Here is a 72,089-nt window from a genome sequence, read left to right as displayed (position 1 = left end):
TCCAGAGTACACCGGCATAAGGTCGCACTTACTATACCATCTCGGAACCTGACAGTCAAGAGCACCCTGGCATAACTCAACCTTGAGTCTCTGATATTATGAAATTTTCCTATCTGGACCAAAATCATTGGTCAAGGAAAATTCTCTGTAGAGGCACAACTCAAATCCCGAGTCTGCAAGCATCTGATAATTAAATCCTGTTGAATATCAATTCAACTAATCTCCTGGATTAAATCCCAAAATCACAAATCAAGATTAAAACTTTTCTACTCAGAACAATTGCTTGTCAAGGAAAAATCCATTCCAAGACTGTTCTGTCAACGGAACATCTTTATCTCAAACAGACGTTAACTAAACCTTGATACCATACCTGGTATCTGTCCTATCCAAAGTCATACCCTGTTGTGATTGTTGCCAAATTTCCAGACTGAGTAGCCTTCCCTATATTGTCCCTGGAGCACCAAGGCCTCCAAACAATCTCTGAAGTATGGAAACTTCCAGAGGAATACCGACTAAGGGTGGCGCCTCCTCACGTCTAGTACTGGTCACAATCCACAACTCTTGGTATTACTTAGTCTGTCATCCTGATGAAAATCCATCACCACTAGGTAACAACCTAAAAAGATCAAAACAGCCAATTGTTCTAAAGAAATCCGTCTAGAACAAACATTCATGCATCCTGATGAATCACATCATCTCTGAAAAACACTTGATTTACTAGAATATTCTAGGTAAAATATTTAGAACTATTCATTGAAAACATGAAAAATCCCAAGTACTCATTTAAACAATGATCAATCTTTTATTCAATATAACCAAGTTAATCTTCAATGATTGCAATACTTGAACCACAAATCCAGGTTCTAATACAATCTTTATTACAATCTCATGTAATACATAACTTAATCAAAAGATTACACTGAAAGATATACATTACAACAATAACTGAGTACATCAAATACTGAAATCTTTAATACTTCTGATTACAACTGAAATTCAGTATTTAAATTCCTGCGAAAGTCTTTCATTCCGTCTACTGATCTTGAACATGAAGTTTTCCACAGGTCAGCAGACCTTCTTCATCGCAAGATCTCAAAAATAAATAAAAATACATCCTACTAGAGATGTCCAAAGCTTCTTGAGACATCCTCTTGGTAGGATCTATTGGGGTGGCTTCCTTGGTCGATGCAGAATGGATGACTACATGTCACACATTCCGTTCAACCCTACAAAGCTCCTGACGATGAAAATTGGATCTTCCCTTCCAGCTCCATCCTGCTGGGATCCACATAATACGATCCTCTGCTGTCAACCTTGGCAATGACGATCTTGGAAAAGCCTAGACATCCTGCTATTCCAATTCCTGATACTGCTATCGATATTGAATCCAACTTTCAATCCTACAAAGGATAACCCAAAATCAATACTATGTCCCAAAGAATCTTATTGCACTCTGATACCATAAATGTAGTGACCCGCCCCGTGATCACCTACTAATCATCACCTACTAATCAGAACTTAAGCATGCAATTAGTCAATAAAATAATCTTAATCAGAGTAACTGCGGAATTAAAGTAAGTCAAATATCAGGTAAGCAAAACCTAATGGTCAACTCTGCTATCCAGCCTTGGTCACCACCTTACCTCCCTGTCTCCGAGAGAACTACCTGCAACTGCCCCATGGAATAGGACATCCAGCCAACAGAAAATAACCTGAAGTGAGGCTAACATGCTCAGTACGAGAGTATGAGTATACGGTGTTATGTGTGCATGTATGCAAGTGAACTGGATACCAAGACTCTCAGGTCCAGAAACATGCTCAAAGACCGGGCCCAGGGTATATAGCACGCTGCGCCGTCGCATCAAGAGGTGGCTCATATACCCAGTGGATAATGGTGACCTGATACTAGTACATGTGTCCAACCATCACGGTGACCTGACACAAGACTTACGTATCCAACCATCCACAAACTCGTAGGGTGAGCGCCCTAATACAGGATACCTCTAAGGTAAAAGCTCAATATGCTCATGTATGCATCATACAGTCATGACATGCTGTATATAAAGGCATATAAAACATGCAATCACATAATCCATGCAAACACATAATACATGCATACTCAATCTGGATATCTCGAATAATACTTCCGTACCTTTCTAAGGCAGATCCTAGATGCTTCCATCTAGGTCCAAGCCTACCATGCAACATTACAACATAAATACCCATGCATTACCTAGCATGCCAAACATCACCTACTAGGCTCTAAAAGCCTTAATTAAACTATAGCCTACTCCCTATTTACTATAGGAAACCAAAGCCATACCTTCGTCCGTCGTCAGCCCGCTGATGTTGCATGCCCCAGAGCCTGGGCATAGCCTAGCTACGACCCCTAGACGCCTCGCCAGAGCTCCGCCGCCTGGCTGCTACTGCGGACACTGTTCGCTAAAAAATATACTATTTCCTACTCCAACTCTTAAAAAAAGAGTCCCGAAGCCCTTAAATAGAGCAATTACCGGGAGAGGAGAGGAAAATTGTGCCTTCAAAATGAGGATTTCGGACCCCTATTTATAGGCGAAGTTCGGACGGTCCGAACTGGGTTCAGACGGTCCGAACTTCCACTTGTCCGAGCCTTTAAGACATCTGTCTCTGCTGAGTTCGGACGGTCCGAACTCGGGTTCGGAGGGCCCGAACTGTTCGGAGGACCCGAAGTGGTCAGTGTGCTCCGAACTGTTTTGGTCCTTCCGAAGTCATTTTTGGACCCCGGGACCTACTCCACCATTTTCGGACGTTTCGGATCTGATTTTTCACTTATTTTCACCAAATAAGGACTCCTTAAACATGTTTTTTAACTTTTAAAATTATATGTCATTTTCTAACATGTTTAAAATCACTTAATTTTGTTAAATGGAACCGGGCTACTACAGAAGCGCTGTTAATTAAATAAACTCACGACTGAGCTAGTGAAGAGCACAAGAAAGGAAACGAGTTGGATGCGCGTTTGCGTTTGGAAGCCGAACATGATGCGCCATTATTTAGCGCTATCGCACAGGATGTTGATGAGGGCGCTGCTGTGATGCGCAAAGGAATTTGAGGCAGAAAAATTATCGCTCGATCCGTGGCTTTCTACCGATCGAGCGGGACAATTGAAGATTTCGAGACAGAGAATTTCTCGCTCGATCTGCATACTTCAACCGATCGAGCGAGAGAGACGTGATTTTCGGGAATTTTATTTTAATTAGGAAACTTTTTTTGGAAGGACTCTACAATTTAAATAACTCTTGGAACCCGTTTATTAATAACTTTTGGACGGCTGGAACGGAGGAGAACATCTTTGGCGGCTAGGTTTCTTCTCAGTTTTCCTGATTTTCTTAGATTTAATTTTTCTTTCATGAATTTTTCTATAGAATTCATGAATATTGTTGGCTAAGTTTTAGTACTTGATTGAGGAAAACGAACCCTTGAATTATTTATTTGTGATATTTTGATTTTCATTGTTTGATTTTTATTTGAGCATCAAGAGTTGTTGGAATTGATTGCCATGCTTGTATGTTTGATTGTTGGCTTGATCACCTGACAATTTTCTCATACAATCTACAGCTAAATTAGATATTAAATCCGTAATTGTTTGATCCCTCTAATTTGTGAAGCAACTATGATTAATATTTTCCGCTTTTGAATTTGTTAATTCGTAGGAACAACAATTGACTAGATTAAATACAACCACTTGTGCTTGTGTTGTCTAGATTCATCAGTCTCACTAGTTTGAATGCTACCATAGGTTTAAATCTTGATCGCTTGTATCTTGGTTAATTTATTGGTAAGGGTTAATTTAGAACGCTTGTGTCTAATGAACTAAAATTAAGGTGATATTGGAATTAAATTTTCAATGCTGAATATTCAATGAGAATTAATTATTTTTAGAGAATCGATGATCGATGGAATAACTTCAAGGGTGTAGTCGACCGATACCAAGACTTGTTTTAATTGATTAATTCGTTATAATTTTAATTCTTGCATTCTAGTTGGTAAAATTTATTTAATTTGCTTTTAATTATTAGTAGTTAATTTTAAAATCCAAAACCCCTTTTTAATTATTTTCAGTATTTTTAAGAACACAATAAATTTCACCTTCCTCGTGTCGCGCCAAAATTACCCGACTCAACTCAGATAAATAAAATATATAGTAGTTAGAGTAGGGATCATTCCCACGAGTAATTTGGGCACGCACGAGGAAGGTTCAATTTATTGTGTTCTTAAAAATACTGAAAATAATTAAAAAAGGGTTTTGGATTTTAAAATTAACTACTAAAAACTAAAATCAAATTAAATAAAAATTTTACCAACTAGCATGAAAAAATTAAAATTATAACGAATTAATCAATTAAAACAAGTCTTGGTATCGGTCGACTACACCCTTGAAGTTATTCACTCGATCATCGATTCCCTAAAAATAATTAATTCTCTTTGAATATTCACCATTGGAAATTTAATTTATATCTCACCTTAATTTTAGTTAATTAGACACAAGCGTTCTATATTAACCCTTACCAATAAATCAACCAAGATACAAGCGATCAAGATTTAAACCTATGGTAGCATTCAAACCAGTGAGACTGATGAATCTAGACAACACAAGCACAAGCGGTTGTATTTAATCTATTCAATTGTTGTTCCTACGAATTAACAAATTCACAAGCGGAAAATATTAATCATATTTGCTTCTAAAATTAGAGGGATCAAACAATTACGGATTTAATATCTAATTTAGATGTAGATTGTATGAGAAAATTATCAGGTGATCAAGACAACAATCAAACATACAAGTATGACAATCAATTCCAACAACTCTTGATACTCAAATAAAAATCAAACAATGAAAATCAAAATTTCACAAATAAATAAATTCAAGGATTCGTCTTCCTCAACCAAGTACTAAAACTTAGCCAACAATATTCATGAATTCTATAGAAAAATACATGAAAGAAAAATTAAATCTAAGAAAATTAGGAAAACTGAGAAGAAACCTAGCCGCCAAAGATGTTCTCCTCCGTTCCATCCGTCCAAAAGTTATTAATAATCGGGTTCCAAGAGTTATTTAAAGTGTAGAGTCCTTCCCAAGAAAGTTTCCTAATTAAAATAAAATTCCCAAAAATCACGTCTCGCTCGCTCGATCGGTTGAAGTATGCAGATCGAGCGAGAAATTCTCTGTCTCGAAATCTTCAATTGTCACGCTCGATCGGTAGAAAGCCACGGATCGAGCGATAATTTTTCTGCCTCAAATTCCTTTGCGCATCACAGCAGCACCCTTCATCAACATCCTGCGCGATAGCGCTAAACAATGGCGCATCATGTGCGGATCCCAAGCGCAAACACGCATCCAACTCGTTTCCTTTATTGCGCTCTTCAATAGCGCATTCGCACATTTTTTTAATTAACAGCTCTTAATTCAAACTTCAACAACAAGGCGCAGATGTGCTCATTTTCACGCAGATGCGCTAATTCGATTTTCTTCAATTTCTGCTCTCTTCCATCTTTTTATCTTTTTATCAACTTTTCTCCTCTGTTCCTATATCAAATCACAAACTACCATTAGGAACTATAAAACCAATTTAATCTCTCCAAATTCTATTAATCACTACAATTAACTCAAATAAATATGGGAAAATATCACCACATCAGGGAGCCACCTCCTGATGCGATGGCCCAGCGTGCTACATACCATGACGCCTTAACTGAGCAGTCTTCTGTATAGGTTTTTAGTACTTGTAATATTGCATGTGCATGCATGGTATATGTATATTTGTACTTCTGTACTGAGCGTTTTATTCTCACGTCCGTAGTATTTTGTGTTGGACACCCTATTCTATGGGGCATGCCTTAGGTTGGAAGGACCCGGAGGTAGCGGTCGTTGAGCTAAAGTGGTTCCGTGGTTTTTCCTGCTTCCGTATCAGGTTGTTAGTTATGGATTTTAGTGCTTTTCATTCGATGGGGTTGTATAACATTATTTGATTTTAGCCCGGGTTCTGTCGGTGTTTTTGTATTTCTGGTTTAAGTTTCCGCTGAAATTAATTTTTGCGTTTTAAGATTTAATTGCATGCTTAAGACTCTGTTAGTAGTTGATTCCGATTTGAGTCACTACATTTATTGGTATCAGAGCATGCATTGAATTTGAGATCTAGAAATAAAGTTTTGGGGGATAATCATTGTTACCTTTTATCAGATGGCGGACTATGATGAGAGTCATGGTAGCGGGGGTGGACGATGGGGTGACGAGGACAATCGTGAGCATCGTCGAGGCCATCGTCATCATCGTGATGATTGTTGCCATTTTAGTACGCAGAGGTTCATACAGATGAGTCCAAAACTTTTGCTTGGAGGAGAGTCTCCGGAGGATGTGGAGAATTGGTTAGAGCGCATGGAGAACTGCTTCAGGGAGTTTCAGTTCACATAGGAGCAGAAGATAGAGACTGTTAAATTTCTATTGGAGGGGCGTGCTCGGAAGTGGTGGAAGTCCATGTCTACACCATTCGTGGCCGAGCGAGGCGTAGTGTAGTAGCCCGGATCCATTTTACTAAATTAATTAAGTAAAAATGATTAAGCAATGGATTAGGGGCTTAATTTGGAATTAATCAGACAAAATATGAAGTTTTGGACTAAGGACAGTTCGGAGCTTCCGAACTCAGGATCAGATGCCTCCGATCAGTTCGGAAGCAGTGTTGGTAGTTCGGAAGCTACGTCTGGATCGGAGCATCCAAAGTGAGATCGGAGCTTTCGATCTTCTCTCAGCCATGCATGCAATGAGGTGTCAAGGTTGATGGGACACGTACGAGATTGGAGCTTCTGATGGCAGGATCGGAGATTCCGATCGTATCCAATCCACACGTGTCCTGCATGCGAGATCGAAGCTTCCGATCAGGAAATCGGAGCTTCCGATCGTTGCCTATAAATAGGCCATCCGAGGCTCACATTTTGGCACACCATTCACAACTTCTATCTCGGTCTTTAGTGTATTCTAGGGGTTTTGGGATGTTTCCAACCTTCCTAGGCTTGGTATGGGAGTTAGCGAGGTGCTCTGGGGTTGCTGCGGAGAGGTGCCCAAGTTCTGGGACAGTCGTCATCAGCGGGCTGACGATGGACGCAGGTATAGCTCTGGTTCCTTATAGTAAATAGGGAGTATGATATAGCGTAGTTAAGGCTTTTAGAATAAGATTATAATGCATGAGTACTTTGCATTGTAGTACGGACGATAGGCTTGGACTTAGAGCTGGTCTAGATTTTCCTAGTATATGAGGTATGAAAGTATTATTCGAGATATCCAGATTGAGTATGTATGTATTATCTATTTTCATGGATAATGTGATTGCATGTTTTATATGCCTTTATATACAGCATGTCACGATTGTATGTTGCATACATGAGCATATTGATTTCCATATCATTGAGATATCATGTAGTAGGGCGCTCACCCTACGAGTTTGTGGATGGTTGGATACGTAAGTCTTGTGTCAAGTCACCATGATGGTTGGACACTTGTACTAGTATCAGGTCACCATTATCCACTGGGTATATGAGCCATCTCCTGAGACGATGGCGCAGCGTGCTATATACCCTGGGCCCGATCTATGAGCTTGTTTCTTGACCTGAGTGTCTTGGTACCTAGTTCACTTGCATACATGCACATATAATATCGTATACTCATACTCTCATACTGAGCTTTTTATGCTTACGTCCTGTACTTTGTTGTATCTGGACACCCTATTCCATGGGGCAGGTCTGCGGTTGGATAAGGCGGGTGGTTCCAGGAGAGCTTAGGCGATGGATGACCAGCAGGGTTTTGTCTAGGCTTTTGTTTCTGTTGTAATTGGGTTAATACACTGGATTATTTGTTATGGTTGTATATAAATACTTTAATTGTTCTTTAAGATTTTCGTTGTTATTTCTCTGTCTTATTTGATTAATTTAAATGCATGCTTAAGCTTTTGATTAGTAGGTAATCATGGAGCGTGTCACTACACGCAGCTACTTGGGAAGATTTTTTCGCAGCCTTCCAGAAGCTGTATTTTCCTCCCGCACTTCGACAGTCAAAAGATAGTGAGCTGCTGAGTCTGAAGCAGGGCACGATGTCTATTGACGAGTATCAGCAGCATTTCTTTGAGCTATTGTCGTATTGTCCGCATATTGCTGCCAGCTCCATGACGAAGTATGATATTTTCCTTCAGGGTCTTAGTCTAGGGATCCATGAGCGTGTTGTTGTTGGTGATGACATGGCTTACAAGGGTTTTGTTAGTTGAAGTCGTCAGGCGGAGGACATTATTCGACGTAACAGGTCTTTTTTCTCATCTATACCAGCTAATTCTTTGGATTCGAGGACTCAATCTTTCAAGAAGTAGGGTGTTTCTTCTTCTTCTTATGGTTCCGGTTCAGGTGGTGCTCACCATTTTGGGAAAAAGAAAAACCAGGGTCTGTGTGCGACTTGTGGAGGCCGTCATGCGACTTAGAAGTGTCGTAGGATAGGAGCTTGTTTCCGTTGTGGCGAGGTTGGTCACATGAAGAGAGATTGCCCGCAGGCTGCTGGAGGATCCTCGTCTGGTTATGGTTATCAGCCTTCCGTTACGCAAAAGTCTCAAGGACAGTATATAGGGAGAACCAATCAGAGGCCTCGTGTTTTTGGATAGGTGTTTGCGCTGAGTCAGGATCAGATTCAACAGGAGAACGAGAATGTTATTGCAGGTACACTTCTTCTATGAGGTATTACTGCATTCGTTTTCATTGCAGGTACACTTCTTCTATGAGGTTATTGTCTCTAGACGTAGTGGTTTCTGTTTCTACCCCGATTGGTCATTCTAATTTTGCTAAGAGATTAGTCTTGAGTTGCTCTTTAGTATTCGAGGGTTCTGAGATAGCGGCGAATCTTATGATTCTAGCGATGGAGGATTTTGATTGTATCTTGGGTATAGATCTTTTGACTGCGTATAGAGCTATTGTGGACTGCTATCAGAATATAGTGCAGTTTCATCCGATTGAGGGCGATAGATAATTTTTTTATGGTGAGGGAGCGCGACCCCCTATGCCTTTGGTATCATCTTTGAGAGCTTGCTGATCTTTGGAGGCTGGTGGAGAAGGTTACCTTATCTATAATATTGATTCGTCCACGGGGATTAGGGCCCTTGAGGATTTTCTAGTTGTCTAGAGTACCCAGATGTTTTTCCTGATGAGATTCCAGGGTCTTTCCCCCCAGTCTGCGAGGTTGAGTTCGGGATTGAGCTTGTACCAGGGACGACATCGATTTATCATGCACCTTATCATTTGGCTCCATCAAAGATGAGGGAGTTGCAGCAGCTGCTATAGGATTTTTTGGACAAAGGATATATTCGTCTGAGCGTTTCTCCTTGGGGAGCGCCAGTGTTATTCGTCAAAGAGAAAGATGGTTCTATGCGTCTCTGTATCGATTATAGACAGTTGAACCAAGTGACGATCAAGAACAAGTATCCTTTACCGCGCATTGATGATTTGTTCGATCTGCTTCAGGGTACTTCAGTGTATTCAAAGATTGAATTGAGATCAAGATATCATCAGTTGCTAGTTCGAGATGAGGATTTTTCGAAGACTGCGTTTCGTACAAGGTATGGTCACTATGAATTTTCAGTGAGGCCTTTTGGTTTGACGAATGCATCAGCAGTGTTCATGGATTTAATGAACAGGGTCTTCTGAGATTTCTTGGATAGGTTCGTCGTGGTGTTTATCGATGACATTTTGATTTATTCCCACAGCATCGAGGAGCATGCTCAACACTTGAGAGTTGTACTTCAGATCTTCGAGAGAGGAAAATGTATGCCAAGTTCAGCAAGTGCGAGTTCTGGATTGATTGAGTAGTGTTTCTCGGTCATGTCATTTCTCGGGATGGTGTTTCAGTGGATCTGAGCAAGACGGAAGCTATTATGAATTGGTCGTGTAGTTTATTGGGCTTGGCAGGATACTACCAACGATTCATCGAGAATTTCTCACGGATTGCTAGACCATTGACGCAATTGACAAGGAAGGATGTTCCTTTTGTCTGTTCCGCGGAATGTGAGCAGAGCTTCAATGAGTTGAGGGGACGTCTGACTAGCGCGCCTGTACTTGCCTTGCCATCGGGTTTGGGTGGTTATGTGGTTTATACAGATGCATCTCTCCAGGTGTTAGGATGTGTGTTGACACGGAATGGGCATGTGATTGCCTATGCTTTTAGGCAGTTGAAGGCTCACGAAGAAAATTATCCTGTGCATGACTAAGAGCTTGTTGTGATAGTGTTTGCACTCATGATTTGGTGACATTACCTGTACAGTGAATGTTTTGAGATTTATTCTGATCATAAGAGTTTCAAGTATTTATTCACTTAGGCTGAGTTCAACATGAGGCAGCTTCATTGTATGGATCTTCACAAGGATTATGATTGTGAGATCAAATATCATCTGGGTTCTGCGAATCCAGCTGCAGATGCACTCAGCCGTAAGGTCTATGTTAGTACCCTTTATACTAGTTTCGTGTCTAGTGCTTTACATGAGTGGTGTTCTTTGGGTTTCACTTTTTTCCACAAGAGAGATCAGCAAGGGATTTGAGTATTTTTAGTGTTAGCTGAAACAACGTTGTTTGCTCGTATCCGAGAAATTAAGCTTTCTGATCCGAAGATGCAAAAGTCATCCAAGCTTGATCAAGGAGACAACACATCTGGCTTCCATTTTCAGTCTGATGGTTTGTTGGGTTTATCAGGTAGAGCGGTTGTGCATGATGATTTGTCTTTGCGTTAAGAGATTCTGCATCAAGCTCATCGTAGTAGATTCAGCGTGCACCCAGACAGTGCTAAGATGTATAAGGATCTGCGTACGAGATTCTGGTGGAAAGGGATAAAGCACAGTATTTACCAGTATGTTTCTCGATGCCCTGTTTGTCAACATGTTAAGGCAGACAATCGTAGACTGGGTGTTCTGATGCATAGTTTAGAAGTTCCAGAGTAGAAGTGGGAGCATGTGACGATGAATTTTGTCACCCACTTGCCGATGTCTTCCAGGAACTGTGATGCCATTTGGGTTGTGGTGGATAGATTGTCCAAGTCTGCTCATTTCCTCCCCACAATCATGAGTTCAGTTTTGATCGCATGACGAGATTGTACATCCAAGAGATTGTGCGATTGCATGTAGTTCCACTGAGTATTGTCAGTGACAAAGATCCGAGGTTCACCTCATGGTTTTTGGGAAGTTTTCAGCGAGCCTTGGGTACCACTTTGACTCTCAGCACAGCGTATCATCCAGAAAATGACGGTCAGTCCGAAAGGGCTATTCGGACATTAGAAGATATGCTGAGGGCTTCAATGATGGATTTTGGGTTATCCTAGCAAGATCATATGCCGATGATAGAGTTCTCTTATAACAATAGCTATCATCGCAGTATTGGCATGACACCGTTTGAGGCTCTTTATGGTCGCTGTTGTCGAACGCCCTTATTCTGATGTGAAGTAGGGGAAATACAGGTTGAGGGACCAGAGTTGATTCAGCAGATTGTGGATAAAGTTGAACTGATCAAGAAAAGGATCAAGACTGCACAGGATAGGCAGGCCAGCTATGCCAACACCAAGCATAGACCTTTACACTTTGAGACAGGAGAGCATGTTTTCTTTCGAGTTTCACCTTTCCGAAAGGTGATGAAATTTGGTCTCAAGTGAAAGTTAGCGCCTAGATTCATTAGTCCGTTTGAGATCTTGGATAAAGTCGGAGATGTGAATTACCATTTGGCGTTACCGCCGTATCTTTCCAGCATTCACAATGTATTCCACGTGTCATTACTTTGTTAGTACATTGCAGATGATTCGCACATTCTGCATCCGACAGAAGTACAGTTAGATCCGGATTTGTCATATGTGGAGAGACCGTTGAGGATTCTCAACATAAATGAAAAAGTGCTTCGGAATAAGCGCATCCTCTAGTCATGGTTCAATGGGAGTTAGAGAGTCGTATGTGTTTTGAACATCCGATGTTGTTTTGATTGGATTGTATTTTGCAGTTCAGTTGTAAACTGCATTATTATAATGACAAGTGTTTCATTATTATTTTGCTCTGTTATCATAGTCCGGATTTCGAGGGCGAAATCTCTTAAGTGGGAAAGAATGTAGTAGCCCGTACCCAAAATGGTCCGAAGGTTTTCATGCTATCGGAAGGATTGGATGATCAGAACCCCAAGATCGGACCATCCTAAGTGCATAGAGTTCGGAAGCATGGTTTGAGTTCGGAGGCTCCATGGAGATCGGATGATCCGAAGAGGGATCGGATGATCCGATCGTGTCTAGATAAGTGGATATGAATTTGATTTGACAACCCATGGAGATCGAACGATCCGAAGGTTGAGATCAGACGATCCAAATATATTACGTAAGCAGTGACGTCACAGCGAGGACACGTGTTCGGAGGGGGGTGAAGGGGGAGATTGGATGATCCGATCTATGCCTATAAATAGAGGTGTTGAGGCTCATTTTCATTTGCACCTTCCAAACCTATCTCTCTCCTTTCTAGCTCGGTTTTAGGGCTTTCTAGGCGTCCTATTGGAATATTGGGAGTGGCGGAACGCTATGGGGATAGTAGCGGAGAAATTCCTAAGTTTTGAGGCAGTCGCCATTAGCGGGCTGACGACGGATGCAGGTATATCATTAGATTCCTAAAGAGATTAGGGAGTATGTAATAACTTAGTTAAGACTTTTAGAGTATTATAAGTTATATCGTGACTATTGTTTATAGGCTTGGAATTTGAGTACCTGGACTGCTAGGTTGTTAGGGTTCTTGAGTTGTCTAGATAGAGGTACGGACGTATTATCTGAGATACCAGGTTGAATATACATGTATTATGTTTGCATGTTTTTTGTGGCATTTGTGTATGCATTGATATTATGTTGCATGCATGAACATGTTGAGCTTTATGCCTTGATTTGCATAGCCGTAGTATGGGTCGCTCAGCCCCGTATTTTTAATGGATGGATTCCATGGATTTGGGTCCGGATATATCCACAATTTTATGGTATGGGAGCCACCTCCTGATGCGACGGCCCAGTGTGCTACATACCATGGCGCCTTAACTGAGTAGTCTTCTGGATAGGTTTTTATTACCCATAATATTGCATGTGCATGCATGGTATATGTATATTTTTACTTCTATACTGAGCATTTTATTCTTACGTCCGTAGTATTTTGTGTTGGACACCCTATTCTATGGGGCATGTCTTAGGTTGGAAGGACCCGAAAATAGCAGTCTTTGAGCTGCAGTGGTTTTGTGGTTTTGCCTATTTTCGTATGAGGTTGTTAGTTATGGATTTTAGTGCTTTCCATTCGATGGGGTTGTATAACATTATTTGATTTTAGCCCGGTTGTTCTACCAATGATTTTTTATTTTTGGTTTAAGTTTTCGCTGAAATTAATTTTTGCATTTTAAAATTTAATTGCATGCTTAAGAACTTGTTAGTAGTTGATTCCGGTCTGGGTCATTACAATACACTTCAATGGTAGCTGAGAAAGAACTATAACAATCTGAGACTGAGATCATCTTGAGGTGGAGCTGCAAACACTTGACTTGAACTCAATAAATGTATTGGATATGGATCCAACAATAAGAAAACATCATGAGTATCTAAGCTTATACCATCTTGCTAGAGACAGAGCAAGGAGGGACATAACACTTCCAAAAAGATATGGTGAGGCAGATTTGGCATAGTATGCATTTTCCACAGCTGAAGAAGTAGATTAGTCAAAACCCAAAACCTATGAAGAAGCAATGAACATTAAAAGCAAGATGAAATGGTGTGAATAAATGAATGATGAGATGGATTCATTGCTTAAGATTATACATGGACATTGGTGAAAAGGACAAAAGGACAAAGGTTTTAAAATCAAATTAAAAAAGATCACACCAAGGACATAAAATAAAATTCCAAGCCAGGTTGGTTACGAAAGGATTTGCACAAGTAGAAGGAACAAACTTCAATGAAATTTATTCCTAGTGGTAAAGCATTGTTCTATCAGAATAATACTTTCCTTGGTTACACAACTTTACCTTGAACTTGAGCAAATTGATGTGAAAACAACATTTTTACATGGTGAACTTGAAGAAACAATCTATATGGAACAATATTAGGGATTTGTAAAACCAAAAAACAAGGATAAGGTGTGTTTATTAAGAAGATCATTGTATGGTTTGAAGTAGAGTGCATTGGAATAAGAGATTTGATGAATTCATGCTAAGTATAGGTGTTGGGGATCGAATGTGTGTGTAGAGGGGGGGGGGGGGTGAATACACACTTATGATAATATTTTATTCTAATGCAATGTGATTGAGCAAATGTTAGTTTACTCAACCAATTTTCCATTAGCTTGCTAGAAGTATAAGAGCTACTTATGATAGTGCGGAAACAACTCTTAATATGTTAGATGATAGTAATGGAATATTATAATGCAGTAACGTAAATAAACACAGATATGTTTCTGGTTGTTCGGAGCTCAATCTCCTACGTCAACCCTTCTTCCACCTTGGAAGGATTCACTAGAAGACTTTGGTTATTACAACGTCTGCAATACACCCGATCCAATTTAGGACTTATCCAATGTCCAAGATGGAACTCCTAAATTCACAGTGATAAGATTTAAAGCTCTTATCAAACTTTTCTTCAGTTGGTGATGATAGATGCCTGAGTTTCTTGAGGACTTAGACTCTCAAATCCTTGTAGCGGATAGTGTTCTTCAAACAACAACTGGATTTGAGAAACCCTTGAAAAGATCTCCTTGTAGATCGGATATGCTTTTTAGCTAAGGGTTGAATGAGCGGTCGAGTATTCAATATAGATTCAAGAGCTCAAGTATGATAATTCTTTGTAATCGTGGCACATTCTTTGTAGAGAGGCTCTGATATTTATATCAATTTTCTCCAACGTATTTCTCTTCTGTCAATGGTAGGAAAGCGTCTATGATGTCAGTTGTCAATCTCTGATAAGTAGTTAGTGATAATATCTTTTGAATATCTTGTACTGGGAGCGCCTTTAATTGTCTATTCAATGTGTCGCTCACATTAAATGCTATTTATGGCTTTCTCACTTTATCAGACGGCTCCTTAAATGATTCGTCATTTGAATTTAAGTTGTCTTGTCAACTTTTCGAGAACTGGGAATCTTTGATTTCTAAATGTAGCGTGTAGCTTACCACCTTCGAAGTTCAGTAGATATCTTAGCCGGTAGATATGTCTTGCTCGGTTGACAAGTAACGGTTGACATGCTTTGATAAGTTGATACTGCTTAATCCAGTTGATATTACGTGGTCAGCTGATGTCTTGATGTCGGTAGATTACCTGTGTATACAAGTAAATGGCGGCCGTTCTAGAACAACGATGTATTGTTTTGTTATCACCAAAAGTCAGGATTCAGCAATAGGTTATGAAAGAAATTAATATGATAGATGTTTTTACCTCAAGAAAGGTGAGGGATCCTAGTGTATTTCCTAATACACTTGGATGACGTAGAACAAAACCGGAACTCAAAACCTTAAAACATCATCCCAGATATCAATTTTAAATGAAAGATTTTGGGGAGGCAAGAATGATACTTGGCATGGATATAAATAGAATTAGGGAAGATCATGTGATCCATCTAAGCCAAGAGAACTACTTAAATAAAGTTATACTCAAGTTCAGGACGAATCCAAGTCAGTAACAACTCCATTAGGACAACACGTGAAGCTCTAATCAAACTAGTCACCAGAAAGTCTTGATGATATGAGAAAAATGGAAAACATCCCATATGCTAGTGGAGTTTGAAGCCTAATGTATGGGATGATATTTACTAGACCTGATCTAACATATGCTATTAGTGTAGTGTCCAAATTCATGGCAAATCCTGACATGTATCATTGGGATGCCATAAAATGGATCATGAGGTATCTAAAGAACACCACCGAACAAGGTTTATTGTTTGAAAAATAGAAAAATGATGTGAATCCATTAGCTGGTTTTGTAGAATTTGATTATGTAAGAGACCTAGACACAAGAAAACTTGACAGGACATGTATTCACTATATTTGGAACTACTATCACCTGGAAGTCTAATCTGTAGTCTTTCATGGCTCTCTCAACTACCGAGACTCAGTTTATAGCAGCTACTAAGGCAATAAAAGAGGCTATGTGGCTCAAGGGAAATAAGATCAAGTAGTGGTGTACTATGATAATAAAATTGTCATCCACTTGTGTAGTACCGATCGCTTGCTACTTTGCCAAAAGCTATAGAGGTAGGTAACGGTGCAACTCAAATTTTTTAAATAGTAAAGTAGTCCAAGAGCCACATTTTGATTGCTCTATCAAGCAGGGATAATTATTGAACCCCATCAATCTTCCTCCCAATAATTACACTTCTTACAATCAGTGAGAATCAAAATCGTGACCTTGATTCGGATACCAATTATAGGACCGAGCGCTTGTCGACCAAAAGTTATACCTGGTGATAAAAGTGAAACATAAATATTTTAAACCGTACAATAAATCAAGAGCTACATTCTGATTTCTTTACCAAGTAGGGATAATTATTGCACCCCCAACAACACATAGATGTAAAATTGTGCTTTGTGAGAGATGAAATCTCAAAAGGAGATGTGGTTTTGGAGAAAATATCAACTGAGCAAAATTATGTGGATTTCATGACAAAGTCAGTAACTTTTTTCAAGTACAAACATTGTTTGGAATAGTAAAAGCAATGAAATCGAACTAGCCAACCTGAAGAGACAAGGTGGATATTTTTTAATTACAAACTAATGTGTCTCTTCACTTTGGCTTTAGATAAAAGAATTAGCAGTCGGTCCTTATAAGTATTGCTATAAAGTTGGGCCAACTACCAAGGACTCGAGATGTGAATAACAGTTGTAAAGTTGTTGTGAAAAAAACGGTGCAAGACCGAGTGACTGGCATAAACAATGGGTTGAGAAATTAAGTTTTGGTATTTAAAGATATAGTACTAAACCTGATTAAGACAAAAATGATATGAGGAACTTATATGAGGCTAAACTGAAGCGCTAAGCCCAAACCGAAACTACAACATAAAGAAAAGAAGCGCTAAACTGAAAAACACGTCTCTCGTATGAGCTCAACTGATATTATTCAAGTCAACCAAACTGAAGACACTATATTGACCTATTATCAGTTTACACTCGCGCCATTTTTGATAAATTTTTCCATACTCTGACACATTCTGCAGAAGTTATTGCCGCGATCCAAAGGGAAATGTCGGCTTCAGAGATTGTTCGTGAAAATGACAAATGCAACGAGAATATTTCGAATTCTATCTGAAGATCCATTTTGAAATTATTACCGTTAGCATCCGAAGAGTATAAATAAGGATCTGGATTGATTAAAGAATAACTTTTGCCAACAACACTTACTGGGAGAACATCTAAAGTTTCAAATCTTGGAAAGAACTCGAAGCACAAACACTCAAACTAATATTCTGATCATTGAAGGATCATTTGTGTGCCAAATCAATTGAGTTGTAAACATCTTTATTTTATCAGTCTAGGACTGAAACTGAGTTGTAACTAGGATTTTTTTGTTTAGGCAGTGTATAAGTCCTAAATTGGATTGGGGTTTTGCAAATTTCTTGTAAAATTCAAAGTATTCTAGTGATATCCTTCCAAGGAGGAAGAAGGTATGACGTAGGAGTAATTGAAATCTCCAAATATTCATAAACATCTCATCGTGTCTTTTATCAGTTTACCTACTTACTATCTATCTTGCATACACTGCCTTCTTATAAGTGTTCAAATCTATAACTTGACATATTTTCGCACATACTCTGTTTATCAAATTACATTAGACATCAAGATAAACATATAATTCAATTATTAAATCGATCGAATTCAATCCCTTCTCGTCGAAACATCTTTAAATGTATTCACCCCCCCTGTACACTCTAAACCGATCCTAACAAGTTGCATCAGATAGAGGTTTTTATCTTGCCTCTGAACACTTCATCAAGATGTCTTCATTCAAAAAGATTCCTATGTTCTCTAAAGAGGACTTTGATGATTGGAAGATTCGTATGCAAGCTCACTTACAAGCTCTGGATGATGACATGTGGTTTGTCATTACTGATGGATCTCTTACCATCACCAAAGTAAACACTGCTATAGCCATTTCAAGTGGTGGACCACAATACATTGAGAAACCAATGGTGGAATGAACTGCTGAAGATAAGAAGAAATCAAATCTTGACAATGTTGCCAAAGATATTTTGTATAAGACTCTTGACAAGAATACCTTCAGCAAGATCAAAATGTGCAAAACTGGAAAAGAAATCTGGGAAAAAATGATTCAGCTTTGTGAAAGAAATGAACAGACAAAAGAAAACAAACTGTCTGTGGCTACTCAAAAATTCGATAATATCAAAATGAAGCCAGGAGAATCTATGACAGATTTTTATGAACGAGTCAGTAGCATTGTGATTGAACTCAATTCTCTGGGAAAAACATATCCTAACATAGAAGTTATCCTGAAAGTTTCGAGGTCTTCCCAAAGAATGAGATGTAAAAACAATGGAAATGAGGGAATCAAAGGACCTGAATAAACTAGAACTTCATGATCTATTTGCTGATCTAAAGGCCTATGAGTTTGAATTGAAAACTCGAGAAGAGGACCAGTCTACCTCTCAACTGGCCAAAGCCTTAGCAGCAGTCAAAATAGAGTCACCAGCTCAGACTAAAAGAACTGCTGAACAGCTAAGTAGTGATGCTATGTCACTATTTGTAAAAAAGTTTGGAAAGTTTATCAGGAGAAATCAATAAGGATCCTATAGAAGAAATTCTCAGAAGAAAGATCAAAATGAAGAACCGAGAGCATTTTTCTTCAACTGTGGGAAGACAGGACACTTCATAGCAGATTGTACTAAACCGAAGAAAGATGAAAAAAGATCAACAGAGAAAGGAAAGAAGAAGTTTGAAATAAAGAGGAGTTCAAAAGATGCCAAATATACTTCTAGAAAGAAGCATGAATCACTTTTCGCCGAAGAAAGTAAAGCCAAATGGGCAGAGACTGCCAATGAATGAGATGAGTCAAACTACTCCTCTAGCTCCAGTGATGATGAGGAAGAAGTTACCTGCCTAATGGCTAATGACCATGAACAGACATCTACAAGTGAACAGGTATTTGATTTTAGCTCTAATGAATTCATTAGAGAAGATCTCATCACAGCACTTCACGAAATGGCAAATGAGTATAACATACTGTCCATAGCATTTGATGAAGTCAAAGAAAAGCAAGAGGATCTGCAAGACACCTCAACTGAACCCAACTAAGAACAATCAGTTGAGAAAATTAATCTTGAAATAGAGATTGCTAAGCTTGAGAATGATAATGAGCAACTTAAGATCGATCTCATGAATCTTACAATGGAAAATCAAAGATTGAATGATTTGGTAAGCTCATGGAATATATCTTCAAGCATGCTGACAGAGATGCACAGTTTACAAAAACCCACAAATGACAAAAGTGGTATAGGGTTTGGTAAAACTGATGACATCGGTGAATCCAGTACTCTACTCGAACTAAATATGTGCAAAGGGAAGTTTATACACTTTGTACGGGCAGTTAGGAAAAATGAACATGATAAACCTGTCTTAAAGAGTTGGAAGTCAATTGAGCAAATGAACAGGAATAGATTTGGTATCAATTTCACTCCCGAGAAAGTCAAGGTTGAAGCTGTTAAAAGTCCTGATCGGACCAATACAAATCAACCAAATCCTATGAGAGGAAATCGAAATCAATATCACAATCAACGCCCTGTTTAGAAGCGATATCGGCAACTCAACAACTTGGGAAAGGGAAAACAACATATTGTATCACAAGCACATCACTCTCCACGACGAAGAGTACAAAATTTAGCGCAAACCCATAGGAACACTGAAACTGGTAAACTTGTTAAAGTAATCCAGATTTGGGTTCCTAAAGGATTAATCCCTTGTGGACCCAAATAGATGTGGATACCAAAATTATTCAACTCTGTGACTGCAGGTAATAGGTATTGAAGAAAACTTGGATGAATCATGGTACCTAGATAGCGGATGTTCAAGACATATGACTGGGAATGCCAAACTGTTGTCTGAACTCATTAAAAATAATGGTCCAACTATCACATTTGGTGATAACTCACAGGGTAAGACCGTGGGTAAGGGTAAGATTATCCAAGTAACATAATCATTAAGGATGTCTTAATAGTTGAAAACTTGAAATATAATTTGATTAGTACCAGTCAACTATGTGATTATAAGCATATAGTTGAGTTTCAAAAACATTCATGCCTTGTTAAAGATGTTTCTGGTGATATTATATTAACAAGAAATAAGTGTGGAAATACATATAAAGTATGTTGTAATGATCAGTCTAGCAAACCAGTTTGCCTCGTAGCTTCCAATTCTAAGCGCAACTGGCTTTGGCAGAAAAGATTGAACCACCTTAACTCTGAGTAAGCTTGAGCTAGTAACAGGACTGCCTAAAAATGATTTTTTAAAAGACAAATTTTGTTCAGCTTGTCAGCTTGGGAAGCTAGTTATATCATCTTTTAAGAACAAGGGATATAACTCATCTACCCGATGCTTGGAACTGTTACATATGGACCTGTTTGGGCCTATACCAGTAACTAGCGTAGGGGGAATGAGATATACTATTGTCATCATTGATGACTACTCTCATTTCACCTGGGTCATTTTCTTAAAATCTAAAGACCAAACTACTCCTCAACTGATCAAGATTTTCAAATGAATTTTCAGTGAAAAATCAAATAAGATTGACAGAATCAGGAGTGACAGGGGGACTGAATTTGTCAATCAAACTTTTTATTTTGTTTAGAGCATTATGGAATCAAACATGAATTCTCAGCAGCTAGAACACCACAACAAAATGGTGTTACATAAAGGAGAAATCGTACTCTAAAAGAAGCTGCTAGAACCATGTTAGCTAATTCTAAAGTGTCTCAAAGATTTTGGGCAGAAGCTGTGAACACTGCTTGCTATACTCAGAATAGATCAATGATATGTAATAATTTTTTGAAAACACCATATGAGATCTAGAATGGTAAACATCCTAATGTGTCCTACTTCAAAATATTTGGCTATAAATGCTACATTCACAACAATTGAAAAAATCATCTGACTGCATTTGATGCAAAGTCAGATGAGGGTATATTTCTTGGATACTCTTCAATTAGTAAAGCTTATATAGTCTTTAACAAAAGAACATTGAATTTTGAAGAATCTATACATGTCATGTTTTATGAAGATGTGTCCATAGAAACTTCAACTAATGTCAATAAGATCTCAGATCTATTTCAGGAAATACAGCTGGAAGATGATAGTGAAGATGACTCATCTAGGATCATTAGAAATTTTCAAACTCCAGAAACTAAACTGATAGATCCAGCAGTTGAAAGGGCTCAAACTGAACAAATAGTTGAAGATCAACAGACTTATCCAACCGAGGAAAATGAAGGACATCAGCAAGAAACTGAAGAAGATCACTCTTTCAATGAAAATACAGAAAATTCTCAGGGAAACATGAATGATCAAACTCAAGGAGAAATATTGAACCCTGAAAGTCAACTTGGACCCAATCTCAAATGGTCAAAGAAACATCCACCAAATCTGGTGATAGGAAATCCAATAGCACCTTTGAGAACAAGAGGGGAAATGATCAAAGAATATCTTCATGTAGCCTTCATATCTCAAACAGAGCCAAAGAAAATTGATGATGCACTAGCTGAAAGTTGTTGGATAGAGGCTATGCAAGAAGAACTAAATCAGTTCACCAGAAATTCAGTCTGGGATCTTGTTCCAAGACCATATCACCAGTCAGTTATAGGAACTCGATGGGTATTCAGAAACAAGTTAAATGAAGATGGAATTGTCATCAGGAACAAAGCAAGATTATTTTCTCAAGGGTATAGATAAGAGGAAGGAATTGACTATGATGAAAATTATGCACCAGTAGCTAGACTGGAAGCAATAAGAATGTTCCTTGCCTATGCATCATTTAAAGATTTCAAGGTATATCAAATGGATGTCAAAAGTGCCTTCCTAAATGGAAAAATCCAAGAAGGAGTCTTTGTTGAGCAACCGCCTGGATTCATAAATCATCAATTTTCAGACCACGTCTTCCATCTTAACAAAGCTCTATATGGACTGAAACAGGCTCCTGGAGCTTGGTATGATAACTTAACCAAATTTCTTATTGAACATGAATTTACTATAGGCACAGTTGATAAAACCTTATTTAAATTCACAAAAGGTGATCACACACTTCTTGTGCAAATATATGTTGATAATATTATTTTTGGGTCAACTAATCTCAAACTATGCAAGAGATTTTCTAAGTTAATGCAGGAAAAGTTTGAGATGAGAATGATGGGTGAACTGAACTTCTTTCTCGACTTACAAGTTCGGCAATTGGAGAATGGAATATTTATAAGTCAAACCAAATACACTAAGGAACTCATCAAAAAGTTCGGAATGGAAAACTGCACAGCTGCCACTACTCCCATGAGCTCATCGATTAAACTTGATAAAGATGAAAGGGGAACGTCAGTTGAGGCAACCATGTATCGAGGTCTAATAGGGTCACTTATTTACTTAACTCCTAGTAGACCTGATATTGTATTTTCAGTTTGTCTTTGTGCCAGGTTTCAATCAAATCCAAAGTAATCACACTACATAGCTGCCAAGCGGATACTGAAGTATCTTAAAGGAACTCGGAATGTTGGACTATGGTATGCTAATGATAATTCCTTCAACTTAGTTGGATACTTAGATGCAGATTATGCTGGATGTAAACTAGACAGAAAAAGTACAAGCGGATCATGTCAATTCTTAGGGACATGTTGATTTCCTGGTTTAGCAAAAAGAAAACGTCTATAGCAACCTCTACAACAAAATTAGAGTATCTAGCTGAAGGAAGTTGTTGTGCTCAACTACTCTGGATGAAACAACAACTGAGGGATTATGGAATTGAAGCAAAGGAATCACCTATATTATGCAATAATACCAGCACAATCGCTATCTCTTACAATCCCATTATTCATTCAAGAACTAAACATATCGATGTCAGATATCATTTCATCCGAGATCATGCACTCAAGAAGAACATCCGACTGGAACACATTTCAACTAAGCAACAAGCTGCGGATATCTTCACCAAACCTCTTCCGGAGACTAAGTTTTTTTACTTTAGAAATATTCTATGACTTATTGAGTTAACATGAGTTAGAAAGAAATATTTTTACGAAACAAATTCCTTCATCAGTCTAGCACAGGGTAAACTGGGCAAGTACTTAAACCCTAGACTGAAACTAAAAAGTTCAGTTTAGTTGTGAACCAGCTAAGCTACTCTCGGGTGATAGACTGAAACTGAAAATATCTCTAAACTCATGTCATCCTCTTTTAACGCTCTTTATCAAAGTTAGTTTCCTTTTAAAAGCATATTTTTAGAGGGAATTTATTTATTTGTGTATTATTCTCTCTGTTGCACAGATTACTAAAGAATGAAGAAAGACGGTGAGAGGAACACATTTGGCAGAGAAATAAAGAGATTTATTTAATAATGATTGATTACAATTTATATTTCAAACTCTACTTCCATTTTCTAGAAATTCATCCATTCAGTTCGCTCGCCATCATCTATTTCTTCAAAGGAATCAAGGAGTGACACCATCTTCAACTCCTTCTTCAGCAGCAGCTGTTGAATGCCCTCTCTACTAAGGACATAATCAGGGTCACTGTTTCCAAACCTCTTCTTGTACTTCTCAAACCGATGAGAATCCACAGGATTGAGGAACTCTATACCCCAAGACTGAATCGAAATAACCTTTGATTTTAGAAGAGATACCTTCTGTTCAACAAGATTTTCATACGCCTTTTTTAGTTCTTCCATTTTCTCTTATGTGATATAATTTCCGCTGAAATATCTCCTTTTTATAGTTTATACTCACAGATATTGAAGAGTCGTTTCTTTTATGATTAGAAATGTAAAGATTCCCTTACATGTGTCTACTAAAAATTACTTAAGATTTTATGACATCACTTAGGATTACTTTATTTTGTTCAACTCACCATGTTTGCATGATATTTTTTAAAAAAAAATAAATAATATATTTTTGATTACGTATTATGAGCACTCAGCCAGTTTAGTTGTCATCACTGTCTAATATTGTTATATTATTTAGATCAATAATCATGATATTTCATTCATAGGAAAATAAAAAATGAGATTACAACTCCCTATGGTTCTTCAGCCTAAGAAAAATCTCTTCACTCCATTCCATAACCCATGTTCGAAGAGGAGCTGCAGCAGGGTCCATAAGCTCATCAGAAGATCCTATATGCACGAGTGTTCTAAGCTCCTTACTGAGCATCAAGTAGAGAATATTCTGACTCGTGTATATGATCTTGGGATCAACTGCATCAATCTCAATCATATACCATTTCTATCGCTCAGCTATCTCTTCAACCTCCTTAATCTTTCTTGGTGGAAATAGATAATGGTGATACATATGCAGCTCTTCAATCTTCAACCACAGTGACATAACCTTGTCCCAAACCTTTTCCTCGATCTTCTTCTTCTCCAGCTCAAAATACTTATCCTTGCAAGCTTCACAAGCTATATATGTATTTCTTTTGCCTTAGCTTCTAATCGATGAAATTTATGTGCTTTTGTTTTGGTATTTATAGATAAAATAAGTTGGAAACAAGAGGGAAATACGTGTAACTTTTTCCCGCGCCCTGTGTACTTTATTTTTCAAAATTCTATGCATTTTGTTGTATATCAGTTTACCCCTTTCAAACCCTAACCACTATTCTTTTGATTTAACACTTTCAATTGCTTTACAGAATCAAGTGCAAATGGCAACCTCATCTGCCGTATACATTCTCAATGCTCTTATCGTCGATTTTGAGTCACTTTATGGTATGACCAAGGAAGGAATCACCAAAATTTGTCAAGCACTTGAGAGCTCTGGTCTTTGCTCGTTTCTCGAAAGAAAATTTCTGCATTTTTATCAGAAGGATCTAGTCTCCTTGTATCACAAGAGTACCTTAGCAGAAGATGAAAAAATCTTACTCTCCACTGGAGGACACCTAGTACCAATTGATGAAGCATTCTTTGCAGAAACTTTTAGTTTACCAACTTCTGGAATTATTGACTTCAATACCATTTCTCCAAATGATCTTATTGAAATGAAAAATACATTCTCAAGTTCCAGTCAAGCTATCTCTCTCTCTGCATTAAAAAGATATTTGAAACTAAAATATCAACTCCTTGCTGATATTGTTGCAAAAAGTTTTCTCACAAAAATAGGATTTTTTGTCAAACTGACAGTTGAAAAGTTCAAAGTGATGACAACAATTTTCAAGGGTATCAAAATCAACTTGAGTAATATTCTATTCAAAAGCTTTACTCAAATGATGACTGCATCCAAAAAATCTCCAGGTTATGTCTCTCAAATCAGTAGACTACTCGAGAGTTTGGGAGTCACTATCCAAGAAACCTCTCTTTTACACAAATTGAGAGTCATGAACACTGAATACTTGACCAACTTTCACTCCAAGGAGTCTACCGATCCTGCCGTTGCTAGAAAACTCAAGACCACGACCAAGAAAACCATAAAAAATAAAAGGAACCTTGTAATTTCTAATAGTGAGGAAACTGACAGCGAGGAGATTTTGAAGCCTCCACCGAAAAATTCAAGAACTCTACAGGCCAAGCCCACAAAATATCCTACCATGTAGTAACCCGGAACCAATTAAAGAGATTAAGGAACTAATCGCATTTGCTAAACTTGAGTTCGGACAATCCGAAGTGGAGGATCGGAGGCTCCGAACTGGATCGGACGATCCGAAGGCAAGTTCGGACGCTCCGATCGTTCTGCCGACAGACGTCATGGATGATGTCATTGTGCTGACGTAAGCAATGACGCATTATTGGGTTTGGACGACCCGAAGTCAAGATCGGATGGTCCGATCGTATTCGGACGCTTCGAAGCATGGCTCGGACGGCCCAAACTCCGTCTATAAATAGGAGGGCCGAGATTCACTTTCAGTCGCACCATTCCCCTCGTCTCTCTCGATTCCTTAGTCTTCTAGCTCAGATCTAGGGAATTTTAGGAGTCTCATTGGGAATCCGGAAGTGGCGTAGCGATCCAGGCGTTGTAGCGGAGCTATGGCCTAGTTTTGAGGCAATCGACAGCAAAGGGCTAACGACGGATGAAGGTATAGCTTTTGCTTCCTAAAAATATTTATGAGTATGAAATAGCTTAGTTAAGGCTTTTAGAGCACTTTAATGATGTTAGTATCATTTGGCATTGTAGTTCAGATTATAGGCTTAGACCTAGAGCTGGTAGAGCGCTCCTAGCATTTGAGGTACGAAAGTACTGTTCGAGATATCTTGACTGAGTATGCATGTATTATGTGACTGCATGATTTATATGCCATGATTTTATGCTGCATACATTTGCATCTTGAGCTATCTCTTTTGAGATGTCTGTTAGTAGGGTTTACCCTATCCTGTTAGTGGATGAACTTTCATCGATTTGGTTCCCGCGTATCCACTGGTATTTTCGGTATGTGAGCCATCTCCTAAAGCGACGGCACATCGTGCTTCATACCAGGGCCCGGTCTGTCTTTGTTATCCGATTCTTGACCTCGATTTTTAGGGAGTTCACTTTGCATGCATGTATACTCATACTCTCGTGCTGAGAGTTTTATGCTCAAGTCTCGTACTCTGTGTTTCTGGACACCCTATTCCATGGAAAAGGTTTGCGATTGGACAAGGCGGGTGGATCCAAGAGGGGCTAGACAGTGGTTGGCCAGCTGGAGCTTTGTCTAGGTTTATTCTTTGTATTGGATTGATACAGCTGTTCGATTTGGTTGTATAACTATTTGGGTATTTACAGATTCCTTTCCTTGGGATTGTATTTTGTTTATGGTTTCCGCAGTTTAATTTTGATTACTATTTTATTAAGTTAATTGCATGCCTAAGTTCTGTTTAGTAGGTGATCTCGGTAAGGGTAACTACATTTATGGTATCAGATCATGCATAGTATTCTTGGGATTTAGATTCTACATAAGATAACCATGAGGTACTTTTGTAGATGGCAAACTATGATGACCAGAGTAGCCATGGTAGTAGAGGTGGACGCTGGGGAGATGATGATCGTGAGCGTCGTTGGGAACATCATCATCGTCGTCGTGATGAGGATCGTTTCAGTGTGCGCCGATTCTTGCAGATGGGTCCTAAGCCCTTGGTCGGAGGCGAGTCTCCGGAGGATGCGGAGAACTAGTTAGACCGCATGAAGACGAATTTTCAGACGTATCGCTGTACTGAGGAGCAGAAGATGGAGAAACTTGGTTATCTTCTGGATGGGCGAGCCTGTAGGTGGTGGAGGTTTACTTCTGCACCCTTTATTGCGGCGAGAGGAGTGGCCATCTGGGCCGAGTTCCGCACAGCTTTTCAGAAGCTGTATTTTCCTCCTGCACTCCATCAGACGAAGGCGGGTGAGTTACTGAGCTTGCGGCAGGGACCTATGTCTATTGATGAGTATCAGCAGAAGTTCTTTGATCTGTTATCCTATTGCCCCGAGATTGCTGACAGCTCAGAGATGAAGTACAATCTGTTCCTTCAGGACCTTAACCCTGAGATTCATGACCGTGCGGCGGTTGGTGATGATATGACCTACGAGGGTTTGGTGAGCCGTTGTTACCAGGCAGAGGATAGAATTCGACGGAACAGGTCTTTCTCTCAGTCTAGGCCTGCGAGTTCTTTGGGTCCCCGTGCTCAGTCATTCAAGAAGTCCGGATCTACTTCTTCTTCCTATGGTTTTGCTGGTGTTTTTCGTTTTGGGAAGAAGGAGAAGTGCGACCATTGCGGGAAGAACCATCCTTCAGACAAGTGTCGTAGAGCTTCTGGAGCTTGTTTCTGTTGTGGAGAGGTGGGTCATCTTCGGATGGATTGCCCACTATCTGGGGGAGGCGGTTTTGGTTCAGGATCTGGTTCTCAGGCTACTGTTCAGCAGAGGTCGCAGGGACAGCCTGCTGGGAGTTCTCACTTGAAGCCGCGGGCTTCTGGCCAGGTGTTTGCCTTGAGACATGATCAGACAGTAGAGGAGAATGAAAAGGTTATCGCAGGTACATTTTTGCTTTATGGTATACCTGCTCTTGTACTTATTGACACTGGTGCATCTCATTCCTTCATTTCTGCACGTTTTTTTAAGAGGCATAAGTTACCATGCATTGCACTAGACGTAGTAGTTTCTGTTTCTACTCCAACGGGTCAGTCTACTTTGGCTAAGCGTCTAGTGATGGGTTACCCTTTAGAGTTCGAAGGGAATATTTTGATAGCGAATCTCATGGTTCTTGCAATGGACGATTTTGATAGTATTCTGGGGATAGACATGCTGACTACCTATCGAGCTTCAGTGGATTGCTATCAGAGATTAGTACGCTTTCATCCGGATGGGAGTGATAGCTGGTTTTTCTATGGAGAGGGAGCGCGACCCTCGATGCCTTTGGTATCAGCTTTGAGAGCCTGTCGAGCTCTAGAGTCTGGTGGGGAAGGCTACCTTATCTATGCAGTTGATTTGTCCACTGGAAAAGTTGGGATAGAGAGTATTCCGGTTGTGGATGAATTCTCAGATGTATTTCCAGATGAGATTACGGGTTTTCCTCCTGCTAGGGAAGTCGAGTTTGGCATAGAGTTGATGCCGGGTACTTTGCCTATTTCTCGAGCACCGTATCGTCTGGCTCCGTCAGAGATGCGAGAGTTGAAGAATCAGTTACAGGATCTTATGGACAAGGGGTACATTCGTCCTAGTGTATCTCCTTGGGGAGCTCCTGTTCTTTTTGTAAAGAAGAAAGATGGGTCTATGCGGTTGTGCATTGACTATCGGCAGCTGAATCGAGTTACTGTGAAGAACAAGTATTCTTTGCCTTGTATTGATGACTTGTTTGATCAGCTGCAGGGTACGTCAGTTTACTCCAAGATTGTCTTCAGGTCTGGGTATCTTCAGATGAGAGTCCGAGATCAGGACGTAGCCAAAACTGCATTCCGTACTCGCTATGGGCATTATGAGTTTCTAGTCATGCCATTTGGATTGACTAATGCGCCGGCTATATTTATGGATCTGATGAACCGTGTTTTCAAGGAGTATTTGGATAAATTTGTCGTGGTCTTCATTGACGACATCCTGGTGTATTCGTGCAATGCGGACGAGCATGTTTCTCACTTGCGGTTGGTACTGTAGACTCTTCGGGATGAGCAGTTGTACGCCAAACTGAGCAAGTGTGAGTTCTGGATGGATCGAGTGGTCTTTCTTGGCCATATCATATCCAGGGAGGGGATTTCTGTTGATCCGAGCAAGATTGAGGTTGTGCTTAATTGGTCACGTCCGACGACGGTTGCTGAGATCCATAGTTTTCTGGGTCTTGCGGGATATTATCGTCGCTTCATTCTGAACTTCTCTCAGCTAGCTCGACCGTTGACGCAACTTACCCGCAAGGGTGTTGATTTCGAGTGGTCCTCCGAGTGTGAGGAGAATTTTTGTGAGCTTCGACGGCGGTTGACTTCTGCGCCGGTGTTGGTATTACCGTCAGGATCTGGAGGGTATGTGGTTTACACAGATGCTTCTCTCCAGGGGTTAGGTTGTGTCCTGACTCAGAATGGGCATGTGATCGCGTACGCTTCTAGACAGTTGAAGCTGCACGAAGACAATTATCCAGTTCATGATTTGGAGTTGGCACCCATTGTGCTCGCTTTGAAGATCTGGCGTCATTATCTGTATGGCGAGAAATTTGAGATCTTCACCGACCACAAAAGTCTCAAGTATTTGTTCACTCAGGTGGAGTTGAACATGAGGCAGAGACGTTGGATGGACTTGCTTAAGGACTATGAATGCGAGATTAAGTACCATCCAGGGGCTGCTAATCTCACTGTTGATGCCTTGAGTCGCAAGGTGCGACTATCCGCACTTCAGACTTGTTTGATGTCTAGTGCGATCAGTTACTGTTGTTCTTCAGGGTATACCTTCAAGAACAAGAAAGGTATGCAGAGTATCCAGATGTTTGCGATATTATCTGAGCCAGCTTTGTATTCGCGGATTCGGGATGCTCAGATGTCTGATCAGAAGACCCAACGTTTGGCTCGTCTAGCCAACGAGGGTAGTACGTCTGGATTTCACTATCAGTCAGATGATTTTCTGTGTTTGTCTGGTAGGCTTGTGATTTCGGAGGATGTAGAGTTGCGAGATGAGATCTTGTCTCAGGCACATCGCACTAAGTGGAGTATTCATCCAGGGAGTAACAAGATGTACAAGTATCTACGTACTCGATTTTGGTGGAAGGGAATGAAACACAGCGTGTATCAGTATGTTTCGAGATGCTTGGTTTGTCAGCAGGTCAAGGCATAACACCGACGACCTGGAGGTTTGCTTCACAGTCTGCCTATCCCTGAGTGGAAATGGGAGCTCATCACGATGGATTTTGTGACCCATTTGCCGGTATCCTAGAGGAATTGTGATGCTATCTGGGTTGTGGTGGACCGACTCACCAAGTCAGCGCATTTCATTGCCTATAGTCGAGAGTACTCTGTAGATCGTATGGCGCGGTTGTACATTCAGGAGATCGTTCGACTTCATGGAGTGCCTGTAAGCATTGTCAGCGATCGAGACCCCAGGTTTACTTCTAGGTTCTGGGGGAGTGTTCAGCGTGCGATGGGCACTACTCTCAATTTGAGTACTGTCTATCATCCGGAGACAGATGGTCAGTCAGAGTGCACTATCCGTACTTTGGAAGATATGCTTCGAGCGTGCGTTATGGACTTTGGTTCAGCCTGGCAGGATCATTTGCCATTGATTGAGTTCGCGTACAACAACAGCTATCATACTATCATTGGGATGGCTCCTTTTGAGGCGTTGTACGGACGACGTTGTCGCACTCCACTCTTTCGGGAGGAAGTGGGGGAGAGACAGGCTGAGGGACCGGAGATAATCCAGCAGGCAGCGGATGTTGTTGATCAGATCAAGAAACATATTAAGACTGCACAGGATCGTCAGGACAGCTATGAAAACACTAAGCGTAGGCCTTTGCAGTTTGATATTGGGGAGAAAGTATTTCTGAGAGTTTCACCTTTCCGCAGAATTCTCAGATTTGGCCTTAAAGGAAAGTTGTCTCCCAGATTTATCGGTCCGTTTGAGATCTTGGAGAGCATTGGCAATTTGTCTTATCAGCTAGTCTTTCCACCGTATCTATCCAGTATTCACGACGTGTTACACGTATCTCTATTGCGACGGTATGTTGCAGATCCGTCTCATATTCTGCAGCCGTCTGAAGTTCAGGTGGATAAGGATTTGACTTATGTTGAAAGACCTATTCGTATCCTGGATCATAAGGATAAGGTCTTGCGGAATTAAGTCATTCCTTTTGTTTTAGTTCAGTGGCAGTGTCGAGGCACTGAAGAAGCTACTTGGGAGCTCGAGAGCAGGATGCGTTCAGAACATCCTGAGTTGTTTTGATTTCAGTTTCGAGTTGTATTCAGTTATGAACTCTGTAAACGTTTGATTTGAATAAAAGAATTTTATGCATCTTGTTTTACATTCAGTACTTAAGATCTGATTTCGGGGACAAAATATCTTAACTGGGGGAGAATGTAGCAACTCAGAAACAATTAAAGAGATTAAGGAACTAATCGCATTTGCTAAACTTGAGTTCGGACGATCCGAAATGGAGGATCGGACGATCCGAAGGCAAGTTCGGATGCTCCGATCGTTCTGCCGACAGTCGTCATGGATGATGTCATTGTGCTAACGTAAGAAATGACGCATTATTGGGTTCGGACGACCCGAAGTCAAGATCGGATGGTCCGATCGTGTTCGGACACTCCAAAGCATGGTTTGTACGGCCCGAACTCCGTCTATAAATAGGAGGGCCGAGATTCACTTTCAGCCGCACCTTTCCCCTCTTCTCTCTCGATTCCTTAGTCTTCTAGCTCAGATCTAGGAAATTTTAGGCGTCCCATTTGGAATCCGAAAGTGGCGTAGCGATCCAGGAGTCGTAGTGGAGTTGTGGCCTAGTTTTGAGGCAATCGACAGCAAAGGGCTAACGACGGACGAAGGTATAGCTTTTGCTTTCTAAAAATATTTAGGAGTATGTAATAGCTTAGTTAAGGCTGTTAGAGCAGTTTAATGATGTTAGTATCATTTGGAATTGTAGTGCAGATTATAGGCGTAGACCTAGAGCTAGTAGAGCGTGCCTAGAATTTGAGGTACGAAAGTACTGTTCGAGATATCCTGACTGAGTATGCATGTATTATGTGACTGTATGATTTATATGCCATGATTTTATGCTGCATACATTTGCATCTTGAGCTATCTCTTTTGAGATGTCTGTTAGTAGGGTTTACCCTATCCTGTTAGTAGATGGACTTCCATCGATTTGGGTCCCGCATATCCACTGGTATTTTTGGTATGTGAGCCACCTCCTGAAGTGATGGAACAGCGTGCTACATACCAGGGCCAGGTCTGTCTTTGTTATCCGATTCTTGACCTCGATTTGTAGGGAGTTCACTTTGCATGCATGTATACTCATACTCTCGTGCTGAGCGTTTTATGCTCACGTCTCATACTCTGTGTTTCTGGACACCCTATTCCATGGGGCAGGTTTGCGATTGGACGAGGCGGGTGGATTCAAGAGGGGCTATATAGTGGTTGGCCAGCTGGAGCTTCGTCTAGGTTTATTCTTTGTATTGGGTTGATACATGTGTTCGATTTGGTTGTATAACTATTTGGGTATTTACAGATTCCTTTCCTTGGGATTGTATTTTGTTTATGGTTTCCGCAGTTTAATTCTGATTACTGTTTTATTAAGTTAATTGCATGCCTAAGTTCTGTTTAGTAGGTGATCTCGGTATAGGTCACTACATACCAAATGATCATTTCCTTGGTTCCCAAATCAACAGTTATCTCCACTACAGAAGCTCCTAGTTCATCTGATGAAGTACTCAAGGATCAAAACACTCAAGAAAAATCTGATATCAAAGGAAAACAACCAATGGTTGTAGAACCAATTCAAAGTGTGAAACCTCTTCAAGAATCTCAGACAGATGAAGATTCTGACAACACTGTTAAAGTTCTACAGACACAATTCCAAATAGTTTCAATTCCAACCAGTTTGCCTTTAGCAAGACCTTCAGGTGGTTTATCATCAACACAACTAGTTGAATATACTCACTCTGGTCTTGATTTAAAGTCAGGAAAATCTCAACCTCCAATTGCCTCTTCTTCAGATGCTGACAGGCCTACCAATGCAATCCAAGTCCAAATAGACTTAATCATGGATAAGTGATAGTCATGTTTGTGTTGCATATTTTAATATCATTGTGTTGTTGTTTTGCATGCGTTTATGTGTTTTAATTAAGTATTGTGTTCATATTTCATGTATCGCATCTACATTACATACTCCTGTGTTTATTGTGTAGGAAGTAGAATTTTGTCCAAGAGTTATGCTCGATCGATCCGTGGTTTTTAACCGATCAAGAAAGGTGAAGATTTAAGTCATCTGCGCCATGATAGTGAGCTGCTGCGCTGTGCAAAGAATGAAGAGCTCTGTTGTGTGCGCTGCTGTGAATGTTAAAGGAAGATTGGAGCACTGTTGCTTGGGAAATAGTGCAGCTGTACCATTGAAGAGTTAGTGAAGATCCGAGATCAGCTGCTGCGCAAGGGAAGAAGTCTGTTGCGGTTTGCTACTTTGCATTGAAGCAAGGAAGAACAAAGCTGATGCACAAGCATGAGAAACAAAGTTGTTGCGCAGGTGAGAAGAGAAGGCAAGCATCTGCGCAAGCAATGAAGAAAGGAAAAGAAAATGGATGCGTTAATGAGAATATAGGAGGCGCTATCGCACAAGAAAAGAATTTATGATACATAGGAAGGGCGCATGGCTTCAGCGCTGTTGAATGCGCTATCGCGCAAACAATGATGAAAGGATGATGCGCTGTAATGGAGCGCTAACGCGCATAACAGGAATAAAGAAGAGTGCGAGGATGATGAAGTGCAAGGATGAAAGGAAGAAGAGTGCAAGGATGAAGGATAAAGATCAAGAATGATGTAGAGCAAGGATGAAGCGCTGTAAATGGAGAAGTTGGCACAATATGGAGCGCAATCGCGCAATCATGAAGAATGAAGAGCAGGATTGTTGGCGCATCTGCGCTGATTCAGTTTTTGCGAGAGAAATGGTCCGCTCGATCGGGTGTTCTTTACCGATCAAGCGGGCCACTTAAGAAATCGGGGCAGAGAGTTTGGGAAATTCACTCGCTCGATCCGTGCAATTTGTCCGATCGAGCGGGTGCTGCGCAGATTTAAAAAAATAGAATTTCGGAATTTTAAAATCCTATTTTGCGGGCTTTATTTCGTGGGCTTTTCAAAGCAATATAAATACAAATATTTAGATGCAAAATAGGGATGATCAGATCGAAGGGAACACAGAGAGAGATGGCTGAAGCAGAGAAAATTCATCTGGGCGGCTAAGTTCTTTTCTTTTTCTTAGATTTTAATCTTTTAGTTTTTGTTCTTGGTTGAGGAAGACGAACCCTTGATTTATTTAATTTGTGAGATTCATATTTTGATTGTTTAATTCGAATTGCGTATCAAGAGTTATTCTGAATTAATTGACATGCTTGTGTGTGAGATTATAGGCCCGTGATTTCGCTATACAATCTATTGCTAAATTAGAACTCAAATCCGTAATTGTTTGAATCATCTAATTTGTGAAGAAACTATGATTAATATTTTCTGCTGTTGAATTTGTTAAATCGTAGAAACAACAATTGATTAGGCTAAATACATTTTCTGGTGCATGTGTTGTCTAGATTCATCAATTTCACTCATATGAATGCTACCTTAGATTTAAATCTAGATTGCTGTTATCGGTTAATTTATTGGTAAGGGTTAACTTAGAACGCTGGTGTCTAGTTAACTAAAATTAAGGTGAAACAGGAATTAAATTTCCAATGGTGAATATTCAATGAGAATTAATTATTTTTAGGGAATCAATGATCGAATGAATAATTTCAAGGGTGTAGTTGACCGATACCAATACTTGTTTTTAATTATTTTGACTTGTTTTATTTTTTTAGTAGTTAATTTTTAAAAATCTCAAAATTCCCTTTTATTTATTTCCAGTATTTTTAATAACACAAATAAATTTCACTTTCCTCGTGGGAACGATCCCTACTCTCGCTACTACATGTTTATTTAGTTAATCTGAGTTGGGTTAATTTGGGCGCGACACGACTGAGCGCTACCAAATTTTTGCGCCGTTTCCGGGGAAAGGCGTTTAATTTATTTGTGTTTTTGTTTTTTTTTTTTAATTATTTTTATTATTCCTCCTAGTGCTACTCTGGTTTGTTCGTGCGTGTAGGTGAATCTTTGGAAGAAGAAGAATTTCCATACGAAATATTTTTGCATAGGCGAAGGGGGATTCTTGCGGTGTGATACTTCGAGATGTCAAATCGACAAGTATTAGCAAGTTTTATCCAGCAACACGGAGAGCCATTCTACGCAGCATGGAAGAGATTCAAAAATTTGGAAACCATCTTTCGATATCATGAGTTTTCTAACTATTCTCTCCTTACATATTTTCTTAATGGTTTGGATGCAGTGACAAGAAAATGGGTAATTGATGGAGCTTTCACAGCCGGTATTTCAATATTTTGCCGAGATGATGATACCATGAGACATCTGTTGGATGATATGGCAGAATTTGATTATTACCGGTATTCGCACTTTCAATACCCGAATTTTACAGACCAACCATTCGAGCTTCAACTGGGGGAGGGAAGTTGTTCTCAATCAATCTTACATCCGCTGGGGGATTTGATGAGCAAGTTTGTGGCATCAACGGAGACAGTTATAGAAAATCTAATCAAGTCTAGATGAGAACTTGTGGAGCACATTGAGAAAATGAAGAAACCAATCCTCCATGAATACCGAGAACAAGAGGTGAAGCAAGATAATCAAGCAGCGACCAACCCAATTTGGTTCGATGATGATGATTCAGAGAACCAGGATTGGGAGAGCGAATCAATTCCTACTGAAGATTTAGAGGTGTTTGAGTCTTCTCTTCTTATTGAACCTCAGCCGAAAGATGTACTGGAAGAAACAGCGTATGATGAAGTACCAGTTTCAAAAGATTTTGGTTTCCGAGAGCCCACAGATATGTTCTTTTCCCATGTTTACCAGCTACGGAGTGTTGTTGAGGTGAAGAGCTTAATCTATTTACATCTAGCCAAGCTTGAGGGCATATGGAACAAAGACCCATTTGTGGTGTCATATGACACTTACTTTGGGTGTCAGCCGCTCTTTGAGGAGTGCTTCTGAGGGTCAAGCTGAAGATCGAAAATCAGGCGCTGGCTGGGAGGCAACCCAGTATCTTTTTCTTTTAATTTAGTTTTGTGTTTTATTTTTCTTTGTTTTCAGAACCGAGTGCCGCCCCTCTGCAGTCCAATTTTCAATATGAATCTTCCGTTATTCAGCCAGATATCGAAGAGGATAACGCCGACACTTAAACCAGGGGAGTATTGTTTTGTTTTTTTTTTCGCTTGCATTTTCATCTTGTGTTTGCATTTGTGTTGTTAGTGCTAGAGCATTGAGGGCAATTCTTTGGTTAAGTGTGGGGGGAGTTTCATTCGTTGGTTGTCATTTTGTTCTGCATTTGTTTTGTTGCGTACTTGCATATAGTTCGTTCCGTATCATTTGGTAATTTGTTAGTGTTTGTCGTGTTAAATAAGTAGGATGGAAATTGATAGCCTATGAAGAGATTGTAAGAAAATGGGTTTTTGTGAAAAATTTGCTCTTGATTGGATATGAGACACCATAGGTTGAGTTGCGAATAATCTTAAGCACACATGTTAAACCAGTGAACTGTAGCGATGTATTAGATGAGTTGGTGTCTGTTGGACCATTGCACGGTGATAGGTGTCTGTGGAACTTGATAGTTTCTTGAACCTTGATGATTTTTTGACTTGGCATAAACGATCTTGGGCGCACCTAAAAAAAAAAAAAATTTACAACTCCATCCGGGCCTAGACAGGATTGAAATCCTAAAAGAGCAAGATCAAGGCTAAGTATGTGGAATAAATGGGGTTGATGCTCCATCCGGGCTATAGACGAGGGGATTAAAAAAAATTCATATCCTAGCCAGTTATAGCTAAGTTTGCGGGTAATTATTGGGGTTGAGCAATACCGGGTGCAAAATCCGGAGGTGCGTAATTATATCTCAAGAGAGTTGTGTTTTTGTTTGAAGATTGTTGAGAGGAGGGATTCTTGAGGGTGAAACGTACACTGATATATCTTAGGTCAGCGAACAGTCTTAAAACTTTGTCTTTTGAAGTTGCACTAGCTGGAATAATATGACACACACACACGTTTGCGCTTAACTGAAGTTGAATTGTAGAAAATTAAGAGTGTTCGTAGTTGTTTTGAATTTTGGATTTTTCTGAGGCCGATGTCATAATCCATCCTTGCTTATGTTGTTTTGTTTTGTTTGCATATTGTTTTGCATAACTTGCTCGAGGGCGAGCAAGGAGTAAGTGTGGGGGTATTTGATAGTCATGTTTGTGTTGCATATTTTAATATCATTGTGTTGTTGTTTTGCATGCGTTTATGTGTTTTAATTAAGCATTGTGTTCATATTTCATGTATCGCATCTACATTACATACTCCTGTGTTTATTGTGTAGGAAGTAGCATTTTGTACAAGAGTTATGCTCGATCGATCCATGGTTTTTAACCGATCAAGCAAGGTGAAGATTTAAGTCATCTGCGCCATGATAGTGAGTTGCTGCGCCGTGCAAAGAATGACGGGCTCTGTTGTGTGCGCTGTTGTGAATGTTAAAGGAAGATTGGAGCACTGTTGCTTGGGAAATAGTGCAGCTGCGCCATTGAAGAGTTAGTGAAGATCCGAGATCAGCTGCTGCACAAGGGAAGAAGTCTGTTGCGGTTTGCTACTTTGCATTGAAGCAAGGAAGAACAAAGCTGATGCACAAGCATGAGAAACAAAGTTGTTGCGCAGGTGAGAAGAGAAGGCAAGCATCTGCGCAAGCAATGAAGAAAGGAAAAGAAAATGGATGCGCTGTTGAGGTTGTAGGAGGCGCTATCGCACAAGAAAAGAATTTATAATACATGGGAAAGGCGCATGGCTTCAGCGCTGTTGAATGCGCTATCGCGCAAACAATGATGAAAGGATGATGCGCTGTAATGGAGCGCTAACGCGCATAACAGGAACAAAGAAGAGTGCGAGGATGATGAAGTGCAAGGATGAAAGGAAGAAGAGTGCAAGGATGAAGGATAAAGATCAAGGATGATGTAGAGCAAGGATGAAGCGCTGTAAATGGAGAAGTTGGCGCAATATGGAGCGCAATCGCGCAATCATGAAGAATGAAGAGCAGGATTGTTGGCGCATCTGCGCTGATTCAGTTTTTGCGAGAGAAATGGTCCGCTCGATCGGGTGTTCTTTACCAATCAAGCGGGCCACTTAAGAAATCGGGATAGAGAGTTTGGGAAATTCACTCGCTCGATCTGCGCAATTTGTCCGATCGAGCGGGTGCTGCGCAGATTTAAAAAAATAGAATTTTGGAATTTTAAAATCCTATTTTACAAGCTTTATTTCGTGGGCTTTTCAAAGCAATATAAATACAAATATTTAGACGCAAAATAGGGATGATCAGATCGAAGGAAACACAGAGAGAGACGGCTGAAGCAGAGAAAATTCATCTGGGCGGCTAAGTTCTTTTCTTTTTCTTAGATTTTAATCTTTTAGTTTTTGTTCTTGGTTGAGGAAGACGAACCCTTGATTTATTTAATTTGTGAGATTCAGATTTTGATTGTTTAATTCGAATTGCGTATCAAGAGTTATTCTGAATTAATTGACATGATTGTGTGTGAGATTATAGGCCTGTGATTTCGCTATACAATCTATTGCTAAATTAAAACTCAAATCCGTAATTGTTTGAATCATCTAATTTGTGAAGCAACTATGATTAATATTTTCTGCTGTTGAATTTGTTAAATCGTAGGAACAACAATTGACTAGGCTAAATACATCTGCTGGTGCATGTGTTGTCTAGATTCATCAGTTTCACTCATATGAATGCTACCTTAGATTTAAATCTACATTGCTGTTATCGGGTTAATTTATTGGTAAGGGTTAACTTAGAACGCTGGTGTCTAGTTAACTAAAATTAAGGTGAAACAGGAATTAAATTTCCAATGGTGAATATTCAATGAGAATTAATTATTTTTAGGGAATCAATGATCGAATGAATAATTTCAAGGGTGTAGTCGACCGATACCAAGACTTGTTTTTAATTATTTTGACTTGTTTTATTTTTTTAGTAGTTAATTTTTAAAAATCTCAAAATCCCCTTTTATTTATTTCCAGTATTTTTAATAACACAAATAAATTTCACTTTTCTCGTGGGAACGATCCCTACTCTCGCTACTACATGTTTATTTAGTTAATCTGAGTTGGGTTAATTTGGGCGCGACACGACTGAGCTCTACCAATAAGGTTCTTGAATATACTGAACAAAGTACTGACACGCTCTTTTATGAATGATATAAGTATAGGACTTCAACATTGGCCAAACATCTCAAGAAGAAGAATGAATTGAATAGATTTGTTAAATATGAGGAAAGTGTGCTCAAGACAGTCAAGACCATTGACATTCAAAAAGAATTGGAAAGGAGAAAATATTTCTTTGATATCATGAGGATCAAAAAGCTAACTCGGATTCTTGAAGAACTTCAAAAGAACTATGATCCTACTGCAAGAAATGCTTATGAGGATAGATCAGTATTTTCTCAACTGGACACTGATCTAATTACTCTTCAGATGAGAATCAAGTTTTGGGAAAATGACAAGAAGCTAGTCATTCCAGAGCCCTTCATTGAGAAGAAACACAAGTCTCATTCTAAATCTAAATCCAAACACAAGAATATCAAAAAGACTCGAACCTCAACTGAATCCTCAGCACCTACAGTTGATCAAGTCTTTGAAGAACTTCAAAAGGAAGCCTCAACAGTTCAGGACGCAAAGGATCCATCATCAATTGAGCAGCATCTACACATCTCCGAAACTGAGATAGCTTTACCAGAACATCAGTTTATGAATGTGGATGAAGTTATATCTCAAGTTACTTCACATATTGAGCTTGAAGAACAGCAAGTACCTCTTTTGGAAGAAATATCTCATCTAACTTCTGCTCTTCTAGAAATTTCCGCGCCAAAAATTGAATCACCTTCTTTGGAAACTGCATCACTTACGACTGACCTCATTCAAGAAAAATTATTCAGCCATCATTCTACATCCTCAACAATTTATTACACCAGAAAGAATGGATATTCCAACATCCTTCTTTAGTGAGCCTGACGCCCACCTTCAACTTGAGTGTTGTGAACAACCTGGTCCAAATGCTGGTTTACAAGAAAAACAATCTGGTATATCTAAGGATGCTACAGAAAAATCTCCAAGAAGAAGTACTAGCTCTCAAATTGATGAAATTATTGAAGTTGAATCACGTCCTCAATCACTGGGAATTGTCATTTACTCTGCTCCAGCATCCTCTTCTCATCAAAACAAAGAAAAAGAGAAAGTTTAAGTGATCTCAACTGATCCTCCGTCTCATTTAAAAGCTCCAAGAATAGATTTTTTGAATAATCTGCGTCAAGAATTTTCTACCAATAACAAATAAAATTTATCACCAAAATCTGATATGGATGAAGATTGGTATCAAACTCTTGCAGAAATGGAATACTCTCTGATATCTCTCTCAAAGGATCTCACTGCTCACAGAGATAATCAGCGTCAGACTACACAACAACATCGGCTCTCTTCGAAACTCTCTGAATTCTGAACTGGTCAAATTGCAAGAGAAGTTTGCACTTTTGGACAAGATACTACTTGACTCTAGTCAACTGAATAGTTCATTGTCCCAATTGCAACACTCTCATCAATCTTTGGAGACCAAGGTTGACAACTTGAATGTATATGTTCAGTCTCTTCATACCTTGGTCAATTCTAATTTTCAAGGACTCGCCAAACAAATTGATTCATTGACAAACATTTCTCGGCAAATTCTTCACACTCAGAATTATGTACCTCAACTGGCACCCGGCCATCAAGCACCAATACTTCGTCCATATTCTTCAAGTCGCAGCTCTTCTCTGCCAAGACCTTCGACAGATCGAAGATAGTTTCTTGTGCTTCATTATTTTATCTACACTTGTATCTAAATTTATAGCCTTAAACAAGCATGTTTTCTCTTCCACATTGCCTTTTGTTGATTTATCAAAAAGGGGGAAGATTTCAAAAGTTTTCAGATGGCATTTTTTAGATGATAAGTCAGTTTAATCAGTTTACCTCGGAATTATCTAAGTTTCGATAAAGACCAAAAAGGGGGAAATTGTTGAAAAATTAAGTTTTGGTGTTTACAGATATAGTACTAAAACTGATTAAGACAAAACTGATATGACAAACTGATATGAGGCTAAACTGAAGCGCTAAGCCCAAACCAAAACTATCGCATAAATAAAAGAAGCGTTAAACTGGCAAACACGTCTCTCGTATGAGCTCAACTAATATTATTCAAGTCAACCAAACTGAAGACACTAAACTGACCTATTGTCAGTTTACCCTCGCACCTTTTGGATAAAGTTTTTCGTACTCTGACACATTCTGCAGAAGTTAGTGTCGCGATCCAAAGGGAAATGTCGGCTTCAAAGATTGTTCGTGAAAATGAAAAATGCAACGGGAATATTTCAATTTCTATCTGAAGATCCATTTTGAAATTATTACAGTTAGCATCCGAAGAGTATAAATAAGGATCTAGATCGATTGAAGAACAAATTTTGCCAACAACACTTACTGAGAGAATATCTAAAGTTTCAAAGCTAGGAAATCGATCAAAGAACTCGAAGCACAAACAATCAAACTAATATTCTGATCATTGAAGGATCATTTGTGTGCCAAGTCAATCGAGTTGTAAACATATTTATTTTATCAGTCTAGGACTGAAACTGAGTTGTAACTAGGATTTCTTGTTTAGGATGTGTATAAGTCCTAAACCGGATTGAGATTTTGCAAATTGCTTGTAAAATTCAAAGTCTTCTAGTGATATCCTTTCGAGAAGGAAGAAGGGGTGATGTATGAGTAATTGAAATCTCCGAACATCCATAAAAATCTCATCGTGTCTTTCATCTGTTTACCTATTTACTATCTATATTGCATACACTGCCTTCTGATAAGTGTTCAAATCTGTAACGTGACATATTTCCGCACATACTCTATTTGTCAAATTACATTAGACATCAAGATAAACATAGAATTCAATCATTAAACCGATCGAATTCAATCCCTTCTCATTGAAACGTCTTTAAGTGTATTCACCCCCCATCTACACTCTAAACCCGTCCTAACACAATGCATGGTAAAGATATACATATATTGGCTATTTGTTTCAAAACAAAGAAGACATCGGGACTGAGAGAAAAGGATAAGAAAAACCAACTCAAAGAAGGAAAGAAGAAGATATAAGAATAATACAAGAAGAAAGTTTCAAAGAGTGTGAAATTGAGATAATAAGTGACATGTGACGTTTTTACGTATTTTTGTGCATCATATCGAGTCTGTTTTGCATGATTTTATGTTGTTAAGTCCGTTTATGTCTAATCAAAGATTATATTGTGCATTCGGAACACTCATCACGATGTTTGATCAATTTTAGGAAAAAAAGAACAAAAAATATTAAGATTGATACAGAACAGAACGCGCCCCAGCGGGTATTTAGGCCCGCCACGACGCTCCTGTGAAATTTCCATGGTGCAAAACAGAACCCTGTGCGCTCCAGCTGGCATTTATGCAGGCTCCAGCACATTCCAATGCACCCCAATGGTACATTCTGCACGCTCCAGCTGTTCAAAACTGGCGAGTTCCCAGACCAATTACGATTGATACCCGGTGCAGCGGAAGTTTAAAAATTTTTCATGGAACGTTTCCATGGTATGGGTATCAACCGTTCATCGATTGAATTACGTGTGTGTAAAATTTAAATAACAATTAAATAAATTTTACCTCAAATCTCGCAACGAGATTAATGGACACCAACAGAACAATTCTGCTCTTGTTGTCTCTCCCTGGAACCGATGAACGCCTTCAATCAGGTCCACGAACAGAGGTTTAATCCCTCTGATAGATTGCACTAGAAAATCTATCAGAAGTTTTCTGCGAAGAGAATACACGAATTTGATTCGTTATTCCTTACTGCGATTCAAAATCACAGACCGGAATTTTCTCGGGCAGAGGGGAGGGGTCGGCCGAAAACGTTTTTGAGAGGGGTAGGGTTTCGAAAATCCTGTCTCAAAAATTATGACCTGTTGTGTGTAATTTCTGTACTGAAATAACTTATTTATAATGCAGGCCACTAACACCTTAGGGCCCATTAGTCATAAGCTGGGGCCCGACAAGCAAAGCCCGCTCGTTCAGAAATTAATATAAAATTCATCGTGACTCCGATTGATGAAACGATTTCACCAATGTGCACAGAAACCATTTCTGCACGTTTTAAAGTCAAAATAAATTTTCCTGAATCCGAATTCAGTGGTTTCCAAAAATGTCCATCCCTATGTCATTTTAGGAAATCCTACTCCCTTACTCTTATTTAAGAAGTCCAACTCCTTAGTTCATTAAATTTAACTCTTTAAATTTAACTATCTCAACGGGGATTAAAACTCCATTACACTGTGTGACCCTCAATGGTTCAGGGATACAGCTAGCCGTGGGCTCACAACTCCTTGTGACTCGGAACAACACTTTCCGACTTGCCCAACGAATCATGGTAAAGCGCCTAGCAACATCGCCCCATGATTCCCTAGGTATCACTGATAGTGCCTACAAGAACCAGTAGATTTTGGTTAACGTACAGTACGGTCCCTTCATCCATATATCCCGATCGAATCAACAACCATTGGTATATCGAGAGTCGCTCAAGATTCGATAACTATGCAATACATCTTGAAGATCAAATTAGTGACATCGCATGTGCTACTAAGAAACCATTTCTTAAATCACATCAAGTACTCTGGCCAGAGATTTGTCACACTAATATCTCCTCAGATCGCATAGGATATCCACACTCGCAAGTATGTGGTGAATCCTTGACAACAATGCATTGACTCCTATATGTGTCGTAACTGTACCCAATCTCGACACCTGATGACCCCCTCAGAGTCGGTAAACGAGTCAAAGCACAGTACTAGCATATAGAGTCTCCATGATGTTTCAAGTCGTAAGGACTAATGGTGTACAACCAAAACCGCGGACTTTATCCACTCGATAAGTGATAACCACTTGGAAAGTCCGGATAGGGTAGTTCGACTATTCATCCTATGAATATCCATTTGCATGCTTCGAACATCTCCATGTTCCCTACCAATGAAACGTGGTACTCCGCATCGCAAATGCTAGTCTCAAACTCGAGCGATCCTTATCCTTATTATCGGACGGCTCAATCGACTAGGAACGGTTTTAGAATATACAGTGACTATAAGATGTATTTCATGATAGACATCTCCATGTTCTACCACATCTTACATACACTATAGTATATTCAAGGTCTTTATCAAAACAACAATAGTATATCACAATATAACAATATGAAGTAATATAAAGTCATTGCCATAAAAGTGTAAATAATATTAAACAAAAGATTGTTTATACAAAGAGTCAACAAATCCCATAGCCACACAGTTGGCTCACTGGGCACCCACTCTTACAATCTCCCACTTGCCCTATAGCCAACTAGTCATACTACGTAGACCCATTGCTTCGCGATGTTTGTCAAACAATGGTCCTGGCAAAGGCTTAGTAAGTGGATCAGCGATATTGTCTGCAGAGGCCACTCGTTCGACACTGATGTCTCCTCTTTCCACAATCTCCCGGATTATGTGGTATTTCCTCAGTACGTGTTTGGATCTTTGATGAGACCTTGGTTCCTTTGCTTGAGCAACGGCACCCGTGTTGTCGCAGTACACCGGGACTGGACCAACAAATTCAGGAATGACGCCCAACTCTTGGACGAAATTCCTCATCCAAACGGCCTCTTTAGCAGCAGCTGATGCTGCAATGTATTCAGCCTCAGTGGTGGAATCCGCTGTGGTGTCCTGCTTGGAACTCTTCCAAGAGACAGCACCGCCATTGAGCATGAACACAAATCCAGAGGTTGACTTCGAGTCATCCACATCACTTTGGAAGCTAGAGTCGGTATAGCCTTCCAGTTTGAGTTCTCGTCATCCATAAACCATGAACATATTCTTAGTCCTTCGCAAGTACTTAAGAATGTCCTTCACGGCTTTCCAATGCATCTGACCAGGATTAGACTGATATCTGCTCGTGACACTCAGAGCAAATGCTACATCCGGTCTGGTAGATATCATCCCATACATGATACTACCTATAGCTGACGCATATGGTACATGTGTCATATTCTCTATCTCTGCATCAGTCTTGGGACACATAGACTTGGATAGAGAAACTCCATGACACATGGGTAGATGTCCTCTCTTGGACCCATCCATTGAAAACCGTTTCAATATGGTATCGATGTAGGTTGATTGAGTGAGTCCTATCATTCTCTTAGATCTATCCCTATAGATCTGTATCCCAAGAATGTAGGATGCCTCACCCAAATCCTTCATCGAAAATCTACCTGATAACCATATCTTTGTTGACTGCAACATCCCTACATCATTCCCAATGAGTAGGATGTCATCAACATAAAGTACTAAGAATGTCACCGCATCCTTAACTACTTTCTTGTACACGCAAGGTTCCTCCGGGTTCTTGATGAAACCAAAATCTTTTATTGTTTCATCAAATTTCTGGTTCCAACTTCTTGATGCTTGTTTTAGACCATAAATTGATCTCTGAAGCTTGCATACCTTATGCTCGCTTCCCATGGATGTGAACCCCTCTGGCTGCTTCATATAGATTTCTTCCTTAATGTCTCCATTAAGAAAAGCAGTCTTCACATCCATTTGCCATATCTCATAGTCATACCATGCAGCTATGGCAATAAGGATTCTTATGGACTTGAACATAGCAACTGGTGAAAAGGTTTCATCATAGTCAACTCCTTGCCTTTGAGTATAACCTTTAGCCACCAATCGCGCCTTGTAGGTCAATACCTTACCATCAGGCCTAAGCTTTCTTTTGTAGATCCATTTACACCCTATTGGAACAATTCCATCGGGAGGATCTACTAAAGACCAGACTTGGTTCGTATGCATCGAATCCAATTCAGACTGCATAGCTTCAAGCCATAAATTCGAATCCGCATCAGAAATTGCTTCCTTGAAGTTTCTTGGATCACATCCAATGTCGGGTTCATCTTGATCCCCTTCAAGAAGAAGACCATATCGAACTGGAGGTCTAGAAGTCCTTTCGGATCTTCTAGGTGCAGGCGTGTCCAGCAATGGTTCCTGAGGTGTAGGATCGTTATTTTGTATTTTGGGTTCTTCTCGAACTTCTTCGAGTTCCATCATCTCGCCTTTCTTATCCAATAAGAACTCCTTCTCCAAGAAGGTGGCATTCCTAGAAACAAACACCTTTGTTTCAGCAGGATAATAGAAATAATATCCGATTGAATTCTTCGGATACCCTACAAAATAACATAAGCTGGATCGACTATCCAACTTATCTCCCACTGTCCGCTTCACGTAAGCAGGACATCCCCAAATCCTCAAGTATGAATACTTAGGAGCTTTGCCATTCCATAACTCGTATGGTGTTTTGTCTACTGCTTTAGTGTGGACGTTGTTCAACAACAATACCGCCGTTTCAAGCGCATAGCCCCAAAACGAAGGTGGAAGCTCAGTGAAGCTCATCATAGATCGAACCATGTCCAACAAAGTTCGATTACGACGCTCCGATACACCATTAAGCTGTGGTGTCATAGGAGGAGTCCACTGTGAGAGAATCCCATTCTCTTTCAGATAGTCCAAAAACTCGGTACTCAAGTATTCTCCACCTCGATCCGATCGAAGTGCTTTAATACTTTTACCTAGCTTGTTTTCTACTTCAGCCTTGAATTCTTTGAACTTTTCAAATGCTTCAGACTTATATTTCATTAAATATAAATACCCATACCTTGAATAATCATCAGTAAAGGTAATGAAGTAGGTGTGGCCATGTTGAGTCCCTACTCTAAATGGACCACAAACATCTGTATGGATCAAATCCAACAGATTCTGACTACGCTCAGGTTTCCCCTTAAAAGGAGATTTAGTCATTTTTCCTTTTAGGCAGGATTCACAAGTAGGTAGAGAGTTAATATCAGACATATCAAACATGCCCTCTCCCACTAGCTTGTTCATCCTCCTTGAGGAAATATGACCTAGTCTAGCGTGCCAAAGGTTTGCCGGGTTTTGACTATCGATTTTCCTTTTGTTTGTTGTCGCCGGTTTGTCAATACAATTCACTGGAACGTCTTTTAGTTTTAAATTGTATAGATCGTTTTCAAGTTGTCCATTTCCAATTAAACATTCATTCTTGTAAATATTGCAAATCTCATTCACAAAATTACAAGAATAACCATCTCTATCAAGCATAGAAATAGAAATAATGTTTTAATTAAATCTGGAACAAATAAAACATCTATCAAAAGTAACTTAAAACCGTTCTGCAAAAATAAATATTTCCCATAGCTATGGATTTAACTCTGGAACCATTCCCGAGCCTTGACTGGGTCTCACCCATCCTTATCCTATTACTTCTTGTTATCATTTGCAACTCATTGCAAATATGAGATTTACATCTGGTATCCAATACCCAAGAAGTAGTATTAAGAAAAGCATTTATTTCAATGTAAAACATACCCTTTGCAGTTCGCAACTGCTTGGGGTATTCCTTGCAGTTACGTTTCCAATTACCGGGTTTCTTGCAGTGATGGCAAACTTGTTTAGACTTGTCCAATTTTTCATGTAACATTTGCCTTGAGATCATGGTCCAACCATTTCTCTAGTTACATCAGCCGGGGCTGTTTTCGGAGAAGCCTTTTCTAACACTTAGAAAATCTTTTTCCGAACTTAGGACAATCTTAACTTATGGAATCATTCTGTATTGTTTGCGTCAATAAGTTTGTTTTGTTGGAGAACAGAAACATGTGGATTACTGAGATAAAACAGACAATTATCGATGATTGTTTAAATAATTTACTAAGACATAAAATTGGCGAATTTTATTTTATGAATCTCACTCCCACTATTTTAACGATTTCACTACCCTCTAGTGAAAACGGGAAACTTTTTCCTTAGTGAGAACATGGAGTCCAATTGACAAACTTATGGTCCCGAATAATATCAGCCAACCATAATTCTCAAAAGGTAGAGCCCAATTGCTTCCAAAGCAACCCCCATGTATTTACCTCATGTCCAATAAGGGCCCAATAATATGACGCCGTTTAAAGTGACATGTCAAGATGACCCATCAATATTAAGTTGTGATGGACGGTCGCCATGTGGATCCCCCAATAATATGAGCCGATCCCATGGGAGTTCCACCCAACTTACAACATTTGTCGATCCAATGTACAGCTTTCCGACGGACGGGCCCCCCAATAATATGAGCCGGACCGTATCCGCGGGTAGCATCACATACATTGACCGTTGATGGAAGGTAGGAACATTTAAACAATATTTAAATTTCCTTTATTTATCTTGATATAAATTTTAAATCATATTTAAAATGAGGGATTTTATTTATAAAAATATTTGTCTCATCATATTTAATTTATTGCATGCATTGCCGGATTCACGCAATTTATGTCTAAACATGCATACAATCATAATATCACATATTATATAGGATGATCGATTCCATTTCTAATTGACCCGTGGTTGCCAATCACGGGTCTTAGTCCAATCCTAGGTAATATGCAGTATGCAAATGCAATCCTATTACATATGCTTCCAATTTACATTTCTTCAGTCTTCATTGTCTGCTGGGCCCACCATCTTCAAATCTTGATCTCCCACTAAATCTAATGTATTTACAATAAATAACAATGACAAGTAGGGGATACATTTTTAGGGGGTGGGAACGGGCTATAAACCAAGCCCACTTTTATTACATATGACATTCATATCGGGCCATAAACCAGGCCCATTAATAAAACCAACAACAATAAAGACAAAATGTAAATTCCTAACATACACCTACAAAATTGGTCATGGCAATCGATCATCCTTATCCAATAACATTTAATTCAAAATTAATTTATTGGATAACATGCTGTGGCAATTCAAATTTAAACAAGATAAAATCATATTTTATATATAAAATCACATTTCACATATAAAATCATATTTTATCTCCATATCAAATAAAATCATATTTTATCTATAAAATCCAATTTTACAAATAAAATCATATTTTATCTAATATATCATAAGATCATATCTTATCATCAATTGTACCAAAATAATCGATTTCAAAATTCAATTTACGGATAAAATATTAAAATTTTCCAAAAATTCAAATTTATCCAAAATCAATTTTAAAATTTACGGACTCGAACAATTCGATCCGAAATCTCGTGAACCAATCAAAAACAATTTTTGACCGGACCAAAAATAAAATTTTAAATATTAAAATTAATAAAAATATAATTTTTCCCGCGGGCCACCCGGGACACTCCCGGGTTGGCCCGCACCCGGGGCGCGGGCCGGGGGCAGCCCGGCTGCCCCCTTAGGGCAGCGCCTGGCGCCGCCCCTGGGCGGCGCCGTGCGCTGCCCTGGGCGGCGCCGAGCGCCGCCCCTGGGCAGCGCCGAGCGCTGCCCTGCGCTGCCCTGGGCGGCGACGGTCGCCGCCTTGGGCGGCGCTGTGCGCCCCCTTTGGGCGGCGCCGTGCGCCGCCCGGGGCAGCAACAATTGCTGCCCCACCGGGCAGCGATCCAATCGCTGCCCGGGTTTTGCCCCGAAAAAAAATTTTTTTTATTAAAAATATTTATTTTGTTTCATAAACCGAGACTCAAAAATTTTGTACAATTGATTATTCAATCGATTGATCTGAGCAACCTGGCTCTGATACCACTGTTCAAAACTGGCGAGTTCCCAGACCAATTACGATTGATACCCGGTGCAGCGGAAGTTTAAAAATTTTTCATGGAACGTTTCCATGGTATGGGTATCAACCGTTCATCGATTGAATTACGTGTGTGTAAAATTTAAATAACAATTAAATAAATTTTACCTCAAATCTCGCAACGAGATTAATGGACACCAACAGAACAATTCTGCTCTTGTTGTCTCTCCCTGGAACCGATGAACGCCTTCAATCAGGTCCACGAACAGAGGTTTAATCCCTCTGATAGATTGCACTAGAAAATCTATCAGAAGTTTTCTGCGAAGAGAATACACGAATTTGATTCGTTATTCCTTACTGCGATTCAAAATCACAGACCGGAATTTTCTCGGGCAGAGGGGAGGGTCGGCCGAAAACGTTTTTGAGAGGGGTAGGGTTTCGAAAATCCTGTCTCAAAAATTATGACCTGTTGTGTGTAATTTCTGTACTGAAATAACTTATTTATAATGCAGGCCACTAACACCTTAGGGCCCATTAGTCATAAGCTGGGGCCCGACAAGCAAAGCCCGCTCGTTCAGAAATTAATATAAAATTCATCGTGACTCCGATTGATGAAACGATTTCACCAATGTGCACAGAAACCATTTCTGCACGTTTTAAAGTCAAAATAAATTTTCCTGAATCCGAATTCAGTGGTTTCCAAAAATGTCCATCCCTATGTCATTTTAGGAAATCCTACTCCCTTACTCTTATTTAAGAAGTCCAACTCCTTAGTTCATTAAATTTAACTCTTTAAATTTAACTATCTCAACGGGGATTAAAACTCCATTACACTGTGTGACCCTCAATGGTTCAGGGATACAGCTAGCCGTGGGCTCACAACTCCTTGTGACTCGGAACAACACTTTCCGACTTGCCCAACGAATCATGGTAAAGCGCCTAGCAACATCGCCCCATGATTCCCTAGGTATCACTGATAGTGCCTACAAGAACCAGTAGATTTTGGTTAACGTACAGTACGGTCCCTTCATCCATATATCCCGATCGAATCAACAACCATTGGTATATCGAGAGTCGCTCAAGATTCGATAACTATGCAATACATCTTGAAGATCAAATTAGTGACATCGCATGTGCTACTAAGAAACCATTTCTTAAATCACATCAAGTACTCTGGCCAGAGATTTGTCACACTAATATCTCCTCAGATCGCATAGGATATCCACACTCGCAAGTATGTGGTGAATCCTTGACAACAATGCATTGACTCCTATATGTGTCGTAACTGTACCCAATCTCGACACCTGATGACCCCCTCAGAGTCGGTAAACGAGTCAAAGCACAGTACTAGCATATAGAGTCTCCATGATGTTTCAAGTCGTAAGGACTAATGGTGTACAACCAAAACCGCGGACTTTATCCACTCGATAAGTGATAACCACTTGGAAAGTCCGGATAGGGTAGTTCGACTATTCATCCTATGAATATCCATTTGCATGCTTCGAACATCTCCATGTTCCCTACCAATGAAACGTGGTACTCCGCATCGCAAATGCTAGTCTCAAACTCGAGCGATCCTTATCCTTATTATCGGACGGCTCAATCGACTAGGAACGGTTTTAGAATATACAGTGACTATAAGATGTATTTCATGATAGACATCTCCATGTTCTACCACATCTTACATACACTATAGTATATTCAAGGTCTTTATCAAAACAACAATAGTATATCACAATATAACAATATGAAGTAATATAAAGTCATTGCCATAAAAGTGTAAATAATATTAAACAAAAGATTGTTTATACAAAGAGTCAACAAAGCCCATAGCCACACAGTTGGCTCACTGGGCACCCACTCTTACACCAGCGTGCTTGGGTGAAAAATCAAGAGAAAAACAGAACCTTGCATGCTCGAGATAAGAAAAATAATCTTCTGCATGGATTTTAAAAGGTAAAGAAGAGAAGGGAGGACTCCAGAAGTCTTAAAAAAGGAAAAACAAGGCAAAGAAAAAAAAAAGACACACCGTTGGAAAGTACAAGAAAGCAGAAGGAGTGGCGACCGAAGAACACGAGGAGGCAAGCAAAGGAGGCTCGAGATTTCGTACCGTTTCCTCACTTCTTTTTTTCTTTTACTAGTTTACTATTATTGTTTTTGGAAACAAATTTTTTAGGCTGAATTTTCTGATGATTTTTACCAGCTAAACGTTATTTTTGTTGGAATTTAGGGGGTCCTACCCCCATGACACGCATGTGCAATTGAGTTTTGGACCATTTATTTCTTCTATTCTATGAACACTTGATTTTTCATTGTGTTTATTTCATATGTTGAAGCGTAGCTAACTTATTCATAAATATATATTTTGTGAATGATATCGAGAGATGAATTCATAATTAGATCGAGTGACTTAATCCGTGGATTTACAATACATATAGAAATATGGTGTTGAGTACACGTTGATAGCTATAGTTTAATAGGTCGAAAGTTATAAGATTTCAAGGAGCACAATGCGATCAATAGTGATAAATAATCAAAGATGTTTGGTTATTTCATTAATTGAATAAGGTTGACATAACTCGAGAGAGAGTGTTGATAATTGAGGGAATCTTGTCAAAATGGGAGTAGAACTTGAATTTGAAATTTAAATTGTCCAAATCAATTACGAGGTAGGTGAACCGACATTTCAACATATTTCTTCATTATACAAATTTTCAAAATTTATTTAAGCGCTAATTTTTGAGTGATTTAACCTTGGCGGAGTGTATTAATTTTCTTTAATATATATAAGAATTTCTCAAAAACGTTGGCTAGAGAATTTATATAAGTAAATTATTGTGTGATACAGTCTCTGAGGATGATACTCGTACTCTAGTACATAATGCTATTAATTGACTTTTGCACTTGCGATTTATTCGAGCTTAATTGACACATATTTGTATTGATTTTCTGCGATAGTATTTGCTCGATCAATAAGCTTGATTGTAATATTTTTTAGTGTAATCGAGAAAACTCTTGTATTGTAACTGTATATCACCTTATTGATCAATAAAATAAGGTTGTGTTTTTTTTTCTTGTGGAGTAGGTGTGGATTATCAGCTGAAAAACGTAAATACTGGTGTTATACTTGGTTTGATTATCTTATTGATTTGCATGCTTTGTGAAGTGTTAATGAGATTGGATTTTGGGTTGATGCTTATTGTATTTTCTTATTCTTGATTGTGTTTACTGGTTGGTCGAATACTTGGATAGCATTGTGTAATCTTCAATATCATATATATTAATGCCAACAGAAAATGTCGAGTCTAAATTTTATTTTGATCATTTTGCATGTGTACGATGTTGAAGTGAATAAGTGATGTTTGGATATATAGGTACGAAAAATTGTAATTTTGGTCACACATGTTATTTATTTATTTAATTTATTTTAATTTTTTATGTTGTCAAATTTAGTTTAGTCCACTATATATAGACACACACACAAACACACAATACGAATACCCTTCACGCCTTTGTTCAGGGCTTTCGTGGGAACCAACTTAGTGTCGCGCTACGTCCACTCTTATTTTTAATATTTTTTTAAAATTTAAATTAAGTCCTAAAATTTCTCAATCTTTTTCTAATACTGTCATTGTCGGATCCTGATCGGCCGACCGCCACATCGACGTCGCCGCCCCAAGACGACTTTTCTGTTCAATGCTCCGGGAAATTGGACCTCGTTTGGTCTGGCCTACGCGAAGCAACCCTCGATTTCACCATATTCCGGCACCCTTATGTCAATTCAACCCGAAATTCCCCTAGTCATTGGGTCGCTCCTATTTCAACTCTAGCGCTGGCTGGACAACCACGGAAATGGATTGGCCATGACGGTGAGACAAATAGGATAAATTTTTTGTCAAGTGAGGAGGGTTATTTCGAGATGATCTCCTTTAGGAAAATTTAATACCCCATGGGTGGTGTGGAGTGTTATGATTGATCTAATTATGTGGGTCCCACATAAATCATGTGGGACCCACAAGACATATACAAGTAGACAACGTATATGAAGAAATGTAGCTATTATCCGTCATAAGGTTATTATTATTATATGGTTACAAAAAAATCTGAATTTTTGAAAAATATGTTTTTTCTATTATTTGTTCCTCTTGATGTAATTTTTAATCTTAAAATTTAACTTTTCTCATTATCAAAAATATTATATCTCTACATTCAAAAAAAAATATTATATCTCTAGATTATATTTAAATGCATCAGATAATATTTTAAATACACTCCTAATAATATTAACACAAATATAATTTCATAATATTTATTATAAAAATTTTACATAATTTCAATATTTTGTTTTAAATTTAATCTTTCGAAACAAAATCATTCCACAACCAATTTATTTCTGTAATTGGGTTCATTTGTAAATTGGGCTTACTATTTCAACCCAGTTCAATTTGTTCTTTAGAGCCCATTTTCAAGCGTCTGATTAGAAATTACATTTATCGACTGAGTGATTCAATTGTCAGTTGAGCTGAATCCACCGAGGATCTCAAAATGTTTCTCCGACGGGTGGCGCGGCCGTTGATGATGGCGGCGAGAGTGAAGGAGACTACGGGAATCGTAGGCCTTGACGTCGTCCCTAATGCTAGAGAAGTGCTGATCGGACTTTACTCCAAAACCCTAAACGAGATCAAGGCGGTGCCGGAGGACGAGGGCTACCGGAAATCCGTGGAGAGTTTCACTCGCCACCGCCTCAAGGTCTGTCAGGAGGAGGCGGATTGGGAATCCATCGAGAAAAAGCTCGGATGTGGCCAGGTCGAGGAGCTGATCGAAGAAGCTCAGGATGAGCTCAAGCTCATCGGTCACATGATTGGTGTGTGCTATTTTTTTATTTATATAATTTTATTTTGAAGCATTTGGCAAGATTTTTTTTTTTCTTTTGTGCTTTTTTCTGTCTGTTTTTAAACCATCGAGTGAAATATTAATGCTATATGTATGCGGCTTTGAGTGCTTAGTTTATAATTAGTCGGGGAAATTTCTGATAGTAGCTTTGAATAAATTTTTTTTTATAAAAAAAATCATGTCCAGGAAACCATTTTTTCAATATTTGAGAAACATTGAATAAATTAACTAGCTTTGACTATGATCTTGCCTTATGAACCTGCTTATTCTTGGGAGTTTTCTTTTTATTTCTAGTTTGGTGTTTTCTCATTATATGGTTTCTTATACTTGTGAACTCCTAGTATATTGTGATTCATATTCAGTTAACACATCTTGATCCGAAAGTGTTTATTTGTTATTCTTATTAGTCTTTGGCCAAATTTCCAAATGTGACAAATCAGGCTCAAGGATTTAGTTATCTAAACAAACCCGAGATAGTTTTTAGTCCACTTGATCTCTGGTGCAAAGAGGCCAATGAAAGCTCCAGTTAGGAGATGCGAGACCATGATTAATACTCATATTGATAGACAAAGAGGGAGACAAAAAAAAAAACTTGGATAATAACGATTAAGCATGATATCCATTATCTAAATACAGATGAAGATATAACAGGAAATGGAATACAAAGCCGTAGTTGGATCCATATATCTGACTCCACTTAGTGGGATAAAAGATTTTGTGTTGTTGATTTCTGGCAAGGATATTCAAAAACCAAACCAAATTGTGAAACCAAACCAAACCGCATGCTTTAGATTTGTTTTTAGTTTGTCATGGTTTGGATTAGTTTTAAAATCAACCAACCCGAAAAGATTGGTTTGGTGCAAGTTTTAGATAAAAATAAACCGAACCAATCCAAACCAGATCTATTATATTAATATGAAAAAACATGTTATAAATTTTGGTGAGTGAGTATGATTTTTTTTAATATAGAGGTATTTTATTTGATTAGTATTATGTCATAATATTTTTGAGTTTTGTGAATACTCCACTTACATTGAGAATTTATTGTTGCAGATTCAAACCTAAATAAAAGTAATCATAAGTTCATAACCCTAAAAATTTAGTTATTTTTATAACTTGCAAAAATCTTAAATCTACATAATTATTTGAATTTATGGTACTGGACTTATTATCATTCTAATCCACGATATTTGATCACTTTGCTTCTACCTAGTGTCAATCGCTGCATTTTCCAAATAACAAAGACTCATACACGAATTCACTGTGAAACTCAAAATTGATCATCCAAACCAGACCAAACCAAACCGAATTTCTTGGTTTGGTTTGGTTATTAAAATATTCATGGTTTGGTTTGGTTTGAAATTTTATGAAACTGATGGTATATGGTTTGGTTCGAATTTTCATCCAAAGTTGAACCAACCCCTAGTTTAACTCCCCTAATCTCTGGTGCTTGATTCTCGGAATTTGATAATGAAATGTTGTTTTTATTTGTGTTTCCTCGCACAGTTGCCTAAGGTTTGGCATCGAGAAAGGGCTTTTCTTTAACATGGATGACTATATGGCTAGTACAGTTCATAAATCTTCGAAGTATTTATCTGGACTTAATGTCATTGTTGACTCAAACATGATATTTCATGTTTTGCATAGTCTCTATCTTGTAGTTTGTGATGAAATGCCTTTTAAGAATTCTGGCATTGTAAAAACTTACTGTTTTTATGTTGTAACCCATTCAGGCTCCATGGAAGAATTATAATATTTTATATTACCTTCTAAACTGTCACGCGACCAACTGAACTCGCTGCTTTTCAAGTTTGGATTACACGAATTTCTTATTCCGATTGCAGAATGGAACCCATGGGGTATTCCCGATGACTATGAATGTGAAGTTATTGAGAATGATGCTCCAGTGCCGAAGCATATTCCCTTGCATCGACCCGGTCCTCTCCCAGAAGAGTTTTATAAGACGTTGGAAGCTGTTGACACTGGCACCTTAAATCAAGCTATTTCGAGCTCAAAGAAAGAGGATCCTGCGATCGCGTAATTTACCTCGGTGTCTTTTCATGGACTGGCGACCACCCTCGCCGGTTGCAATCTGAATTGTCCGATGCAGTGTGATTATTGTGTTCTCTTGTTTACATACCTGGAACATCCATTTCCTTGAATCAATCAGAATTTAATCAGGTTGACCAAAGCTCCTGTTCTAGCTAATAATTTTGATTTATGCTTTTCATAAACTCATTTAGTTTATCAAAACAAATATCCTGATGGAAATAAAACAACTTATATTGGAATGTCACTGGCCTTGTGCGCCAAACTGAAACTGTATTAATTTGGTCGAGTTTAAGCCTTACGTTGTTTGAGTTTACATTGTATTTTCAATATGTAAATTCCCTTTAACATCACTCTTGTTTATTCGAGTCGAGTAAGAGGTATGTCTCTCAAAATTAACCGATAAGATAGTTTTGCAAAAGTTTGTGTTTACCAATAAGTATTAATTAAACCGAAATCCAGTAGGTTTTTTTTTCCTGTCCGGCACGTCATGTGGTCAATTTCTTCTAGGACCATAATTATATGCCTCTAAAGCCAAAATTCCATCTACTCGAGCAGGGCTGGATTCAAGAATTTGATCAAGAGGTGATGGGAGGGGTTTAGGGGGAATGGTCGATGGTGGATTTGCGACGAATTTAGAATCCACCACTGTGTTATATACCAGAGCGAGGCACCCAGTTTTATCATATACTCTTTGCAGAAGAGCGTAGGACTCTAATTACGAAGAATTTAGCTTTAGTCCTTTGTTTGTCATTTCTTCTCCAAGCAGCACATTCCCATGCAATGAAATAGGATTCATGGCCACAGTTCTCATCTTTAATCATAGTCGTGTGAGCGACTGATTTGTAAGGTTTTATTTGTGATATCTTATTCGATTAATCTAGTATTTGGGAGAGATTTAGAAAGCATTTATCGGCTTTTTCTTAATAAAATTTTACAAAATTTCAAAATTTTGTTAAGAAAAAACTGAGAAGTGCTTCTTAGAAGCTTTCTCAAACATTACTTTAAGTCTCGAGGTAATTACTGTATGCATGACACTACATAAGCATCAAGAATAATATCCCCTTGCATATTCATTGATTCCTAATCTAGACAGGCTTGGACAATGTACTCATGAATATTCCTTGTCCCGTTTTTGAATTGCGACATACCGTAGGCTCGAAGAATGCTAAAGAGGGAAACAGAATTGAATATCATCTCGTGAAATGCTGGAAAATTAATACTCGTTAACATGCCATGAGCATCCAATTCCAAGCTTGAGATCAAGGTGGTCCGAGAAATGAGATTTGGTACTTGGTAGAGTTATCCTTTTAAACACTTGAGTTCCGTTTGGACATATATTTATAAAATGTTTTTATAAAAATATTTTTTAAAAACTTTTTATAAAATATTTTAAAAGTTGTTTTAAAAATAAATGTGTGTTTAAACAATTATTCTATAAAAATATTTTAACAGTTTAAAAGTAATGTTGTTCATCTTTGTTTTTCATAGTTTCATTATCAAAACACATTCTTTAAAAACTATACTTGGAGAACACTTTTTCAAAAATATTTTATAAAAACCTTATCCAAAAACATTCTTTAAGATTTTTTTCAAGACTAAAAACTTTTTTAAAGTACATGTCAAAACGAAACCTAGTGTTTCACCTGGACAAATAATCAATGATTTTTTAATAGCACGCACACAACTTTCAGAAATAATCAATCATAGAAAAATGGTCTAGAGGTATAGATTTCACCTGGTTTCAACAACAATCAATCCTAATTAATTTAGTTTCATGAATTCCAGTCAATTAATAGACAAGAACACTTAAGTTTATTATTTCCCTCTCCCGAGCAACAAATAATTTTTTTCAACTACAATTCAATTCCAATATCCCTATTAAGAATCTACTTGCAGTGATCTATCACAAAACAATATTATTTTTAAAAGCTCTGTTAAAATTATATACTCTCCCGAGCTATATAAATAAATAACAGTGTATTTTCTATTGGTCCTATTCAAAATCTCCTCTCCCGAGTGTCATATTTCAAATAAATATAACAAAAAAATTATTGATCATATAATTGAAAAGACAATCAATTCTATAAAAAATAATTAATCTATAAGAAACTTAATTCAATAAAATCAAAAATTCATGAAAGCGTCTACACCAGGTTCCATCCAACCTCTAGACTCTAAAAAATTAGTTTATAATAAAATTCTGAATAAAACAAATCATGTTCAAAAATCCAAACATATTCAGAATTAAATAAATAAAATATAAAGAAAAAAAATCCGTCGATGTGATGCCGTGTCCGAACTCTCGATCTCCGTCTTCGTTCTTCAAGTAAAGCTCCAGAATTCCTCAGAAATTTCACGATCAAATCTCAAATCTTTCTCTGATGTGTAAGTATGCGTGTGTGGCGGCTCTCCCTTCTATCTCTGACTTCAATTTCCTTTTATACATGGCAATTAAAAGCCCAAGAAAATATAAAAGTTTTCTTCCCGATAATTTTAAAACGCTGAAATCTCCACCGGGCGCGGGCGCTCCAAAACTCCAATCTCCAATCTCCACAAAAGCAGCGCGTTAGCTCTAGAATTCTTCTCTTTAGCGCTAAGGTAAGCGCTAACAACAAACCCAACTAAGAAGTCCATTAACTTTTTCTCTTTTCTTTTACTGTTTCTTCTTTTCTCCCATTTTATTCTTTTCTCTTCTAAATTCTTATTTTCTTCTTCTTTTCCATAAAATCTCCATAATTCCCTACAAAGACAAAAAACAACAAAACTCCGCATAAATCTGCTCGAAACAAACATTTAACAATTAAAATCATAATTAATTTAAGTGTATAAAATACACTTATCAAATACCCCCAAACTTAGACTTTTGTTAGTCCCGAGCAAAACTATCAAAAAAATATCTTCCAAAAACTTCATATCACCAAAAACCAACAAGAAATATTATGGAGCGATGGCTTCAGAAATAATTTTAAATATTCAAATCTAATCTCATCCAACCTACTAACACTTGAAAATTTTAATCATAACCAAATAACCGCATAAACTTACAATCTCCGCAACTCACGTTTCAAAACACTCTTATCCAAGTTCAATTCACACATTCATATATCATGAGGACTTTTCAAGGTAGCATATGATCAAAATTAGGATATTAATAAAAAACACTCACAATCGGTTAAATGCAAAGAATAATAGTGTGTGCGTATTTCGATCAAAATTCATAATCATTAAAAGTATCAATCAACAATCCATAGGCTAAATTCTCGCAACTCTTCTCCACTAGTATATTGGGCAACTGAGACTCGGTCAATAAGACTTAATCATCTTATAATGCAAGGCTTGGCTCATGGCTACAAATGAAGGATTAAGAATTCAAAATAAGGAGTAATTTATTCTCAAACTCTAATTTCAACTTCTTTTCATTCACACTTTCACTTTTATTTTTTACTTCATTGATTTTTTAGTTTTTTTCTTTTTTTCCTTCATTCATTATTTTTCTTTTTCAATCCTCTTTTCATCTCTTTTTAACTACCACCTTCTTGATTTTATTTCTTTTCAAATCTTCCACCACACCATTCCATATTCACAAATAAAAACTAGGAGCATATAACATTTTAGCATTCAAATTATTCCCTTAAAGGTAGGAATTAGTGTTTAGGCTATTCATAGGTAGTCAATGTAGGACCTTGAAATAATGACGAATGAGGGTTTATCACACGTTTACATTCATGACATTCGATTTTCAATAAGGCTCAAACAAGGTACTAGGGATAACAAGCATTAATGGGATAACTTGAAAGGCTCAAAAGATTTCAAAAAAATTGCCTAAATCATTTCTAATCATAGTTATGCCCGTATTTCGCCTCGAAGAGTGTCCGAACTAGTTCTAGACAAGTCTCAATCCACAATTAAATCATACAAATTTTAATCAGTGCAGAATAAATAATCATCAGCAGTAAACGATAATTTTCACAACAAATTTAGATTTTTGTACCACATGTATTCATATACGTGTAAGCTCAAATGAGCAACTAAGGATAAATAAATTATTCAATAAAATTCAGGCCCAAAATTTCAAAGAATGCCTCAATCATCTCTATGTTTGTATGTTTCAAAAATCAGATTCAAGTATTAATCACAGAGTATATAGGAAATTCTTTATCTAATTGGTTCCATTTTCATCAAAATATTTGTCAGATAGGTAGACAGTCATGGATTTCAGTTATAGCACAAAAACTTTTTTTCATCAGCCATGCATCCAATTATTTTTCGACTTCTTTTAAACTCTACTCACTTAAACAACAACTAAACTCAACAAAAATTTCATCTCTGAAGCACATAATAAAACTCAACTACTCAACTAAATCAACAACGATTCACCCCCCCCCCCAAACTTAGTATAATCATTGTCCCTAATGATTAAAAAAATAAAAAAAACAAGGAACGCGTACCTTCGATACCGAGCATCAGGACTCGGTATCATCATCCTCATCTCCATGGAAACGAACTCGCAGCGGCAACACCTTTATTTATTGGAATGGCCAAGTGAATAGGAGATGGATTTGTTTCAGAAGCAGGATCAGGCAATGCATGGGATGATGGTAATGCGCACTTGTTCATGTTATAACACCATTGGATAGCTGGTTAGTGCATGAGCTTGTGCAGGGAAGATGTGCAGTATCTCGGATTGTGGCAGATGGGAGCTCAAACGCGCATGATTTTGCTGGCGCATGTGTTAAGCTATTGGGGAGGACTGGGAATGCGCGTTTGCGCAATGGGATGTGCTAATGGGGAATGGGGAGCGCGATTGCGCTTGTTTCTGCGCAAATGGATATCTGGTTGGCGCATGGTTGAGTGCTGAAGAGGAGCGCGATTGCGCTTGGAGTAGCGCATATGGGGATCTCGTTTGCGCAAGAGTTGCGCGGTTGAGACACGCATAGTTTGCGTTGTTGAGGAGTGTTGTTTGCGCTTAGATTGCGCAGAAAGTCTGCACGATTGCGCGCGTAGCTGCGCGGTTGGACTGACATCAATACGTAGAGGAAGTGCGGGCGCGGGATGGGTGACGAGCGGGGGCGCATAAACTTCTGATTTGAAATAACAATCTTGAGCGGCCGCCTCTAAGCTTGCGCGAGCGCACATGGAACTTTGACAAGAGTTCTCAATTCCTGAAAATAATCACGAATTTATAAAATTAAGCCACAAAAATACCCAAAAAAAAAACATTCAAAAATAATAAAAAAACTAATTAACTAAAAATAATAATAAATAAAGAAAAAAATCAACAAAAATAAATAAGAAATAAAATAAACTAAAACGAAAATAAAAATTTTGGGTTGCCTCCCAAAAAACGCTTGGTTTATAGTCGTCAGCCCGAATTTTACCGCGATTAAGTCTTTCCCTTCTCTTTCATTCGCCAAATAAATTTCACGAACCGCCGTTTAAATTTTTCTTTCTTTTTCTTTGTGGCCTTCTTCGTTGGTAAATTTGGCGTGTTCTTCTTTGATTCAACCTCAATATCGGCTCTTTGACAGCTCTCCAACTTCACAACCGATTCAATTAAGCATAATGCTTGAATGGGTGGATTAGGTGTCTTCCTGAATAAGTTAAAAATCATCCGTTCGCACTCCACACCCATCGACAATTCACCCTTTTTCACTTCAATTTCGGCATCTGCCGTAGCCAAAAATGGTCTCCCAAAAATCAGTGGAGCACCATGATCCGCTTCTATGTCCAAGATCACAAAATCCGTTGGGAAGATGAATTTATCCACCTTGACTAGCACATCTTTGACAATACCCAATGGATATGTGATGCTCCTATCCGCTAACTGCAATGAAATCATGGTCGATTTCATCTCTCCCAACTCCAAGGCCCTTTAAATAGATAATGGCATTAGATTAATACTGGCCCCTAAATCACATAGTGCAGTAGTAAAATGAGAACCACCAATAGAACAAGAAATAGTAAAACTCCCTGGATCTTTCAGCTTTTTTGGCATTTTCTTTTGAAGCACCGCACTGCACTCTTCAGTTAGAGTCACCATCTCGTTCTCTAGCAGCCTCTTTTTCTTGGACATTACCTCCTTGATAAATTTCGCATAATTTGGCATTTGTTCCAAAGCATCAACAAAGGGGATGTTGATATGAATCTTCTTAAAAATCTCCAAGAGCTTGGAGAACTGCACATCAAGAGCTTTTTTCTTGAACCTCTGAGGATATGGAAGTGGAGGCTTGTACATCGGTTTTGGCTCAGGTTCAGGTTCAATCTCTTTCTCCTCGAATTCCTTCTCTTCAACTACACCTTTTTCAGACGTCTTGCTCTCAGATTTTCCTTCTTCAATATCCACCTGATTCCCACTCCTCAACGTGATAGCATTACACTGCTCCTTGGGATTTACTTCAGTGTTGCTAGGGAACTGGCCTCTGTTGTTATCTTTCAAGGCATTCGCCAGCTGCCCAATGCTAGTCTCCAAAGATTGAAGTACAACACCCATGTTAGCAATGTGCATCTCTAAACTGTCCAGGCGAGTCTCAGTCCTCGCCATCCTTTTACCAGATTCCTGCACAAATGTACTAACAATATCCTCCAAAAACTGCTTACCCTCACCCTCATTTGTAATGAACCCTGGAGGATTCAACAATTTCTATTGTTAGCATACGAAAAATTTTCATGATTATGCAAACTAGGGTCATAAGTGTTAGGTACAGGATTACCTCTGTAAGCTCCATAACCTCTCTGGTTTATGTACTGCACTTGTTAAGGATAGTGAGATTCATCCATAGCACCCGGAACACCTGCTGGTTCTGCAACACTCAATTTATTCAACGCAGCTACCTGTGTAGTCAGTGCAGATAATTGAGCAGTGATAGATGTGAGAGGATCCACTGCATACACTCCAACTGGCTTCTTGACTCCCATACGCTCAGATGACCATTGAAAACTATTGATCGTCATCTGCTCCAACATATCATAGGCATGTACATGGTCCTTAGTAAAAATGGTACCTCCAGCAGCAAAGTCCACCGACAATCGAGTAGGCGCATTCAGTCCATTATAGAACATCTCAATTTGCTCCCAATATGCAAATTTATGGTTAGGACAATGTCTTAATAACTCTTTATACCTTTCCCATGCCTCGTAAAGCTGTTCAGAGTCCATCTGCCTGAATGTGTTGATTTCAATCTTCAGTTGGGTGGATTTGGTAGGAGAAAAATATTTTGCAAGAAATTTTTCTGCCATCTCCTCCCATGTAGTGATACTCCCCAACGGCAGTGATTGCAACCAACTCCTCGCCTGATCCCTGAGAGAAAAAGGAAACAAGCGTAAACGTATAATATCCTCAAACACACCATTAATTTTTATCGTATCATATATTTCCAAGAAAGTGCGCAGGTGTAGCTGAGGATCGGCAGTGGCGCTCTACTTAAATTGGTTCTGCTGAACCATGTTGATCAACGATGGTTTCATTTCAAAATTGTTGGCATTTATCATCCCTCGAGCGATGCCAAAATAGTGAGCCTGGATTGTCGGCCGGAAGTTATCTCTAATTGGCACCAAGGGAGCTTCTTGTGCATTCTCTTCAGCCATTCTGTCAATTTCTTCTCTTCTAGCTCTTCTCAAAGCATGTGCAGTGCGCTCGATCTCCGGATCAAACAGTAAAGATGTTTGAGACAGGTGGTTTTATTATTCAAACAAATAGGCTAGCTCAATGGTACAAGGAATCATAAAACTTTTTACTTAAGTCTGGAGATACAAGGTTCGATCCCTGGGGAGGGCCAAAACCCACTGCCAGGAGTGGGGAGGTCATGAGTGCGATGCCCATTGAACCATGCGGTCCGAAACCATGCAATAGGCTGGGGAGGGATGCGGTGGAAGGATGTGGGTCGTTACATAAAAGGGCGCCCTGAACCAAACTGTTTTGATCCGCTGGATCTAGAAGAACTGCTCCCAGACTTCTTGAATTGTTTCCCTCTTGGTTGCAAATGATCTCTTGTATTACTTCCTCTATATCTATTCGGTTGTTGGAACGGAATCTATCAAAGAAATTTTGCTTTATATAAACTCCAAGAAACAACCATACCTTGATTCTCCAAGGCTTTTTTCCTTGAAATCCACCAACCTTTGGCCATCCCCTGAATTTGGTACACTATTAACCGAATTCGAGGCTCTTCGGTGTAGTCAAGAGAATCAAACAACTGATCGATTTCTTCTATCCAATTCTCGCACTCCACAACATTTTCATTACTCTTCAGAGTCGGTGGGTTGAACGACTGAAACCTCAACAAAAGTGCTTCCATCGGTGTCGGAGTGACATCCATTCTTTCTGTCGCAGAACAAATATGTTCAATCGGGGTTGCTACTGAATGTTTCCTGATCAAAATTCATCGAGGAAACATATATCATATTCAAAAAAATTAGGACACAAATATCTCAATTCAAAAATCTCGTGTCCTTAATCTTTATTCAAAAATATCATTCCATATCAAGAATAATTAAATCTGCAATTCAAATATATATCATGCTTTAATATTTAAATAACATAATCCTGTAATTCAAATAGTTCATGGAATAATAAAGCATGCTCGCAAGACGTTTAAATAACCATTTAAAGAATTCAAACACATGCGAGAAAACAAATCATGCGGACTCGATCTACCCCGCTCACTTCTAGTTCAACCAAGAACTTATCGCTCTGATAACACTTAATGTGAGACCTCGGTTCTAAACATCTAATCTCGGATATAAACAACAATGAAGCATACAAGATCCAAGAATAAAAGCAATAAAGAATTTTTTTTAAAAATAAACAGTGCCTCGCTCGATCGGTAGAACTCAACCGATCGAGCGAGCAAGAAATCCAAAACTTTCTGCCCGACTGAAAATACCAGCACCGCTCGATCGGTAAAGTTCAACCGACCGAGTGGGCAAGCTTTTTGAAAAAACAAAGAATAGGCTGCAGCTCTCTCGCTCGATCGGTTCAACTCTACCGATCGAGCGGCGAGCTCTGAACAAGAATTTCCAGAAGTTAAGCATACCAAATCAACTCCAAAATTCATACAATACATCGCAAAGAGTATAAAACACATGCAACAACAGCATACAAACCTCAATACTCGCATAAACGATACAACAGATAATAAGAAGTTCGAGTTCTAAACATGTTCCAACATAAACTAGATTGACATGCTGATTCGACTTATAAACCAAGTCCCACTTCTATCTCTCACTCTTGGTGCTAACCTGGTATTCTCTGACTCAATCCTGCCCCACCTGTTGCCAAGTACACATACAAAATAAAGCAACAACCTGATAACTCCGGTAAGAATGATATTCCCAGTAAAAGCAACGTAACATGCAATAACAAGTAATATCTCAATAACATGAAATACAGACATATTCAATGTTAATACAAATAAAATGAATGTCTTTAAAATCGGGATATCAACTCTGATAATCAAGGAATTGTTGTTATGCTTTTGGGATCCCGAGGATGAGATCACGTGAACAACCCACCGACTCTCCCGATCGAGGTGGTGTCACGTATTTTCATCCTCTAGACTTTGGTGCGACTACAAGGAGTATGCTAACACTAGGTGAACCGCTACACCCAAGCCACACGATTATAGCCCCCAAATCGTCTAACAAAAGGGCGTACAGCCCGCTCAAATCAAAGATTTAGGCTCGAGATGAATGCATAAGAAAAATATAAAGCATTAATCCATAATAACAAAGTTCAAACATCAAAATACAAGTTTTCCATTCTAGAACAAGTATTGATGCAAGTATGTAAGGCTCAATGTCCAACTCTTTACCGCTCTTCGTCCAACTCTTCGACGATAGATTACTGCTAACTCTGGGCACAATCAACTTCAAACGAATCTGTACAGAGGAAAAAAAAAGATCAACAACTACAATCAAACCCAGCTGCCAACGGTTCAACAATTCAAATGAATCAAAATCCCAAACTCAAATCGGCGGAATAACAGATATAAATCAACTAATTGAAAATCACAGACAGCAATATAACGATCCAAAACAACTCCCAAAAATAACAAATTATCAAATAACCAACCATTTCTAAAACCCAACTTTCGAATTATGCCCTAAAAATCATAACAAATTCAAACGACGTTCTTTTTCCGATCCAGATTCAAATATACGATACATGCTAGCTCAAGAACGACATATCCGAATTTAAACAAATTCTGACAACATCCCAAAATCGAAGTATACTGGATCGAAGAAAACTTATGTTAGAACGGAGTTTTCGCAGCCGTGATCGCTAATCTGTCTTCAGATTGAATTTCTAATGGACGGATCGAGCTCAAAAAGAAATCTAAAAAGCTTGGGAGGTGTTATAATGGAGGAAGGCGATGGAGAAGAAAGAATAAGGAAGAAGAATGGCATCACACGCTTCTCTATCTCCTTTTTATACTATTGATTAAGTCAAAATGGAAAAATTACACTTTGGTCCCTGAATTATCCAAAATTTGCAGTTCAGTCCCTTTTTGAAAAACAATTAAATCCTTGAATTTCTTAATCTCTGATTATCAATCCTAATCTCCTAAAATCTCGATTAGGCTAAATTTGGGGCGTTACAGAATCAAGAAAAGAAATATTTTTTTAAACTGATGCTGCGCTCGAGCGGGCAAAAGCTGCCGCTTGAGCGCGCGGTGTTTTCCAGCCTTACTAGATCATCAAACGGGGGTGCGCTCGGGCTGCTAAAAACTGCAGCTCGAGCGTCCCCTGCACCATAAGCAAAATAGAAAACAGCTCAAGCTAAGCTCTCAAACAAGTCTTGACAGCAATCAAACTCGAACATGCATTAGTACAACGTTCGATCCAAATACAAAACATGAGGGCTAGAGTTAAACAATCCTCCGAATTAATAGATCATGCATCAGTTCTAGGTTCTTCAAAACAACTCAGAACCAGTTCGAATACAAAATAAGTTCGATTACAAAAGAGACTTTTCAAAAACACCAAGTCCTCACTTCTACTCAACTCAACCCCTAGCCATGCTGCCTCTGACTTGATCCTGCCCCACCTGTTTCCAAGTACACATACAAAACAAAGCAACAGCCAGATAATTCCGGTGAGAATGATATTCCCAGTAAAAGCAACATAACATGCAATAACAAGTATTAACTCAAAACATGAAATACAGACAACATATTCAATGTTAATACGAATGAAATGCATGTCATTAAAATCGGGATATCAACACTGATAATCAAGGAATTGCTGCTATGCTTTTGGGATCCTGAGGATGAGATCACGTAACAACTCATCGACTCTCCCGATCGAGGTGGTGTCACGTATCTCCATCCTCTAGACTTTGGTGCGACTACAAGGAGTATGCTGACATTAGGTGAACTTCTACACCCAGGACACTCAATTATAGCCACCAAATCGTCTAAACAAAAAGGGTGTACAGCCCACTGAAATCAAAGATTTAGGCTCGAGATAAATGCATAAGAAAAACGTAAAGCATTAAGCCATATAACAAAAGTTCAAACAACAAAATACAAGTTTCCCATTCTTGAACAAGTATTGATGCAAGTATATGATTTAAGGAAAACTCAAGAACCCACTGTCTTGAGTGTGCTATCCCGCTAACATGATGATTGCTTGTACCTTTCGATTCGAATAGCTTCAACTCTGGATATGCTACAAAAGAGGTTATATCAAAATCTATACAACCTAAACAACAACAACGCTCAAGGTAAACTCTTTACCGCTCTTCGTCCAACTCTTCGACGATCGACTTCTGCTAACTTTGGGCTCAACACACTTCAAACGAATCTGTACGGAGGTAAAATAAGATCAACAACGACGTACAAACCCAATAGCCAAAGTTCAACAATTCAAGTGGTTCAAATTCCCAAAACTCAAACCGGCGGCATAACGACTATAAACTGATCAAATCGGAAACGCATACAGCAGTACAACATTGCAAACAACTCAATGTAATGCTAAAACATAAAAAAAAAAAAAAAAAATCAATTCCAACACATCTCAAAATATCCATTTTTGAAATATGCTTGAAAAAATCATAACAATGCCGAACGATGCTCTATTTCAAAATCGACTGAAAATAAACGATAAGAACTATCTCAAGAGCAATATAACTGAAACTCAATCGATTTTATCTACATCCAAAAATAGAAGTATAACTGATCGGAGAAATACTTACGATAGAACGAAGCTCTCGCTGCTGTGATCGTTAATCTGCCTTCGGATTAAAATTCTAACGGACGAGTCGACCGAAAACCGGGATCTAAAAGCTTGAAGAAATTATTTGGGCGCCTACAATGGAGGAAAGGCAATGTAGGAGGAAGGTATAATGGAGAAGACAAGTCAAAGCCTCTTAAATATCTAATAAAATTGATATTTTCATTTTAGTCCCTGAAAATTCTGAAAATTGAAAAATAGACCCTGATCAAAATCAAATCGGCTCTTGAATTCTGTAATCTCCGATTATCTCAAATAAACTCAATTAAGATAAATTTGGGGCATTACATTTTTGGTATTCAATAATAAATAATAATAAAAATAGACGAGAACTAAATAACTGAGAGGAATGATTATTAAAGGTGAAATTCAATATTTACCAAACTTTTATTCAAGGGGTTTCCATATTCAATTGTATCACTGTTCATTGGCTAACAAATAATCTATTCATGCAGTTTCTAGCAATTAACCTTAGAATCAAATATACACGTTTTTCTTCCATAACATAAACCGTTAAATTCAATCATATTCGAGAATAGGAATAGCCACTAAAATTTTTGTGTTTTCTTAATTTAAGTAACCAAACCCAGGATCCAGTCAAAGCTTTTCAATAATAAACTAGGCACAATTGTGATCCATATTAATTAAAAATAGTTTTTTGCTTTGAGAAAACAGTTAATCCTTGAAATCTAACAATCGAGATTGCTATAATTGAAAGATCCAGTTTTGTCGATTTATTTAGATCAAATATGCTATGTTGGAACATACGTGGTTTTGGTATTGACAAAACTGTATGAAATACAGAGGTAAACTGCTCTTGTCCATGAGCAAAACTGAAGACGTAAAATGGACAAGATTACGAACTAAACTGAAGAGCCACCTAAACTAAATTGACTTTCACCAAAGCCAAACCGAAGACATTACCAGTCATGTCAACCAAACTGAGCTAAACAAGTAAAACTGGATTCATTTTACGGAGCTAAACTGAATCAAACTGTCACAAGACAAAATGCTCCAGCGAGTCAAACTGAATTACCAAAACTGGACAATACTAGACTGAACTATCCAAAACTACATTGACCAAGATTGAATTCTTGATATCAGTCTATCACTTGCGGATAGAGTTTCCCGTACAAAGCTGACGCTGCAAAAGCTGCAGAAGGACAGAGTACCATCACAACGGTATTGTACTATCACTGTACAAATGCAATTTGAATTAAAGAGCAGTTTCAATTCATCCCTATATAAAAGAGATGAAGAGCAGTAATACATAGAAGACAGAAAGAGACATATATGAAAGAGTGGGTGCCCGGTGAGCCAACTTGTGGCTAAGGGCTTTGATGACTCTTTGTATAAACAATCTTTTGTTTAATATAATTTACACTTTTATTAATGGCAATGACTTTATCTTTCTTCATATTGTTATATTGTGATATACTATTGTTGTTTTGATAAAGACCTTGAATAAACTATAGTGTATGTAAGATGTGGTAGAACATGGAGATGTCTATCATGAAACACATCTTATAGTCACTGTATATTCTAAACTGTTCCTAGTCGATTGAGCCGTCCGATAATAAGGATAAGGATCGCTCGATTTTGAGACTAGCATTTGCGATGCAGAGTACCACGTTTCATTGGTAAGGAATATAGAGATGTTCGAAGCATGCAAATGGATATTCATACGATGAATGATCGAACTACCCTATCCAAACTTTCCAAGTGGTTATCACTTATCGAGTGGATAAAGTCCGAGGTTTTGGTTTTACACCATTAGTCCTTACTACTTGAAACATCATTGAGACTCTATATGCTAGTACTGTGCTTTGACTCGTTTACCGACTCTATTGGGGTCATCAGGTGTTGGGATTGGGTACAGTTACAACACATATAGGAGTCGATGCTTTTGTCAAGGATTCACCACATACTTGCGAGTGTGGATATCCTATGCGATCTGAGGAGATATTAGTGTGACGAATCTCTGGCCAGAGTACATGATGTGTTTTAAGAAATGGTTTCTTAGTAACACATGCGATGTCATTATTTGATCTTCAAGATGTATTGCATAGTTATCGAATCTCGAACGACTCTCGATATACCAATGGTTGTTGATTCGATCGGGATATATGGATGAAGGGACCGTACTGTACGCTAACCAAAATCTATTGGTTCTTGCAGGCAATATCAGTGATACCTAGGGAATCATGGGGCGATGTTGCTAGGCGCTCTTACCATGATTCGATGGGCAAGTCGGAAATTGTTGTTCCGAGTCACAAGGAGTTGTGAACCCACGGCTAGCTGTATCCCTGAACCATTGAGGGTCACACAGAGTAATGGATTTTTAATCCCCGTTGAGATAGTTAAATTTAAAGAGTTAAATTTAATGAACAAAGAAGTTGGACTTCTTAATTATGAGTAGAGGAGTGAGATTTCCTAAAATGACATAGGGATGGGCATTTTTGGAAACCACTGAATTCGGATTCAGAAAAATTTATCTTGACTTTAAAAGGTGCAGAAATGGTTTATGTGCACATTGGTGAAATCAGTTTATCAATCGGAGTCACGATGAATTTTATATTAATTTCTGAACATGCGGGCTTTGCTTGTCGGGCTTGAACTTATGACTAATGGGCCCTAAGCTGTTAGTGGCCTACATTATAAATAAGTTATTGCAGTACAAAAATTACACACAACAGGTCACAAATTTTTGAAAAAC

At 38.6% G+C, this 72,089-nt stretch overlaps 1 protein-coding gene across 1 annotated transcript; it reads left to right on the top strand.

Moving 5' to 3' along the window:
- Nucleotides 1-54,697: 54,697 nt before the first annotated feature.
- On the top strand, nucleotides 54,698-57,455 carry LOC140865411 (probable NADH dehydrogenase [ubiquinone] 1 alpha subcomplex subunit 5, mitochondrial). The gene is made up of 2 exons (XM_073270050.1): nucleotides 54,698-55,061; nucleotides 56,935-57,455. The coding sequence occupies exons 1-2, from the start codon at nucleotides 54,743-54,745 to the stop codon at nucleotides 57,129-57,131; spliced, it is 516 nt and encodes a 171-aa protein (XP_073126151.1). The 5' UTR covers nucleotides 54,698-54,742; the 3' UTR covers nucleotides 57,132-57,455.
- Nucleotides 57,456-72,089: the final 14,634 nt, after the last annotated feature.

Source organism: Henckelia pumila, chromosome 4 (assembly GCF_033568475.1).
Source record: "Henckelia pumila isolate YLH828 chromosome 4, ASM3356847v2, whole genome shotgun sequence".
Taxonomy (NCBI): domain Eukaryota; kingdom Viridiplantae; phylum Streptophyta; class Magnoliopsida; order Lamiales; family Gesneriaceae; genus Henckelia; species Henckelia pumila.
Note: the sequence above shows the minus strand (reverse complement) of the source record. Positions and strands in the feature narration are given on the sequence as shown.

Coding starts and splice junctions, on each gene's coding strand:
- LOC140865411 (XM_073270050.1), top strand. CDS start 54,743: ATGTTTCTCCGACGGGTGGCGCGGCCGTTGATGATGGCGGCGAGAGTG. Junction 55,062..56,934: donor GCTCATCGGTCACATGATTG/GTGTGTGCTATT, acceptor TTCCGATTGCAG/AATGGAACCCATGGGGTATT.